This window comes from Ochotona princeps, chromosome 2 (assembly GCF_030435755.1).
Source record: "Ochotona princeps isolate mOchPri1 chromosome 2, mOchPri1.hap1, whole genome shotgun sequence".
Classification (NCBI taxonomy): Eukaryota; Metazoa; Chordata; class Mammalia; order Lagomorpha; family Ochotonidae; genus Ochotona; species Ochotona princeps.
In genome coordinates, this window is record NC_080833.1 from 20,699,724 (window position 1) to 20,760,671 (window position 60,948).

Genomic DNA, 60,948 nt, shown 5'->3' on the forward strand with positions numbered 1-60,948 from the left:
TCAATTCGATATAGACATAAAAAGGCAGAAGCGGGTTGCAGACAGAAAAGTCGGAAGTGCATCGTTTTCTCACTTCTGGGCAGCCTGTGATCATTGGTCCTGGCGCCCTACTCCCGCTGGTTTAAGCAGCCAAGCTACCAAACTTTCATGTGTGATTGGCTGGGCCAAGTTCTTTCAGTCTACTGGCCTTTGTAAGAGTCCCGTGTTGGTTCCCCAGAGGGATTTCACAATCACCGGCATTTCAAACCCTGTGGTTTGCTCCACTAGGGGATTTCCAGCTGACTGGTGTGGAAGAGTCTATGTTTTGTGCACTAGGAGGTTTCGGTAAACTGGTGTTTAAGATCACATCTTTTGTAGTTCGGAGCTGCACTATTAAAGGCAGCTAAGAATTCTGTGATTTGATGCACAAACCTGTTTCAGTTCTGTGTTTTGTCGACTTCCTCCTGCCTTTAGGAGTCAGCTACATAAAAGGGCTTGTGTCGTGCGTGGCACACGGAGAGCGGCTCTGTTTGCTCTTTGGGCAGAATCCACATCAAGACATTTGGGAAGCATCAATTTTCGACTCCTGGCCATCTGATGGTCCTTGGTCCGGGGTCCGGGCACCCTTACACTCCTACACTCTCACTGCCCTTTTACCGCCAGGAAGCTGCTCACTCTTCCCCCTGGCGTTGAGGAGCCAGTGGTGCTTTTGATTGACGACTGAGAAGAGGCACCTGCCACACTTAACTTTGAGTTTTGTGAGCAGAGACATTAGCAGTGTCTAAAGTTGGCATTTGAGAAGGCATTGTGCAATCCACGGCTGGAAAGTGAAGCCACAGAATAAATATAGAGACAAGACAATCCGGCAAATTGTGAAAGAAGGGTGTGATGCTGCGAATGGCCTGCTGGTCGATGCTGTTTCCTTGTAACCCCCAGGATCCAATATGGTGGCGGGTTCGTGTCCTTGCTGCTCCACTTCCTTTCCAGCTCCCAGCCTGTGGCCCTGGAGGGCAGTGGTGGTCGTGCCAGGGCTTTGGGACCCTGCACCTGCGTGGAAGACGTGGACAAGGCTTCAGGCTCTTGGGCTCGGTCCAGCTCAGCTCTGGCCGTTGCCGCCACTTGGGCAGTGAAACAGCAGATGGAAGCTCTTTGTGTCTGTCTCTCTTTTTCTCGGTAACTCTGACTTCCCAGTGGAGGTCGTGCCAGGGCCTTGGGACCCTGCACCTGCGTGGAAGACCTGGACCAGGCTTCAGGCTCCTGGGCTCGTTCCAGCTCAGCTCTGGCCATTGCCGCCACTTGGGCAGTGAAGTAGCAGATGGAAGCTCTTTCTATCTGTCTCTCCTTTTCTCAGTAACTCTGACTTTCCAATAAGAAGAAATACATCTTTAAAACATTTGTGTTCTTCCTCTCTGTCTCTCCTCTGTATATCTGACTTTGTAATAGAAACAAATCAATCTTTGAAGAAAAAAATGTGCGTAAGGAATGGCAATTTCAGACCTAGCTATCTCACTCCTAGGAATATACCCAAAAGAAATTAAATCTACATATATAGAAGGGAGTCTATAATCCAATATTTCCAGCAACACAATCTACAATCGCAAAAACATGGACACAACCCAGATGCCCATCCGAAGGGAATGGCTGAAGAAACTGTGGTACATCTACTCCCTGGATTGGTATTCAACCATTAAAAAGAATGAAATGATACAATTTGCAACTAGATGGTCCCAACTAGAGACCATTATGCTCAGTGAAAGAAGTCACTCACCAACAGAGAAATACCACATGTTCTCTCTAATAGAAGGAATTTATGATGCAGATTTAATATATACTGGTGGAGTAATGCAGACTGTCATATCCAGATATGAAGACACACTGCAACACACATCTCTGCGTCCAAAGAAAAGGTGGATTCTCAATCAAAGGGTTGGATATATCCTGACAATGGGAGGATGGACAATGTCTGTATCAACAATGTCGGAGCACACTTCAACAGCAGACTGATGGGATTATAACTCCTTATGAAGACGTGTGACATTAAGGGAAAAATCAACCAGGGGGTGGAAATTGAGGAGAATCCCAGATCATACAGAATTGCATAATAAATTTCAAACAGAAATAATAAAAAAACAGGGCTATTTATTTATTTGTTTATTATTTTACGTGATGCTTACACCGTCAATCAGATTGGGAAGGATGTGATGATTGTTTCCAAGCTTTCCATTTCTTCTTCCCATCTGGGGTTAGCAGGGGAGATAGTGGGTTGGGCCATACCCAGCCTCCCAACCATCCCAGTACCCGAGGAAGGGGAAGGGCCACCGGATATCAACCCAGGGTCACAATGTGGCATGATAGTTCCAAAATGCTGTCGGTGTAGCCGAGCTGTGGATGACTGGCTGCCAGAGAGGACCTTGTAGTCTCCATTCGTCCAGGTGTTTGCTGTCATGTTTTGGCTGGGGTAGATAGCCATATGTGCTGTTCTCCATTCTCTGCTATGGTACCAGATGTCTTCTGCAGGTCCCAAAGAACTACCAGAACTTCCATGTGCACCATGGTCTGCTGTCCAGTACTCCAGCATCTGCAGTGAGGAGGACCAGTTCTCTTAGGTGGGCTCATGGACCTGAGGGAGGCAACTTGAGTCAAAGCAGACCTTCCACCCTTGGGGCTCATGGATTCAGCAACCACACAACACAGGCCGACTCAGTCACCTAGGCCAGGAGACCCAGGCCCCACTGGACCCACCATCCCTGGGGCTCACCGACCCAATGCCAACTAGGTGGGTGGGTCCTAGGTTCTGGGCCAAGAGATCCGAGACCCACCGGACCCCCACCTCCAGGGATGACAGACCCAACACCCTCCGTGTAGCTGAACTCTAGAACCTGAGCTAGGAGACCCAGGACCCTCCAGATCCCCCACCCCTGGGGCTCACGGACCCAACACCCACCATCCCCACCCCCACACTGACATGGTCACCTTTCCTCGGCATCCACCAGTGGGTGCTTCAGCCTAGTTCCACCCAGCCTGCCTCCAATTCTAGCTTGTGCTGCCTCGTGCTACAGTCTAGCCTTTCCCAGCCAAGCCCCAGTCCTGGCTCCAGTGTGGACTGGCTGGTGATGCGGCCCAACTTGGCCCCTCCTGCACTCCATCCTGGTTCTCAGATCCACCAGTAGATGTTAGGAAGTGGCTCTTGGCCTGGCCCAGCCCCTGACCTGACTCACCCGCATGCCGGACATGCAGACACTGTAACCGGGTCCGGGTTGGGCTGCTCCCTGCCTTGGTTCTTGCACTTACCTGCGGAGATTGCAACCCGACAAAGAATTCACCAAACCACCAAAGCCACGCCCTTTGCTCTCTTGGTGGCCTCCCTGGAGAGCTCTGCCGTATTTGCATATCTCAGCTGCTCTTGCCTTTCTCTCTACACAGTGAAGGACAAATCGGAGATTTTCCTAGTGTGGATGTTCCAGCAGATGAGTCTGAAATTGGCTTCTTAGGCTTCAGCGTAAGAAGTCAAGTGGTTAAGCTTTGTTCTGCCCCCTGTCGGAAGAGCTGCATTGGCTAAAACTGACACTGGGTTTGACGGGACTGTGAGGGGGCGGAGACTTTGGTGTGACTCCTGCCGGCTTGGGTGGGGAGTGGGGAAGTGGTGTTGCTTTGAAAGCTGCACCGAGCCAGCAGTGCTTTGAAACCGGCACCGAGAAGCAGCTTCCTGTATGTGTTGTAATCGTTTCCACCTCTCATTCCGTGAAAGCTGACCACTGCGAAGTTTGACCCTGAAGCAGGAGTTTGTTGGCGAAGACCATCACACACGTTGCTGTTGTTGCGACTCATTGCCAGCTTGTGCTGTGGGCTCCCATACTGACCCCGATTTGCCTGGAGACACTTGCTTACTCCTACTGGCCTTCTATATTAGCCTACTACGCTTTTACCGCCGCTTCGTGGAGAGAAAGCTGCTCCCTGTCACTGGCGTTGAGGAGCCGAGCTTTCGGTTTAGGAAAGCTACTACACGCTCACCACCGTTTTCCTGCCAGAAAGCTGCTCGCTGTCACTGGCGTTGAGCTGTGCTTTGGGTTTAGGAAAGCTGTTGCCCCATTGTTTTGGATCCTTCCTGGGGGCGCCTTTCTGCCCAGGGCTACATATCCTGCACTCTTACTGCGCTTTTCCTGCGAGGAAGCTGCTCGCTCTTCCTGGCCCTGAGGAGCCGTGCTTTTGATTGTGATTTACGGTGGGGAAGAGGCACCTGCCACACTTTCAGTATTGTGAGCAGAGACGTTAGCGTTGTCTGAAGTTGGCGTTTGGGAAAGCATTGCGTATCCACGGCTGGAAGCTGAAGCCACACGATTTATTTACGACTGATCAGTTAATCTGACTTTCCAAGGAGAAGAAATAAATCTTTAAAAAAATTGTGTAAGAGTCGGCAATTTGTTTATTTATTTTTATTATGTTTGATGTTTACTTAGTCAATCAGGTTGGGAAGGATGTAGGGTCAGGGATCATTGTTTCCAAGCTTTCCATTTCTTCTTCCCATCTGGGCTTAGCAGGAAGAGAGTGGGATGGGCCACACCCAGCCTCCCAACCATCCCAGCACCCGAGGAAGAGGAACGGCCACCTGGTATCAACCCAGGGTCACAATGTGGCATGATAGCTCCAAAATGCTGACCGTGTAGCCAATCTATGGACAAGGAATCCCTTGCAATGTTCACTGGCTGACAGAGTGGACGTTATAGTCCCCATTCGTCCAGATGTTTGCTGGACGAATGTTAGGCCGGGGGAGATGGCCATAAGTGCTGTTCTCCATTCTCTGCTATGGTACCAGAGGTCCTCTGCAGGTCCCAAGGAGCTACCATAATTTCCATGTGCACCATGGTGTGCTGCTCAGTACTCCAGCTTCTGCAGTGAGGAGGACCAAATCTCTTAGGTGGGCTCATGGACCTAAGCCAGGTAAGCACCCCTGGGCTCATGGATGCAGCAACCGCAGTGCATGAGAGCCCAAGGCTCTGGGCCATGCGACCCGGGACCCACTGGGACCCACTGGATCCCTCACCCCACGGGCTCATGAACCTGGCCCCACACCCCATAGGCTGGCTTAGACACCTGGGCCAGAACACCCAGGCCCCTCTATCCCCAATCCCTGGAGCTCACCGACCCAACACCCACTACGTAAGTGGGACCTAGGTTCTGGGCCAAAAGACCTAAGACCCACTGGACCCCCACCTCCTTGGATCACAAGCCCGACACTCTACAGGTAGGTGAGCCCTAGAGCCTGGGCCAGGAGATCTGGGTCCTCCAGACGCCCCACCCCTGGGGCTCAAGGACCCAACACCCACCATCCCCACCCCCACACTGACATGGTCACCTTTTCTCGGCATCCACCAGTGGGTGCTTCAGCCTAGTTCCACCCAACCTGCCTCCAATTCCAGCTTGTGCTGCCTCGTGCTACAGTCTAACCCCAGCCAAGCCCCAGTCCTGGCTCCAGTGTGGACTGGCTGGTGATGCGGACCAACTTGGCCCCTCCTGCACTCCATCCTGGTTCTCAATTCCACCAGTAGATGTTAGGAAGTGGCTCTTGGCCTGGCCCAGCCCCTGACCTGACTCACCCGCATGCCGGACATGCAGACACTGTAACCGGGTCCGGGTTGGGCTGCTCCTTGCCTTGGTTCTTGCACTTCCCTGCAGGCGCTACATCCTAACATAGGAATGCACGACACTCGATTATCCGGTCTCCTCCCACTGGCAGATCTTGTGCATACCGGGGGGTCCCTGGCCCAGGTCGAGTTTGTCCACCTGTTGTCCTGGCAGGAACGGTGTCCTTGCCCAATCGACCTATACCCTTTCCGGTTCTTACTGTTGGGTGTTGCAGTCTGTCCAACACCCGGTCCGTGCCCAGACACAGCTCTCACATGGGTCAGCGGGAGCTGAGATCTAGCACAGACATTCTACAAGCACCCTGACTCTCATGAGTACCACTGGGTACTAGAGTCTAGCCCAGCCCTGCCCTGCCCAGACCCGGGCCACACCCATGCCCAGGGAGATTGCAGCCACATTCAGCTCGGGACAATGCTCTTGCTTTCACCAATAGAAATTCCAGCCCAGCTGGGGCGTCCCTTTAGCTCTCTAACAGGGCTAGTCCCAGCCACAGTCCTTGCACGTGCCAACGGAGAGTGCTGTTCCACATGGGTAGCCCACAGATTTCCCTGCAGACTCTAGCCCCCAAAAAGAAAAGGAAAACTTTTATTAATTTGTTGAGGTTGTAAGGAGTTATTTTGTTTTTATTGGAAAATCAGAGAAAGAAAGGGAAAAGAGACAGAGAGGAGGATCTTCCCGTCCACTGATACACCACTCAAAGGGCCACAATAACTGGAGCTGAGCCGATCCAAAGCTGGGAACCAGGAGCCTCTTCCGGGTCTCCCAGGCGGGTGCAGGGTCCCAAGGGTTTGGGCTGTCCTTGACTGCTTTCCTGGGCCACCAGCAGGGAGCTGGATGGGAAGCAGGGCCGGCGGGGATTAGAATTGATGCCCATATGGGATCCCAGTGCATGAAGCTGAGGCCTTGATGTATGTATTTCTTTAATTCTTATTTTATTTTCATAATCTTTCCGTAGTTGATTAGGATATAAGCGGTCAAGGGCTACAGAAAGTGGCTAAGATCATTGTTTCCACATTCTGTTTTTCTTTTTTCTCTGTCTGGGTGAGGTAAAGGGGGGCAGATAAAGGGAGAAGCCCCACCCAGCCTCCCACCCATGGCAGGGTCCCTGACGTGACACATGCTCCGAGGGCACTGCGCAAGTGGTTTTGATAGCTCGGCAGTTCTGAATGGCTGCCAATCTCCCCATTCCACGCTTGGTGAAATCTCTCGAGAAGCCACTGGCTGACCCAGTCCACCTTCGAGTCTCCGTTGCCCAGATTTTCACCGCCCACGCGTGGCTGGGGTAGATGATCGATTTGTTCTGTCCTCCGTCCAAGGTGAGGACTTGAGCTGCTAGGCTACCATACCGGGCCCAGATGCAGTTTTCTTTAAAAACAAGAAAAGCTTTATTTGCTTTATTTAGAATGAAGAGAGAGAGAGAATTCAGAGATGGCTTCCATCTGCTGGTTCATTCTCCAAAGGGCTGCCCCAACACCTGGGGCTGGGCCAGGCCAACGCTGGAAGCCAAAAGCTACATCCAGGTCTGCCACGTGACTGCAGCGCCCCATGGACTTGGGCCATCCCCTGCTGCTGCTTTCCCAGGCACATTAGCAGGGAGCTGGATTCAGGAGCGGAGCAGCTGGGACTGGAATTGGACTTCATGTGGCATGCTGGAATTACAGGCTCTGACTTCACCCACTGCACCAGCTCACACAGGGCCTAGGAAGTACTGTGACTTGCTCTGTCACCAACGGGCCTTGAACACATGATGCTAAGTGGCTGCACCTCAATCAAAGGAACAAACATTAGACAATGTCCCTCCCATGAGTTACCCACAACAGGCAACTCCCAGAGCCAGGCAGCAGAAGCACAGCTAGCAGGTGTGACCAGAAGATCTCGCACATTCTTTCCTCAATTCGATATAGACATAAAAAGGCAGAAGCGGGTTGCAGACAGAAAAGTCGGAAGTGCATCGTTTTCTCACTTCTGGGCAGCCTGTGATCATTGGTCCTGGCGCCCTACTCCCGCTGGTTTAAGCAGCCAAGCTACCAAACTTTCATGTGTGATTGGCTGGGCCAAGTTCTTTCAGTCTACTGGCCTTTGTAAGAGTCCCGTGTTGGTTCCCCAGAGGGATTTCACAATCACCGGCATTTCAAACCCTGTGGTTTGCTCCACTAGGGGATTTCCAGCTGACTGGTGTGGAAGAGTCTATGTTTTGTGCACTAGGAGGTTTCGGTAAACTGGTGTTTAAGATCACATCTTTTGTAGTTCGGAGCTGCACTATTAAAGGCAGCTAAGAATTCTGTGATTTGATGCACAAACCTGTTTCAGTTCTGTGTTTTGTCGACTTCCTCCTGCCTTTAGGAGTCAGCTACATAAAAGGGCTTGTGTCGTGCGTGGCACACGGAGAGCGGCTCTGTTTGCTCTTTGGGCAGAATCCACATCAAGACATTTGGGAAGCATCAATTTTCGACTCCTGGCCATCTGATGGTCCTTGGTCCGTGGTCCGGGCACCCTTACACTCCTACACTCTCACTGCCCTTTTACCGCCAGGAAGCTGCTCACTCTTCCCCCTGGCGTTGAGGAGCCAGTGGTGCTTTTGATTGACGACTGAGAAGAGGCACCTGCCACACTTAACTTTGAGTTTTGTGAGCAGAGACATTAGCAGTGTCTAAAGTTGGCATTTGAGAAGGCATTGTGCAATCCACGGCTGGAAAGTGAAGCCACAGAATAAATATAGAGACAAGACAATCCGGCAAATTGTGAAAGAAGGGTGTGATGCTGCGAATGGCCTGCTGGTCGATGCTGTTTCCTTGTAACCCCCAGGATCCAATATGGTGGCGGGTTCGTGTCCTTGCTGCTCCACTTCCTTTCCAGCTCCCAGCCTGTGGCCCTGGAGGGCAGTGGTGGTCGTGCCAGGGCTTTGGGACCCTGCACCTGCGTGGAAGACGTGGACAAGGCTTCAGGCTCTTGGGCTCGGTCCAGCTCAGCTCTGGCCGTTGCCGCCACTTGGGCAGTGAAACAGCAGATGGAAGCTCTTTGTGTCTGTCTCTCTTTTTCTCGGTAACTCTGACTTCCCAGTGGAGGTCGTGCCAGGGCCTTGGGACCCTGCACCTGCGTGGAAGACCTGGACCAGGCTTCAGGCTCCTGGGCTCGTTCCAGCTCAGCTCTGGCCATTGCCGCCACTTGGGCAGTGAAGTAGCAGATGGAAGCTCTTTCTATCTGTCTCTCCTTTTCTCAGTAACTCTGACTTTCCAATAAGAAGAAATACATCTTTAAAACATTTGTGTTCTTCCTCTCTGTCTCTCCTCTGTATATCTGACTTTGTAATAGAAACAAATCAATCTTTGAAGAAAAAAATGTGCGTAAGGAATGGCAATTTCAGACCTAGCTATCTCACTCCTAGGAATATACCCAAAAGAAATTAAATCTACATATATAGAAGGGAGTCTATAATCCAATATTTCCAGCAACACAATCTACAATCGCAAAAACATGGACACAACCCAGATGCCCATCCGAAGGGAATGGCTGAAGAAACTGTGGTACATCTACTCCCTGGATTGGTATTCAACCATTAAAAAGAATGAAATGATACAATTTGCAACTAGATGGTCCCAACTAGAGACCATTATGCTCAGTGAAAGAAGTCACTCACCAACAGAGAAATACCACATGTTCTCTCTAATAGAAGGAATTTATGATGCAGATTTAATATATACTGGTGGAGTAATGCAGACTGTCATATCCAGATATGAAGACACACTGCAACACACATCTCTGCGTCCAAAGAAAAGGTGGATTCTCAATCAAAGGGTTGGATATATCCTGACAATGGGAGGATGGACAATGTCTGTATCAACAATGTCGGAGCACACTTCAACAGCAGACTGATGGGATTATAACTCCTTATGAAGACGTGTGACATTAAGGGAAAAATCAACCAGGGGGTGGAAATTGAGGAGAATCCCAGATCATACAGAATTGCATAATAAATTTCAAACAGAAATAATAAAAAAACAGGGCTATTTATTTATTTGTTTATTATTTTACGTGATGCTTACACCGTCAATCAGATTGGGAAGGATGTGATGATTGTTTCCAAGCTTTCCATTTCTTCTTCCCATCTGGGGTTAGCAGGGGAGATAGTGGGTTGGGCCATACCCAGCCTCCCAACCATCCCAGTACCCGAGGAAGGGGAAGGGCCACCGGATATCAACCCAGGGTCACAATGTGGCATGATAGTTCCAAAATGCTGTCGGTGTAGCCGAGCTGTGGATGACTGGCTGCCAGAGAGGACCTTGTAGTCTCCATTCGTCCAGGTGTTTGCTGTCATGTTTTGGCTGGGGTAGATAGCCATATGTGCTGTTCTCCATTCTCTGCTATGGTACCAGATGTCTTCTGCAGGTCCCAAAGAACTACCAGAACTTCCATGTGCACCATGGTCTGCTGTCCAGTACTCCAGCATCTGCAGTGAGGAGGACCAGTTCTCTTAGGTGGGCTCATGGACCTGAGGGAGGCAACTTGAGTCAAAGCAGACCTTCCACTCTTGGGGCTCATGGATTCAGCAACCACACAACACAGGCCGACTCAGTCACCTAGGCCAGGAGACCCAGGCCCCACTGGACCCACCATCCCTGGGGCTCACCGACCCAATGCCAACTAGGTGGGTGGGTCCTAGGTTCTGGGCCAAGAGATCCGAGACCCACCGGACCCCCACCTCCAGGGATGACAGACCCAACACCCTCCGTGTAGCTGAACTCTAGAACCTGAGCTAGGAGACCCAGGACCCTCCAGATCCCCCACCCCTGGGGCTCACGGACCCAACACCCACCATCCCCACCCCCACACTGACATGGTCACCTTTCCTCGGCATCCACCAGTGGGTGCTTCAGCCTAGTTCCACCCAGCCTGCCTCCAATTCTAGCTTGTGCTGCCTCGTGCTACAGTCTAGCCTTTCCCAGCCAAGCCCCAGTCCTGGCTCCAGTGTGGACTGGCTGGTGATGCGGCCCAACTTGGCCCCTCCTGCACTCCATCCTGGTTCTCAGATCCACCAGTAGATGTTAGGAAGTGGCTCTTGGCCTGGCCCAGCCCCTGACCTGACTCACCCGCATGCCGGACATGCAGACACTGTAACCGGGTCCGGGTTGGGCTGCTCCCTGCCTTGGTTCTTGCACTTACCTGCGGAGATTGCAACCCGACAAAGAATTCACCAAACCACCAAAGCCACGCCCTTTGCTCTCTTGGTGGCCTCCCTGGAGAGCTCTGCCGTATTTGCATATCTCAGCTGCTCTTGCCTTTCTCTCTACACAGTGAAGGACAAATCGGAGATTTTCCTAGTGTGGATGTTCCAGCAGATGAGTCTGAAATTGGCTTCTTAGGCTTCAGCGTAAGAAGTCAAGTGGTTAAGCTTTGTTCTGCCCCCTGTCGGAAGAGCTGCATTGGCTAAAACTGACACTGGGTTTGACGGGACTGTGAGGGGGCGGAGACTTTGGTGTGACTCCTGCCGGCTTGGGTGGGGAGTGGGGAAGTGGTGTTGCTTTGAAAGCTGCACCGAGCCAGCAGTGCTTTGAAACCGGCACCGAGAAGCAGCTTCCTGTATGTGTTGTAATCGTTTCCACCTCTCATTCCGTGAAAGCTGACCACTGCGAAGTTTGACCCTGAAGCAGGAGTTTGTTGGCGAAGACCATCACACACGTTGCTGTTGTTGCGACTCATTGCCAGCTTGTGCTGTGGGCTCCCATACTGACCCCGATTTGCCTGGAGACACTTGCTTACTCCTACTGGCCTTCTATATTAGCCTACTACGCTTTTACCGCCGCTTCGTGGAGAGAAAGCTGCTCCCTGTCACTGGCGTTGAGGAGCCGAGCTTTCGGTTTAGGAAAGCTACTACACGCTCACCACCGTTTTCCTGCCAGAAAGCTGCTCGCTGTCACTGGCGTTGAGCTGTGCTTTGGGTTTAGGAAAGCTGTTGCCCCATTGTTTTGGATCCTTCCTGGGGGCGCCTTTCTGCCCAGGGCTACATATCCTGCACTCTTACTGCGCTTTTCCTGCGAGGAAGCTGCTCGCTCTTCCTGGCCCTGAGGAGCCGTGCTTTTGATTGTGATTTACGGTGGGGAAGAGGCACCTGCCACACTTTCAGTATTGTGAGCAGAGACGTTAGCGTTGTCTGAAGTTGGCGTTTGGGAAAGCATTGCGTATCCACGGCTGGAAGCTGAAGCCACACGATTTATTTACGACTGATCAGTTAATCTGACTTTCCAAGGAGAAGAAATAAATCTTTAAAAAAATTGTGTAAGAGTCGGCAATTTGTTTATTTATTTTTATTATGTTTGATGTTTACTTAGTCAATCAGGTTGGGAAGGATGTAGGGTCAGGGATCATTGTTTCCAAGCTTTCCATTTCTTCTTCCCATCTGGGCTTAGCAGGAAGAGAGTGGGATGGGCCACACCCAGCCTCCCAACCATCCCAGCACCCGAGGAAGAGGAACGGCCACCTGGTATCAACCCAGGGTCACAATGTGGCATGATAGCTCCAAAATGCTGACCGTGTAGCCAATCTATGGACAAGGAATCCCTTGCAATGTTCACTGGCTGACAGAGTGGACGTTATAGTCTCCATTCGTCCAGATGTTTGCTGGACGAATGTTAGGCCGGGGGAGATGGCCATAAGTGCTGTTCTCCATTCTCTGCTATGGTACCAGAGGTCCTCTGCAGGTCCCAAGGAGCTACCATAATTTCCATGTGCACCATGGTGTGCTGCTCAGTACTCCAGCTTCTGCAGTGAGGAGGACCAAATCTCTTAGGTGGGCTCATGGACCTAAGCCAGGTAAGCACCCCTGGGCTCATGGATGCAGCAACCGCAGTGCATGAGAGCCCAAGGCTCTGGGCCATGCGACCCGGGACCCACTGGGACCCACTGGATCCCTCACCCCACGGGCTCATGAACCTGGCCCCACACCCCATAGGCTGGCTTAGACACCTGGGCCAGAACACCCAGGCCCCTCTATCCCCAATCCCTGGAGCTCACCGACCCAACACCCACTACGTAAGTGGGACCTAGGTTCTGGGCCAAAAGACCTAAGACCCACTGGACCCCCACCTCCTTGGATCACAAGCCCGACACTCTACAGGTAGGTGAGCCCTAGAGCCTGGGCCAGGAGATCTGGGTCCTCCAGACGCCCCACCCCTGGGGCTCAAGGACCCAACACCCACCATCCCCACCCCCACACTGACATGGTCACCTTTCCTCGGCATCCACCAGTGGGTGCTTCAGCCTAGTTCCACCCAACCTGCCTCCAATTCCAGCTTGTGCTGCCTCGTGCTACAGTCTAACCCCAGCCAAGCCCCAGTCCTGGCTCCAGTGTGGACTGGCTGGTGATGCGGCCCAACTTGGCCCCTCCTGCACTCCATCCTGGTTCTCAATTCCACCAGTAGATGTTAGGAAGTGGCTCTTGGCCTGGCCCAGCCCCTGACCTGACTCACCCGCATGCCGGACATGCAGACACTGTAACCGGGTCCGGGTTGGGCTGCTCCCTGCCTTGGTTCTTGCACTTCCCTGCAGGCGCTACATCCTAACATAGGAATGCACGACACTCGATTATCCGGTCTCCTCCCACTGGCAGATCTTGTGCATACCGGGGGGTCCCTGGCCCAGGTCGAGTTTGTCCACCTGTTGTCCTGGCAGGAACGGTGTCCTTGCCCAATCGACCTATACCCTTTCCGGTTCTTACTGTTGGGTGTTGCGGTCTGTCCAACACCCGGTCCGTGCCCAGACACAGCTCTCACATGGGTCAGCGGGAGCTGAGATCTAGCACAGACATTCTACAAGCACCCTGACTCTCATGAGTACCACTGGGTACTAGAGTCTAGCCCAGCCCAGACCCGGGCCCAGACCCGGGCCACACCCATGCCCAGGGAGATTGCAGCCACATTCAGCTCGGGACAATGCTCTTGCTTTCACCAATAGAAATTCCAGCCCAGCTGGGGCGTCCCTTTAGCTCTCTAACAGGGCTAGTCCCAGCCACAGTCCTTGCACGTGCCAACGGAGAGTGCTGTTCCACATGGGTAGCCCACAGATTTCCCTGCAGACTCTAGCCCCCAAAAAGAAAAGGAAAACTTTTATTAATTTGTTGAGGTTGTAAGGAGTTATTTTGTTTTTATTGGAAAATCAGAGAAAGAAAGGGAAAAGAGACAGAGAGGAGGATCTTCCCGTCCACTGATACACCACTCAAAGGGCCACAATAACTGGAGCTGAGCCGATCCAAAGCTGGGAACCAGGAGCCTCTTCCGGGTCTCCCAGGCGGGTGCAGGGTCCCAAGGGTTTGGGCTGTCCTTGACTGCTTTCCTGGGCCACCAGCAGGGAGCTGGATGGGAAGCAGGGCCGGCGGGGATTAGAATTGATGCCCATATGGGATCCCAGTGCATGAAGCTGAGGCCTTGATGTATGTATTTCTTTAATTCTTATTTTATTTTCATAATCTTTCCGTAGTTGATTAGGATATAAGCGGTCAAGGGCTACAGAAAGTGGCTAAGATCATTGTTTCCACATTCTGTTTTTCTTTTTTCTCTGTCTGGGTGAGGTAAAGGGGGGCAGATAAAGGGAGAAGCCCCACCCAGCCTCCCACCCATGGCAGGGTCCCTGACGTGACACATGCTCCGAGGGCACTGCGCAAGTGGTTTTGATAGCTCGGCAGTTCTGAATGGCTGCCAATCTCCCCATTCCACGCTTGGTGAAATCTCTCGAGAAGCCACTGGCTGACCCAGTCCACCTTCGAGTCTCCGTTGCCCAGATTTTCACCGCCCACGCGTGGCTGGGGTAGATGATCGATTTGTTCTGTCCTCCGTCCAAGGTGAGGACTTGAGCTGCTAGGCTACCATACCGGGCCCAGATGCAGTTTTCTTTAAAAACAAGAAAAGCTTTATTTGCTTTATTTAGAATGAAGAGAGAGAGAGAATTCAGAGATGGCTTCCATCTGCTGGTTCATTCTCCAAAGGGCTGCCCCAACACCTGGGGCTGGGCCAGGCCAACGCTGGAAGCCAAAAGCTACATCCAGGTCTGCCACGTGACTGCAGCGCCCCATGGACTTGGGCCATACCCTGCTGCTGCTTTCCCAGGCACATTAGCAGGGAGCTGGATTCAGGAGCGGAGCAGCTGGGACTGGAATTGGACTTCATGTGGCATGCTGGAATTACAGGCTCTGACTTCACCCACTGCACCAGCTCACACAGGGCCTAGGAAGTACTGTGACTTGCTCTGTCACCAACGGGCCTTGAACACGTGATGCTAAGTGGCTGCACCTCAATCAAAGGAACAAACATTAGACAATGTCCCTCCCATGAGTTACCCACAACAGGCAACTCCCAGAGCCAGGCAGCAGAAGCACAGCTAGCAGGTGTGACCAGAAGATCTCGCACATTCTTTCCTCAATTCGATATAGACATAAAAAGGCAGAAGCGGGTTGCAGACAGAAAAGTCGGAAGTGCATCGTTTTCTCACTTCTGGGCAGCCTGTGATCATTGGTCCTGGCGCCCTACTCCCGCTGGTTTAAGCAGCCAAGCTACCAAACTTTCATGTGTGATTGGCTGGGCCAAGTTCTTTCAGTCTACTGGCCTTTGTAAGAGTCCCGTGTTGGTTCCCCAGAGGGATTTCACAATCACCGGCATTTCAAACCCTGTGGTTTGCTCCACTAGGGGATTTCCAGCTGACTGGTGTGGAAGAGTCTATGTTTTGTGCACTAGGAGGTTTCGGTAAACTGGTGTTTAAGATCACATCTTTTGTAGTTCGGAGCTGCACTATTAAAGGCAGCTAAGAATTCTGTGATTTGATGCACAAACCTGTTTCAGTTCTGTGTTTTGTCGACTTCCTCCTGCCTTTAGGAGTCAGCTACATAAAAGGGCTTGTGTCGTGCGTGGCACACGGAGAGCGGCTCTGTTTGCTCTTTGGGCAGAATCCACATCAAGACATTTGGGAAGCATCAATTTTCGACTCCTGGCCATCTGATGGTCCTTGGTCCGGGGTCCGGGCACCCTCACACTCCTACACTCTCACTGCCCTTTTACCGCCAGGAAGCTGCTCACTCTTCCCCCTGGCGTTGAGGAGCCAGTGGTGCTTTTGATTGACGACTGAGAAGAGGCACCTGCCACACTTAACTTTGAGTTTTGTGAGCAGAGACATTAGCAGTGTCTAAAGTTGGCATTTGAGAAGGCATTGCGCAATCCACGGCTGGAAAGTGAAGCCACAGAATAAATATAGAGACAAGACAATCCGGCAAATTGTGAAAGAAGGGTGTGATGCTGCGAATGGCCTGCTGGTCGATGCTGTTTCCTTGTAACCCCCAGGATCCAATATGGTGGCGGGTTCGTGTCCTTGCTGCTCCACTTCCTTTCCAGCTCCCAGCCTGTGGCCCTGGAGGGCAGTGGTGGTCGTGCCAGGGCTTTGGGACCCTGCACCTGCGTGGAAGACGTGGACAAGGCTTCAGGCTCTTGGGCTCGGTCCAGCTCAGCTCTGGCCGTTGCCGCCACTTGGGCAGTGAAACAGCAGATGGAAGCTCTTTGTGTCTGTCTCTCTTTTTCTCGGTAACTCTGACTTCCCAGTGGAGGTCGTGCCAGGGCCTTGGGACCCTGCACCTGCGTGGAAGACCTGGACCAGGCTTCAGGCTCCTGGGCTCGTTCCAGCTCAGCTCTGGCCATTGCCGCCACTTGGGCAGTGAAGTAGCAGATGGAAGCTCTTTCTATCTGTCTCTCCTTTTCTCAGTAACTCTGACTTTCCAATAAGAAGAAATACATCTTTAAAACATTTGTGTTCTTCCTCTCTGTCTCTCCTCTGTATATCTGACTTTGTAATAGAAACAAATCAATCTTTGAAGAAAAAAATGTGCGTAAGGAATGGCAATTTCAGACCTAGCTATCTCACTCCTAGGAATATACCCAAAAGAAATTAAATCTACATATATAGAAGGGAGTCTATAATCCAATATTTCCAGCAACACAATCTACAATCGCAAAAACATGGACACAACCCAGATGCCCATCCGAAGGGAATGGCTGAAGAAACTGTGGTACATCTACTCCCTGGATTGGTATCCAACCATTAAAAAGAATGAAATGATACAATTTGCAACTAGATGGTCCCAACTAGAGACCATTATGCTCAGTGAAAGAAGTCACTCACCAAAAGAGAAATACCACATGTTCTCTCTAATAGAAGGAATTTATGATGCAGATTTAATATATACTGGTGGAGTAATGCAGACTGTCATATCCAGATATGAAGACACACTGCAACACACATCTCTGCGTCCAAAGAAAAGGTGGATTCTCAATCAAAGGGTTGGATATATCCTGACAATGGGAGGATGGACAATGTCTGTATCAACAATGTCGGAGCACACTTCAACAGCAGACTGATGGGATTATAACTCCTTATGAAGACGTGTGACATTAAGGGAAAAATCAACCAGGGGGTGGAAATTGAGGAGAATCCCAGATCATACAGAATTGCATAATAAATTTCAAACAGAAATAATAAAAAAACAGGGCTATTTATTTATTTGTTTATTATTTTACGTGATGCTTACACCGTCAATCAGATTGGGAAGGATGTGATGATTGTTTCCAAGCTTTCCATTTCTTCTTCCCATCTGGGGTTAGCAGGGGAGATAGTGGGTTGGGCCATACCCAGCCTCCCAACCATCCCAGTACCCGAGGAAGGGGAAGGGCCACCGGATATCAACCCAGGGTCACAATGTGGCATGATAGTTCCAAAATGCTGTCGGTGTAGCCGAGCTGTGGATGACTGGCTGCCAGAGAGGACCTTGTAGTCTCCATTCGTCCAGGTGTTTGCTGTCATGTTTTGGCTGGGGTAGATAGCCATATGTGCTGTTCTCCATTCTCTGCTATGGTACCAGATGTCTTCTGCAGGTCCCAAAGAACTACCAGAACTTCCATGTGCACCATGGTCTGCTGTCCAGTACTCCAGCATCTGCAGTGAGGAGGACCAGTTCTCTTAGGTGGGCTCATGGACCTGAGGGAGGCAACTTGAGTCAAAGCAGACCTTCCACTCTTGGGGCTCATGGATTCAGCAACCACACAACACAGGCCGACTCAGTCACCTAGGCCAGGAGACCCAGGCCCCACTGGACCCACCATCCCTGGGGCTCACCGACCCAATGCCAACTAGGTGGGTGGGTCCTAGGTTCTGGGCCAAGAGATCCGAGACCCACCGGACCCCCACCTCCAGGGATGACAGACCCAACACCCTCCGTGTAGCTGAACTCTAGAACCTGAGCTAGGAGACCCAGGACCCTCCAGATCCCCCACCCCTGGGGCTCACGGACCCAACACCCACCATCCCCACCCCCACACTGACATGGTCACCTTTCCTCGGCATCCACCAGTGGGTGCTTCAGCCTAGTTCCACCCAGCCTGCCTCCAATTCTAGCTTGTGCTGCCTCGTGCTACAGTCTAGCCTTTCCCAGCCAAGCCCCAGTCCTGGCTCCAGTGTGGACTGGCTGGTGATGCGGCCCAACTTGGCCCCTCCTGCACTCCATCCTGGTTCTCAGATCCACCAGTAGATGTTAGGAAGTGGCTCTTGGCCTGGCCCAGCCCCTGACCTGACTCACCCGCATGCCGGACATGCAGACACTGTAACCGGGTCCGGGTTGGGCTGCTCCCTGCCTTGGTTCTTGCACTTACCTGCGGAGATTGCAACCCGACAAAGAATTCACCAAACCACCAAAGCCACGCCCTTTGCTCTCTTGGTGGCCTCCCTGGAGAGCTCTGCCGTATTTGCATATCTCAGCTGCTCTTGCCTTTCTCTCTACACAGTGAAGGACAAATCGGAGATTTTCCTAGTGTGGATGTTCCAGCAGATGAGTCTGAAATTGGCTTCTTAGGCTTCAGCGTAAGAAGTCAAGTGGTTAAGCTTTGTTCTGCCCCCTGTCGGAAGAGCTGCATTGGCTAAAACTGACACTGGGTTTGACGGGACTGTGAGGGGGCGGAGACTTTGGTGTGACTCCTGCCGGCTTGGGTGGGGAGTGGGGAAGTGGTGTTGCTTTGAAAGCTGCACCGAGCCAGCAGTGCTTTGAAACCGGCACCGAGAAGCAGCTTCCTGTATGTGTTGTAATCGTTTCCACCTCTCATTCCGTGAAAGCTGACCACTGCGAAGTTTGACCCTGAAGCAGGAGTTTGTTGGCGAAGACCATCACACACGTTGCTGTTGTTGCGACTCATTGCCAGCTTGTGCTGTGGGCTCCCATACTGACCCCGATTTGCCTGGAGACACTTGCTTACTCCTACTGGCCTTCTATATTAGCCTACTACGCTTTTACCGCCGCTTCGTGGAGAGAAAGCTGCTCCCTGTCACTGGCGTTGAGGAGCCGAGCTTTCGGTTTAGGAAAGCTACTACACGCTCACCACCGTTTTCCTGCCAGAAAGCTGCTCGCTGTCACTGGCGTTGAGCTGTGCTTTGGGTTTAGGAAAGCTGTTGCCCCATTGTTTTGGATCCTTCCTGGGGGCGCCTTTCTGCCCAGGGCTACATATCCTGCACTCTTACTGCGCTTTTCCTGCGAGGAAGCTGCTCGCTCTTCCTGGCCCTGAGGAGCCGTGCTTTTGATTGTGATTTACGGTGGGGAAGAGGCACCTGCCACACTTTCAGTATTGTGAGCAGAGACGTTAGCGTTGTCTGAAGTTGGCGTTTGGGAAAGCATTGCGTATCCACGGCTGGAAGCTGAAGCCACACGATTTATTTACGACTGATCAGTTAATCTGACTTTCCAAGGAGAAGAAATAAATCTTTAAAAAAATTGTGTAAGAGTCGGCAATTTGTTTATTTATTTTTATTATGTTTGATGTTTACTTAGTCAATCAGGTTGGGAAGGATGTAGGGTCAGGGATCATTGTTTCCAAGCTTTCCATTTCTTCTTCCCATCTGGGCTTAGCAGGAAGAGAGTGGGATGGGCCACACCCAGCCTCCCAACCATCCCAGCACCCGAGGAAGAGGAACGGCCACCTGGTATCAACCCAGGGTCACAATGTGGCATGATAGCTCCAAAATGCTGACCGTGTAGCCAATCTATGGACAAGGAATCCCTTGCAATGTTCACTGGCTGACAGAGTGGACGTTATAGTCCCCATTCGTCCAGATGTTTGCTGGACGAATGTTAGGCCGGGGGAGATGGCCATAAGTGCTGTTCTCCATTCTCTGCTATGGTACCAGAGGTCCTCTGCAGGTCCCAAGGAGCTACCATAATTTCCATGTGCACCATGGTGTGCTGCACAGTACTCCAGCTTCTGCAGTGAGGAGGACCAAATCTCTTAGGTGGGCTCATGGACCTAAGCCAGGTAAGCACCCCTGGGCTCATGGATGCAGCAACCGCAGTGCATGAGAGCCCAAGGCTCTGGGCCATGCGACCCGGGACCCACTGGGACCCACTGGATCCCTCACCCCACGGGCTCATGAACCTGGCCCCACACCCCATAGGCTGGCTTAGACACCTGGGCCAGAACACCCAGGCCCCTCTATCCCCAATCCCTGGAGCTCACCGACCCAACACCCACTACGTAAGTGGGACCTAGGTTCTGGGCCAAAAGACCTAAGACCCACTGGACCCCCACCTCCTTGGATCACAAGCCCGACACTCTACAGGTAGGTGAGCCCTAGAGCCTGGGCCAGGAGATCTGGGTCCTCCAGACGCCCCACCCCTGGGGCTCAAGGACCCAACACCCACCATCCCCACCCCCACACTGACATGGTCACCTTTCCTCGGCATCCACCAGTGGGTGCTTCAGCCTAGTTCCACCCAACCTGCCTCCAATTCCAGCTTGTGCTGCCTCGTGCTACAGTCTAGCCTTTCCCAGTCAAGCCCCAGTCCTGGCTCCAGTGTGGACTGGCTGGTGATGCGGCCCAACTTGGCCCCTCCTGCACTCCATCCTGGTTCTCAGATCCACCAGTAGATGTTAGGAAGTGGCTCTTGGCCTGGCCCAGCCCCTGACCTGACTCACCCGCATGCCGGACATGCAGACACTGTAACCGGGTCCGGGTTGGGCTGCTCCTTGCCTTGGTTCTTGCACTTGCCTGCAGGCGTTACATCCTAACATAGGAATGCATGACACTCGATTATCCGGTCTCCTCCCACTGGCAGATCTTGTGCATACCGGGGGGTCCCTGGCCCAGGTCGAGTTTGTCCACCTGTTGTCCTGGCAGGAACGGTGTCCTTGCCCAATCGACCTATACCCTTTCCGGTTCTTACTGTTGGGTGTTGCAGTCTGTCCAACACCCGGTCCGTGCCCAGACACAGCTCTCACATGGGTCAGCGGGAGCTGAGACCTAGCACAGACATTCTACAAGCACCCTGACTCTCATGAGTACCACTGGGTACTAGAGTCTAGCCCAGCCCTGCCCTGCCCAGACCCGGGCCACACCCATGCCCAGGGAGATTGCAGCCACATTCAGCTCGGGACAATGCTCTTGCTTTCACCAATAGAAATTCCAGCCCAGCTGGGGCGTCCCCTTAGCTCTCTAACAGGGCTAGTCCCAGCCACAGTCCTTGCACGTGCCAACGGAGAGTGCTGTTCCACATGGGTAGCCCAGAGATTTCCCTGCAGACTCTAGCCCCCAAAAAGCAAAGGAAAACTTTTATTTATTTGTTGAGGTTTTAAAGAGTTATTTTGTTTTTATTGGAAAATCAGAGAAAGAAAGGGAAAAGAGACAGAGAGGAGGATCTTCCCGTCCACTGATACACCACTCAAAGGGCCACAATAACTGGAGCTGAGCCGATCCAAAGCCGGGAACCAGGAGCCTCTTCCGGGTCTCCCAGGCGGGTGCAGGGTCCCAAGGGTTTGGGCTGTCCTTGACTGCTTTCCTGGGCCACCAGCAGGGAGCTGGATGGGAAGCAGGGCCGGCGGGGATTAGAATTGATGCCCATATGGGATCCCAGTGCATGAAGCTGAGGCCTTGATGTATGTATTTCTTTAATTCTTATTTTATTTTCATAATCTTTCCGTAGTTGATTAGGATATAAGTGGTCAAGGGCTACAGAAAGTGGCTAAGATCATTGTTTCCACATTCTGTTTTTCTTTTTTCTCTGTCTGGGTGAGGTAAAGGGGGGCAGATAAAGGGAGAAGCCCCACCCAGCCTCCCACCCATGGCAGGGTCCCTGACGTGACACATGCTCCGAGGGCACTGCGCAAGTGGTTTTGATAGCTCGGCAGTTCTGAATGGCTGCCAATCTCCCCATTCCACGCTTGGTGAAATCTCTCGAGAAGCCACTGGCTGACCCAGTCCACCTTCGAGTCTCCGTTGCCCAGATTTTCACCGCCCACGCGTGGCTGGGGTAGATGATCGATTTGTTCTGTCCTCCGTCCAAGGTGAGGACTTGAGCTGCTAGGCTACCATACCGGGCCCAGATGCAGTTTTCTTTAAAAACAAGAAAAGCTTTATTTGCTTTATTTAGAATGAAGAGAGAGAGAGAATTCAGAGATGGCTTCCATCTGCTGGTTCATTCTCCAAAGGGCTGCCCCAACACCTGGGGCTGGGCCAGGCCAACGCTGGAAGCCAAAAGCTACATCCAGGTCTGCCACGTGACTGCAGCGCCCCATGGACTTGGGCCATCCCCTGCTGCTGCTTTCCCAGGCACATTAGCAGGGAGCTGGATTCAGGAGCGGAGCAGCTGGGACTGGAATTGGACTTCATGTGGCATGCTGGAATTACAGGCTCTGACTTCACCCACTGCACCAGCTCACACAGGGCCTAGGAAGTACTGTGACTTGCTCTGTCACCAACGGGCCTTGAACACATGATGCTAAGTGGCTGCACCTCAATCAAAGGAACAAACATTAGACAATGTCCCTCCCATGAGTTACCCACAACAGGCAACTCCCAGAGCCAGGCAGCAGAAGCACAGCTAGCAGGTGTGACCAGAAGATCTCGCACATTCTTTCCTCAATTCGATATAGACATAAAAAGGCAGAAGCGGGTTGCAGACAGAAAAGTCGGAAGTGCATCGTTTTCTCACTTCTGGGCAGCCTGTGATCATTGGTCCTGGCGCCCTACTCCCGCTGGTTTAAGCAGCCAAGCTACCAAACTTTCATGTGTGATTGGCTGGGCCAAGTTCTTTCAGTCTACTGGCCTTTGTAAGAGTCCCTTGTTGGTTCCCCAGAGGGATTTCACAATCACCGGCATTTCAAACCCTGTGGTTTGCTCCACTAGGGGATTTCCAGCTGACTGGTGTGGAAGAGTCTATGTTTTGTGCACTAGGAGGTTTCGGTAAACTGGTGTTTAAGATCACATCTTTTGTAGTTTGGAGCTGCACTATTAAAGGCAGCTAAGAATTCTGTGATTTGATGCACAAACCTGTTTCAGTTCTGTGTTTTGTCGACTTCCTCCTGCCTTTAGGAGTCAGCTACATAAAAGGGCTTGTGTCGTGCGTGGCACACGGAGAGCGGCTCTGTTTGCTCTTTGGGCAGAATCCACATCAAGACATTTGGGAAGCATCAATTTTCGACTCCTGGCCATCTGATGATCCTTGGTCCGGGGTCCGGGCACCCTCACACTCCTACACTCTCACTGCCCTTTTACCGCCAGGAAGCTGCTCACTCTTCCTGGCGTTGAGGAGCCAGTGGTGCTTTTGATTGACGACTGAGAAGAGGCACCTGCCACACTTAACTTTGAGTTTTGTGAGCAGAGACATTAGCAGTGTCTAAAGTTGGCATTTGAGAAGGCATTGCGCAATCCACGGCTGGAAAGTGAAGCCACAAGAATAAATATAGAGACAAGACAATCCGGCAAATTGTGAAAGAAGGGTGTGATGCTGCGAATGGCCTGCTGGTCGATGCTGTTTCCTTGTAACCCCCAGGATCCAATATGGTGGCGGGTTCGTGTCCTTGCTGCTCCACTTCCTTTCCAGCTCCCTGCCTGTGGCCCTGGAGGGCAGTGGTGGTCGTGCCAGGGCTTTGGGACCCTGCACCTGCGTGGAAGACCTGGACAAGGCTTCAGGCTCTTGGGCTCGGTCCAGCTCAGCTCTGGCCGTTGCCGCCACTTGGGCAGTGAAGCAGCAGATGGAAGCTCTTTGTGTCTGTCTCTCTTTTTCTCGGTAACTCTGACTTCCCAGTGGAGGTCGTGCCAGGGCCTTGGGACCCTGCACCTGCGTGGAAGACCTGGACCAGGCTTCAGGCTCCTGGGCTCGTTCCAGCTCAGCTCTGGCCATTGCCGCCACTTGGGCGGTGAAGTAGCAGATGGAAGCTCTTTCTATCTGTCTCTCCTTTTCTCAGTAACTCTGACTTTCCAATAAGAAGAAATATATCTTTAAAACATTTGTGTTCTTCCTCTCTGTCTCTCCTTTGTATATCTGACTTTGTAATAAAAACAAATCAATCTTTGAAGAAAAAAATGTGCGTAAGGAATGGCAATTTCAGACCTAGCTATCTCACTCCTAGGAATATACCCAAAAGAAATTAAATCTACATATATAGAAGGGAGTCTATAATCCAATATTTCCAGCAACACAATCTACAATCGCAAAAACATGGACACAACCCAGATGCCCATCCGAAGGGAATGGCTGAAGAAACTGTGGTACATCTACTCCCTGGATTGGTATCCAACCATTAAAAAGAATGAAATGATACAATTTGCAACTAGATGGTCCCAACTAGAGACCATTATGCTCAGTGAAAGAAGTCACTCACCAACAGAGAAATACCACATGTTCTCTCTAATAGAAGGAATTTATGATGCAGATTTAATATATACTGGTGGAGTAATGCAGACTGTCATATCCAGATATGAAGACACACTGCAACACACATCTCTGCGTCCAAAGAAAAGGTGGATTCTCAATCAAAGGGTTGGATATATCCTGACAATGGGAGGATGGACAATGTCTGTATCAACAATGTCGGAGCACACTTCAACAGCAGACTGATGGGATTATAACTCCTTATGAAGACGTGTGACATTAAGGGAAAAATCAACTGGGGGGTAGAAATTGAGGAGAATCCCAGATCATACAGAATTGCATAATAAATTTCAAACAGAAATAATAAACAAAGCAGGGCTATTTATTTATTTGTTTATTATTTTACGTGATGCTTACACCGTCAATCAGATTGGGAAGGATGTGATGATTGTTTCCAAGCTTTCCATTTCTTCTTCCCATCTGGGGTTAGCAGGGGAGATAGTGGGTTGGGCCATACCCAGCCTCCCAACCATCCCAGTACCCGAGGAAGGGGAAGGGCCACCGGATATCAACCCAGGGTCACAATGTGGCATGATAGTTCCAAAATGCTGTCGGTGTAGCCGAGCTGTGGATGACTGGCTGCCAGAGAGGACCTTGTAGTCTCCATTCGTCCAGGTGTTTGCTGTCATGTTTTGGCTGGGGTAGATAGCCATATGTGCTGTTCTCCATTCTTTGCTATGGTACCAGATGTCTTCTGCAGGTCCCAAAGAACTACCAGAACTTCCATGTGCACCATGGTCTGCTGTCCAGTACTCCAGCATCTGCAGTGAGGAGGACCAGTTCTCTTAGGTGGGCTCATGGACCTGAGGGAGGCAACTTGAGTCAAAGCAGACCTTCCACTCTTGGGGCTCATGGATTCAGCAACCACACAACACAGGCCGACTCAGTCACCTAGGCCAGGAGACCCAGGCCCCACTGGACCCACCATCCCTGGGGCTCACCGACCCAATGCCAACTAGGTGGGTGGGTCCTAGGTTCTGGGCCAAGAGATCCGAGACCCACCGGACCCCCACCTCCAGGGATGACAGACCCAACACCCTCCGTGTAGCTGAACTCTAGAACCTGAGCTAGGAGACCCAGGACCCTCCAGATCCCCCACCCCTGGGGCTCACGGACCCAACACCCACCATCCCCACCCCCACACTGACATGGTCACCTTTCCTCGGCATCCACCAGTGGGTGCTTCAGCCTAGTTCCACCCAGCCTGCCTCCAATTCTAGCTTGTGCTGCCTCGTGCTACAGTCTAGCCTTTCCCAGCCAAGCCCCAGTCCTGGCTCCAGTGTGGACTGGCTGGTGATGCGGCCCAACTTGGCCCCTCCTGCACTCCATCCTGGTTCTCAGATCCACCAGTAGATGTTAGGAAGTGGCTCTTGGCCTGGCCCAGCCCCTGACCTGACTCACCCGCATGCCGGACATGCAGACACTGTAACCGGGTCCGGGTTGGGCTGCTCCCTGCCTTGGTTCTTGCACTTACCTGCAGAGATTGCAACCCGACAAAGAATTCACCAAACCACCAAAGCCACGCCCTTTGCTCTCTTGGTGGCCTCCCTGGAGAGCTCTGCCGTATTTGCATATCTCAGCTGCTCTTGCCTTTCTCTCTACACAGTGAAGGACAAATCGGAGATTTTCCTAGTGTGGATGTTCCAGCAGATGAGTCTGAAATTGGCTTCTTAGGCTTCAGCGTAAGAAGTCAAGTGGTTAAGCTTTGTTCTGCCCCCTGTCGGAAGAGCTGCATTGGCTAAAACTGACACTGGGTTTGACGGGACTGTGAGGGGGCGGAGACTTTGGTGTGACTCCTGCCGGCTTGGGTGGGGAGTGGGGAAGTGGTGTTGCTTTGAAACCTGCACCGAGCCAGCAGTGCTTTGAAACCGGCACCGAGAAGCAGCTTCCTGTATGTGTTGTAATCGTTTCCACCTCTCATTCCGTGAAAGCTGACCACTGCGAAGTTTGACCCTGAAGCAGGAGTTTGTTGGCGAAGACCATCACACACGTTGCTGTTGTTGCGACTCATTGCCAGCTTGTGCTGTGGGCTCCCATACTGACCCCGATTTGCCTGGAGACACTTGCTTACTCCTACTGGCCTTCTATATTAGCCTACTACGCTTTTACCGCCGCTTCGTGGAGAGAAAGCTGCTCCCTGTCACTGGCGTTGAGGAGCCGAGCTTTCGGTTTAGGAAAGCTACTACACGCTCACCACCGTTTTCCTGCCAGAAAGCTGCTCGCTGTCACTGGCGTTGAGCTGTGCTTTGGGTTTAGGAAAGCTGTTGCCCCATTGTTTTGGATCCTTCCTGGGGGCGCCTTTCTGCCCAGGGCTACATATCCTGCACTCTTACTGCGCTTTTCCTGCGAGGAAGCTGCTCGCTCTTCCTGGCCCTGAGGAGCCGTGCTTTTGATTGTGATTTACGGTGGGGAAGAGGCACCTGCCACACTTTCAGTATTGTGAGCAGAGACGTTAGCGTTGTCTGAAGTTGGCGTTTGGGAAAGCATTGCGTATCCACGGCTGGAAGCTGAAGCCACACGATTTATTTACGACTGATCAGTTAATCTGACTTTCCAAGGAGAAGAAATAAATCTTTAAAAAAAATGTGTAAGAGTCGGCAATTTGTTTATTTATTTTTATTATGTTTGATGTTTACTTAGTCAATCAGGTTGGGAAGGATGTAGGGTCAGGGATCATTGTTTCCAAGCTTTCCATTTCTTCTTCCCATCTGGGGTTAGCAGGAAGAGAGTGGGATGGGCCACAACCAGCCTCCCAACCATCCCAGCACCCGAGGAAGAGGAACGGCCACCTGGTATCAACCCAGGGTCACAATGTGGCATGATAGCTCCAAAATGCTGACCGTGTAGCCAATCTATGGACAAGGAATCCCTTGCAATGTTCACTGGCTGACAGAGTGGACGTTATAGTCCCCATTCGTCCAGATGTTTGCTGGACGAATGTTAGGCCGGGGGAGATGGCCATAAGTGCTGTTCTCCATTCTCTGCTATGGTACCAGAGGTCCTCTGCAGGTCCCAAGGAGCTACCATAATTTCCATGTGCACCATGGTGTGCTGCTCAGTACTCCAGCTTCTGCAGTGAGGAGGACCAAATCTCTTAGGTGGGCTCATGGACCTAAGCCAGGTAAGCACCCCTGGGCTCATGGATGCAGCAACCGCAGTGCATGAGAGCCCAAGGCTCTGGGCCATGCGACCCGGGACCCACTGGGACCCACTGGATCCCTCACCCCACGGGCTCATGAACCTGGCCCCACACCCCATAGGCTGGCTTAGACACCTGGGCCAGAACACCCAGGCCCCTCTATCCCCAATCCCTGGAGCTCACCGACCCAACACCCACTACGTAAGTGGGACCTAGGTTCTGGGCCAAAAGACCTAAGACCCACTGGACCCCCACCTCCTTGGATCACAAGCCCGACACTCTACAGGTAGGTGAGCCCTAGAGCCTGGGCCAGGAGATCTGGGTCCTCCAGACGCCCCACCCCTGGGGCTCAAGGACCCAACACCCACCATCCCCACCCCCACACTGACATGGTCACCTTTTCTCGGCATCCACCAGTGGGTGCTTCAGCCTAGTTCCACCCAACCTGCCTCCAATTCCAGCTTGTGCTGCCTCGTGCTACAGTCTAACCCCAGCCAAGCCCCAGTCCTGGCTCCAGTGTGGACTGGCTGGTGATGCGGCCCAACTTGGCCCCTCCTGCACTCCATCCTGGTTCTCAATTCCACCAGTAGATGTTAGGAAGTGGCTCTCGGCCTGGCCCAGCCCCTGACCTGACTCACCCGCATGCCGGACATGCAGACACTGTAACCGGGTCCGGGTTGGGCTGCTCCTTGCCTTGGTTCTTGCACTTCCCTGCAGGCGCTACATCCTAACATAGGAATGCACGACACTCGATTATCCGGTCTCCTCCCACTGGCAGATCTTGTGCATACCGGGGGGTCCCTGGCCCAGGTCGAGTTTGTCCACCTGTTGTCCTGGCAGGAACGGTGTCCTTGCCCAATCGACCTATACCCTTTCCGGTTCTTACTGTTGGGTGTTGCAGTCTGTCCAACACCCGGTCCGTGCCCAGACACAGCTCTCACATGGGTCAGCGGGAGCTGAGATCTAGCACAGACATTCTACAAGCACCCTGACTCTCATGAGTACCACTGGGTACTAGAGTCTAGCCCAGCCCAGACCCGGGCCCAGACCCGGGCCACACCCATGCCCAGGGAGATTGCAGCCACATTCAGCTCGGGACAATGCTCTTGCTTTCACCAATAGAAATTCCAGCCCAGCTGGGGCGTCCCTTTAGCTCTCTAACAGGGCTAGTCCCAGCCACAGTCCTTGCACGTGCCAACGGAGAGTGCTGTTCCACATGGGTAGCCCACAGATTTCCCTGCAGACTCTAGCCCCCAAAAAGAAAAGGAAAACTTTTATTAATTTGTTGAGGTTGTAAGGAGTTATTTTGTTTTTATTGGAAAATCAGAGAAAGAAAGGGAAAAGAGACAGAGAGGAGGATCTTCCCGTCCACTGATACACCACTCAAAGGGCCACAATAACTGGAGCTGAGCCGATCCAAAGCCGGGAACCAGGAGCCTCTTCCGGGTCTCCCAGGCGGGTGCAGGGTCCCAAGGGTTTGGGCTGTCCTTGACTGCTTTCCTGGGCCACCAGCAGGGAGCTGGATGGGAAGCAGGGCCGGCGGGGATTAGAATTGATGCCCATATGGGATCCCAGTGCATGAAGCTGAGGCCTTGATGTATGTATTTCTTTAATTCTTATTTTATTTTCATAATCTTTCCGTAGTTGATTAGGATATAAGCGGTCAAGGGCTACAGAAAGTGGCTAAGATCATTGTTTCCACATTCTGTTTTTCTTTTTTCTCTGTCTGGGTGAGGTAAAGGGGGGCAGATAAAGGGAGAAGCCCCACCCAGCCTCCCACCCATGGCAGGGTCCCTGACGTGACACATGCTCCGAGGGCACTGCGCAAGTGGTTTTGATAGCTCGGCAGTTCTGAATAGCTGCCAATCTCCCCATTCCATGCTTGGTGAAATCTCTCGAGAAGCCACTGGCTGACCCAGTCCACCTTCGAGTCTCCGTTGCCCAGATTTTCACCGCCCACGCGTGGCTGGGGTAGATGATCGATTTGTTCTGTCCTCCGTGTCCAAGGTGAGGACTTGAGCTGCTAGGCTACCATGCCGGGCCCAGATGCAGTTTTCTTTAAAAACAAGAAAAGCTTTATTTGCTTTATTTAGAATGAAGAGAGAGAGAATTCAGAGATGGCTTCCATCTGCTGGTTCATTCTCCAAAGGGCTGCCCCAACACCTGGGGCTGGGCCAGGCCAACGCTGGAAGCCAAAAGCTACATCCAGGTCTGCCACGTGACTGCAGCGCCCCATGGACTTGGGCCATCCCCTGCTGCTGCTTTCCCAGGCACATTAGCAGGGAGCTGGATTCAGGAGCGGAGCAGCTGGGACTGGAATTGGACTTCATGTGGCATGCTGGAATTACAGGCTCTGACTTCACCCACTGCACCAGCTCACACAGGGCCTAGGAAGTACTGTGACTTGCTCTGTCACCAACGGGCCTTGAACACATGATGCTAAGTGGCTGCACCTCAATCAAAGGAACAAACATTAGACAATGTCCCTCCCATGAGTTACCCACAACAGGCAACTCCCAGAGCCAGGCAGCAGAAGCACAGCTAGCAGGTGTGACCAGAAGATCTCGCACATTCTTTCCTCAATTCGATATAGACATAAAAAGGCAGAAGCGGGTTGCAGACAGAAAAGTCGGAAGTGCATCGTTTTCTCACTTCTGGGCAGCCTGTGATCATTGGTCCTGGCGCCCTACTCCCGCTGGTTTAAGCAGCCAAGCTACCAAACTTTCATGTGTGATTGGCTGGGCCAAGTTCTTTCAGTCTACTGGCCTTTGTAAGAGTCCCTTGTTGGTTCCCCAGAGGGATTTCACAATCACCGGCATTTCAAACCCTGTGGTTTGCTCCACTAGGGGATTTCCAGCTGACTGGTGTGGAAGAGTCTATGTTTTGTGCACTAGGAGGTTTCGGTAAACTGGTGTTTAAGATCACATCTTTTGTAGTTCGGAGCTGCACTATTAAAGGCAGCTAAGAATTCTGTGATTTGATGCACAAACCTGTTTCAGTTCTGTGTTTTGTCGACTTCCTCCTGCCTTTAGGAGTCAGCTACATAAAAGGGCTTGTGTCGTGCGTGGCACACGGAGAGCGGCTCTGTTTGCTCTTTGGGCAGAATCCACATCAAGACATTTGGGAAGCATCAATTTTCGACTCCTGGCCATCTGATGATCCTTGGTCCGGGGTCCGGGCACCCTCACACTCCTACACTCTCACTGCCCTTTTACCGCCAGGAAGCTGCTCACTCTTCCTGGCGTTGAGGAGCCAGTGGTGCTTTTGATTGACGACTGAGAAGAGGCACCTGCCACACTTAACTTTGAGTTTTGTGAGCAGAGACATTAGCAGTGTCTAAAGTTGGCATTTGAGAAGGCATTGCGCAATCCACGGCTGGAAAGTGAAGCCACAAGAATAAATATAGAGACAAGACAATCCGGCAAATTGTGAAAGAAGGGTGTGATGCTGCGAATGGCCTGCTGGTCGATGCTGTTTCCTTGTAACCCCCAGGATCCAATATGGTGGCGGGTTCGTGTCCTTGCTGCTCCACTTCCTTTCCAGCTCCCTGCCTGTGGCCCTGGAGGGCAGTGGTGGTCGTGCCAGGGCTTTGGGACCCTGCACCTGCGTGGAAGACCTGGACAAGGCTTCAGGCTCTTGGGCTCGGTCCAGCTCAGCTCTGGCCGTTGCCGCCACTTGGGCAGTGAAGCAGCAGATGGAAGCTCTTTGTGTCTGTCTCTCTTTTTCTCGGTAACTCTGACTTCCCAGTGGAGGTCGTGCCAGGGCCTTGGGACCCTGCACCTGCGTGGAAGACCTGGACCAGGCTTCAGGCTCCTGGGCTCGTTCCAGCTCAGCTCTGGCCATTGCCGCCACTTGGGCGGTGAAGTAGCAGATGGAAGCTCTTTTTATCTGTCTCTCCTTTTCTCAGTAACTCTGACTTTCCAATAAGAAGAAATATATCTTTAAAACATTTGTGTTCTTCCTCTCTGTCTCTCCTCTGTATATCTGACTTTGTAATAAAAACAAATCAATCTTTGAAGAAAAAAATGTGCGTAAGGAATGGCAATTTCAGACCTAGCTATCTCACTCCTAGGAATATACCCAAAAGAAATTAAATCTACATATATAGAAGGGAGTCTATAATCCAATATTTCCAGCAACACAATCTACAATCGCAAAAACATGGACACAACCCAGATGCCCATCCGAAGGGAATGGCTGAAGAAACTGTGGTACATCTACTCCATGGATTGGTATCCAACCATTAAAAAGAATGAAATGATACAATTTGCAACTAGATGGTCCCAACTAGAGACCATTATGCTCAGTGAAAGAAGTCACTCACCGACAGAGAAATACCACATGTTCTCTCTAATAGAAGGAATTTATGATGCAGATTTAATATATACTGGTGGAGTAATGCAGACTGTCATATCCAGATATGAAGACACACTGCAACACACATCTCTGCGTCCAAAGAAAAGGTGGATTCTCAATCAAAGGGTTGGATATATCCTGACAATGGGAGGATGGACAATGTCTGTATCAACAATGTCGGAGCACACTTCAACAGCAGACTGATGGGATTATAACTCCTTATGAAGACGTGTGACATTAAGGGAAAAATCAACTGGGGGGTAGAAATTGAGGAGAATCCCAGATCATACAGAATTGCATAATAAATTTCAAACAGAAATAATAAACAAAGCAGGGCTATTTATTTATTTGTTTATTATTTTACGTGATGCTTACACCGTCAATCAGATTGGGAAGGATGTGATCATTGTTTCCAAGCTTTCCATTTCTTCTTCCCATCTGGGGTTAGCAGGGGAGATAGTGGGTTGGGCCATACCCAGCCTCCCAACCATCCCAGTACCCGAGGAAGGGGAAGGGCCACCGGATATCAACCCAGGGTCACAATGTGGCATGATAGTTCCAAAATGCTGTCGGTGTAGCCGAGCTGTGGATGACTGGCTGCCAGAGAGGACCTTGTAGTCTCCATTCGTCCAGGTGTTTGCTGTCATGTTTTGGCTGGGGTAGATAGCCATATGTGCTGTTCTCCATTCTCTGCTATGGTACCAGATGTCTTCTGCAGGTCCCAAAGAACTACCAGAACTTCCATGTGCACCATGGTCTGCTGTCCAGTACTCCAGCATCTGCAGTGAGGAGGACCAGTTCTCTTAGGTGGGCTCATGGACCTGAGGGAGGCAACTTGAGTCAAAGCAGACCTTCCACTCTTGGGGCTCATGGATTCAGCAACCACACAACACAGGCCGACTCAGTCACCTAGGCCAGGAGACCCAGGCCCCACTGGACCCACCATCCCTGGGGCTCACCGACCCAATGCCAACTAGGTGGGTGGGTCCTAGGTTCTGGGCCAAGAGATCCGAGACCCACCGGACCCCCACCTCCAGGGATGACAGACCCAACACCCTCCGTGTAGCTGAACTCTAGAACCTGAGCTAGGAGACCCAGGACCCTCCAGATCCCCCACCCCTGGGGCTCACGGACCCAACACCCACCATCCCCACCCCCACACTGACATGGTCACCTTTCCTCGGCATCCACCAGTGGGTGCTTCAGCCTAGTTCCACCCAGCCTGCCTCCAATTCTAGCTTGTGCTGCCTCGTGCTACAGTCTAGCCTTTCCCAGCCAAGCCCCAGTCCTGGCTCCAGTGTGGACTGGCTGGTGATGCGGCCCAACTTGGCCCCTCCTGCACTCCATCCTGGTTCTCAGATCCACCAGTAGATGTTAGGAAGTGGCTCTTGGCCTGGCCCAGCCCCTGACCTGACTCACCCGCATGCCAGACATGCAGACACTGTAACCGGGTCCGGGTTGGGCTGCTCCCTGCCTTGGTTCTTGCACTTACCTGCAGAGATTGCAACCCGACAAAGAATTCACCAAACCACCAAAGCCACGCCCTTTGCTCTCTTGGTGGCCTCCCTGGAGAGCTCTGCCGTATTTGCATATCTCAGCTGCTCTTGCCTTTCTCTCTACACAGTGAAGGACAAATCGGAGATTTTCCTAGTGTGGATGTTCCAGCAGATGAGTCTGAAATTGGCTTCTTAGGCTTCAGCGTAAGAAGTCAAGTGGTTAAGCTTTGTTCTGCCCCCTGTCGGAAGAGCTGCATTGGCTAAAACTGACACTGGGTTTGACGGGACTGTGAGGGGGCGGAGACTTTGGTGTGACTCCTGCCGGCTTGGGTGGGGAGTGGGGAAGTGGTGTTGCTTTGAAACCTGCACCGAGCCAGCAGTGCTTTGAAACCGGCACCGAGAAGCAGCTTCCTGTATGTGTTGTAATCGTTTCCACCTCTCATTCCGTGAAAGCTGACCACTGCGAAGTTTGACCCTGAAGCAGGAGTTTGTTGGCGAAGACCATCACACACGTTGCTGTTGTTGCGACTCATTGCCAGCTTGTGCTGTGGGCTCCCATACTGACCCCGATTTGCCTGGAGACACTTGCTTACTCCTACTGGCCTTCTATATTAGCCTACTACGCTTTTACCGCCGCTTCGTGGAGAGAAAGCTGCTCCCTGTCACTGGCGTTGAGGAGCCGAGCTTTCGGTTTAGGAAAGCTACTACACGCTCACCACCGTTTTCCTGCCAGAAAGCTGCTCGCTGTCACTGGCGTTGAGCTGTGCTTTGGGTTTAGGAAAGCTGTTGCCCCATTGTTTTGGATCCTTCCTGGGGCCGCCTTTCTGCCCAGGGCTACATATCCTGCACTCTTACTGCGCTTTTCCTGCGAGGAAGCTGCTCGCTCTTCCTGGCCCTGAGGAGCCGTGCTTTTGATTGTGATTTACGGTGGGGAAGAGGCACCTGCCACACTTTCAGTATTGTGAGCAGAGACGTTAGCGTTGTCTGAAGTTGGCGTTTGGGAAAGCATTGCGTATCCACGGCTGGAAGCTGAAGCCACACGATTTATTTACGACTGATCAGTTAATCTGACTTTCCAAGGAGAAGAAATAAATCTTTAAAAAAATTGTGTAAGAGTCGGCAATTTGTTTATTTATTTTTATTATGTTTGATGTTTACTTAGTCAATCAGGTTGGGAAGGATGTAGGGTCAGGGATCATTGTTTCCAAGCTTTCCATTTCTTCTTCCCATCTGGGGTTAGCAGGAAGAGAGTGGGATGGGCCACAACCAGCCTCCCAACCATCCCAGCACCCGAGGAAGAGGAACGGCCACCTGGTATCAACCCAGGGTCACAATGTGGCATGATAGCTCCAAAATGCTGACCGTGTAGCCAATCTATGGACAAGGAATCCCTTGCAATGTTCACTGGCTGACAGAGTGGACGTTATAGTCCCCATTCGTCCAGATGTTTGCTGGACGAATGTTAGGCCGGGGGAGATGGCCATAAGTGCTGTTCTCCATTCTCTGCTATGGTACCAGAGGTCCTCTGCAGGTCCCAAGGAGCTACCATAATTTCCATGTGCACCATGGTGTGCTGCTCAGTACTCCAGCTTCTGCAGTGAGGAGGACCAAATCTCTTAGGTGGGCTCATGGACCTAAGCCAGGTAAGCACCCCTGGGCTCATGGATGCAGCAACCGCAGTGCATGAGAGCCCAAGGCTCTGGGCCATGCGACCCGGGACCCACTGGGACCCACTGGATCCCTCACCCCACGGGCTCATGAACCTGGCCCCACACCCCATAGGCTGGCTTAGACACCTGGGCCAGAACACCCAGGCCCCTCTATCCCCAATCCCTGGAGCTCACCGACCCAACACCCACTACGTAAGTGGGACCTAGGTTCTGGGCCAAAAGACCTAAGACCCACTGGACCCCCACCTCCTTGGATCACAAGCCCGACACTCTACAGGTAGGTGAGCCCTAGAGCCTGGGCCAGGAGATCTGGGTCCTCCAGACGCCCCACCCCTGGGGCTCAAGGACCCAACACCCACCATCCCCACCCCCACACTGACATGGTCACCTTTTCTCGGCATCCACCAGTGGGTGCTTCAGCCTAGTTCCACCCAACCTGCCTCCAATTCCAGCTTGTGCTGCCTCGTGCTACAGTCTAACCCCAGCCAAGCCCCAGTCCTGGCTCCAGTGTGGACTGGCTGGTGATGCGGCCCAACTTGGCCCCTCCTGCACTCCATCCTGGTTCTCAATTCCACCAGTAGATGTTAGGAAGTGGCTCTCGGCCTGGCCCAGCCCCTGACCTGACTCACCCGCATGCCGGACATGCAGACACTGTAACCGGGTCCGGGTTGGGCTGCTCCTTGCCTTGGTTCTTGCACTTCCCTGCAGGCGTTACATCCTAACATAGGAATGCACGACACTCGATTATCCGGTCTCCTCCCACTGGCAGATCTTGTGCATACCGGGGGGTCCCTGGCCCAGGTCGAGTTTGTCCACCTGTTGTCCTGGCAGGAACGGTGTCCTTGCCCAATCGACCTATACCCTTTCCGGTTCTTACTGTTGGGTGTTGCAGTCTGTCCAACACCCGGTCCGTGCCCAGACACAGCTCTCACATGGGTCAGCGGGAGCTGAGATCTAGCACAGACATTCTACAAGCACCCTGACTCTCATGAGTACCACTGGGTACTAGAGTCTAGCCCAGCCCAGACCCGGGCCCAGACCCGGGCCACACCCATGCCCAGGGAGATTGCAGCCACATTCAGCTCGGGACAATGCTCTTGCTTTCACCAATAGAAATTCCAGCCCAGCTGGGGCGTCCCTTTAGCTCTCTAACAGGGCTAGTCCCAGCCACAGTCCTTGCACGTGCCAACGGAGAGTGCTGTTCCACATGGGTAGCCCACAGATTTCCCTGCAGACTCTAGCCCCCAAAAAGAAAAGGAAAACTTTTATTAATTTGTTGAGGTTGTAAGGAGTTATTTTGTTTTTATTGGAAAATCAGAGAAAGAAAGGGAAAAGAGACAGAGAGGAGGATCTTCCCGTCCACTGATACACCACTCAAAGGGCCACAATAACTGGAGCTGAGCCGATCCAAAGCTGGGAACCAGGAGCCTCTTCCGGGTCTCCCAGGCGGGTGCAGGGTCCCAAGGGTTTGGGCTGTCCTTGACTGCTTTCCTGGGCCACCAGCAGGGAGCTGGATGGGAAGCAGGGCCGGCGGGGATTAGAATTGATGCCCATATGGGATCCCAGTGCATGAAGCTGAGGCCTTGATGTATGTATTTCTTTAATTCTTATTTTATTTTCATAATCTTTCCGTAGTTGATTAGGATATAAGCGGTCAAGGGCTACAGAAAGTGGCTAAGATCATTGTTTCCACATTCTGTTTTTCTTTTTTCTCTGTCTGGGTGAGGTAAAGGGGGGCAGATAAAGGGAGAAGCCCCACCCAGCCTCCCACCCATGGCAGGGTCCCTGACGTGACACATGCTCCGAGGGCACTGCGCAAGTGGTTTTGATAGCTCGGCAGTTCTGAATGGCTGCCAATCTCCCCATTCCACGCTTGGTGAAATCTCTCGAGAAGCCACTGGCTGACCCAGTCCACCTTCGAGTCTCCGTTGCCCAGATTTTCACCGCCCACGCGTGGCTGGGGTAGATGATCGATTTGTTCTGTCCTCCGTCCAAGGTGAGGACTTGAGCTGCTAGGCTACCATACCGGGCCCAGATGCAGTTTTCTTTAAAAACAAGAAAAGCTTTATTTGCTTTATTTAGAATGAAGAGAGAGAGAGAATTCAGAGATGGCTTCCATCTGCTGGTTCATTCTCCAAAGGGCTGCCCCAACACCTGGGGCTGGGCCAGGCCAACGCTGGAAGCCAAAAGCTACATCCAGGTCTGCCACGTGACTGCAGCGCCCCATGGACTTGGGCCATACCCTGCTGCTGCTTTCCCAGGCACATTAGCAGGGAGCTGGATTCAGGAGCGGAGCAGCTGGGACTGGAATTGGACTTCATGTGGCATGCTGGAATTACAGGCTCTGACTTCACCCACTGCACCAGCTCACACAGGGCCTAGGAAGTACTGTGACTTGCTCTGTCACCAACGGGCCTTGAACACATGATGCTAAGTGGCTGCACCTCAATCAAAGGAACAAACATTAGACAATGTCCCTCCCATGAGTTACCCACAACAGGCAACTCCCAGAGCCAGGCAGCAGAAGCACAGCTAGCAGGTGTGACCAGAAGATCTCGCACATTCTTTCCTCAATTCGATATAGACATAAAAAGGCAGAAGCGGGTTGCAGACAGAAAAGTCGGAAGTGCATCGTTTTCTCACTTCTGGGCAGCCTGTGATCATTGGTCCTGGCGCCCTACTCCCGCTGGTTTAAGCAGCCAAGCTACCAAACTTTCATGTGTGATTGGCTGGGCCAAGTTCTTTCAGTCTACTGGCCTTTGTAAGAGTCCCTTGTTGGTTCCCCAGAGGGATTTCACAATCACCGGCATTTCAAACCCTGTGGTTTGCTCCACTAGGGGATTTCCAGCTGACTGGTGTGGAAGAGTCTATGTTTTGTGCACTAGGAGGTTTCGGTAAACTGGTGTTTAAGATCACATCTTTTGTAGTTCGGAGCTGCACTATTAAAGGCAGCTAAGAATTCTGTGATTTGATGCACAAACCTGTTTCAGTTCTGTGTTTTGTCGACTTCCTCCTGCCTTTAGGAGTCAGCTACATAAAAGGGCTTGTGTCGTGCGTGGCACACGGAGAGCGGCTCTGTTTGCTCTTTGGGCAGAATCCACATCAAGACATTTGGGAAGCATCAATTTTCGACTCCTGGCCATCTGATGGTCCTTGGTCCGGGGTCCGGGCACCCTTACACTCCTACACTCTCACTGCCCTTTTACCGCCAGGAAGCTGCTCACTCTTCCCCCTGGCGTTGAGGAGCCAGTGGTGCTTTTGATTGACGACTGAGAAGAGGCACCTGCCACACTTAACTTTGAGTTTTGTGAGCAGAGACATTAGCAGTGTCTAAAGTTGGCATTTGAGAAGGCATTGCGCAATCCACGGCTGGAAAGTGAAGCCACAGAATAAATATAGAGACAAGACAATCCGGCAAATTGTGAAAGAAGGGTGTGATGCTGCGAATGGCCTGCTGGTCGATGCTGTTTCCTTGTAACCCCCAGGATCCAATATGGTGGCGGGTTCGTGTCCTTGCTGCTCCACTTCCTTTCCAGCTCCCAGCCTGTGGCCCTGGAGGGCAGTGGTGGTCGTGCCAGGGCTTTGGGACCCTGCACCTGCGTGGAAGACGTGGACAAGGCTTCAGGCTCTTGGGCTCGGTCCAGCTCAGCTCTGGCCGTTGCCGCCACTTGGGCAGTGAAACAGCAGATGGAAGCTCTTTGTGTCTGTCTCTCTTTTTCTCGGTAACTCTGACTTCCCAGTGGAGGTCGTGCCAGGGCCTTGGGACCCTGCACCTGCGTGGAAGACCTGGACCAGGCTTCAGGCTCCTGGGCTCGTTCCAGCTCAGCTCTGGCCATTGCCGCCACTTGGGCAGTGAAGTAGCAGATGGAAGCTCTTTCTATCTGTCTCTCCTTTTCTCAGTAACTCTGACTTTCCAATAAGAAGAAATACATCTTTAAAACATTTGTGTTCTTCCTCTCTGTCTCTCCTCTGTATATCTGACTTTGTAATAGAAACAAATCAATCTTTGAAGAAAAAAATGTGCGTAAGGAATGGCAATTTCAGACCTAGCTATCTCACTCCTAGGAATATACCCAAAAGAAATTAAATCTACATATATAGAAGGGAGTCTATAATCCAATATTTCCAGCAACACAATCTACAATCGCAAAAACATGGACACAACCCAGATGCCCATCCGAAGGGAATGGCTGAAGAAACTGTGGTACATCTACTCCATGGATTGGTATCCAACCATTAAAAAGAATGAAATGATACAATTTGCAACTAGATGGTCCCAACTAGAGACCATTATGCTCAGTGAAAGAAGTCACTCACCAACAGAGAAATACCACATGTTCTCTCTAATAGAAGGAATTTATGATGCAGATTTAATATATACTGGTGGAGTAATGCAGACTGTCATATCCAGATATGAAGACACACTGCAACACACATCTCTGCGTCCAAAGAAAAGGTGGATTCTCAATCAAAGGGTTGGATATATCCTGACAATGGGAGGATGGACAATGTCTGTATCAACAATGTCGGAGCACACTTCAACAGCAGACTGATGGGATTATAACTCCTTATGAAGACGTGTGACATTAAGGGAAAAATCAACCAGGGGGTGGAAATTGAGGAGAATCCCAGATCATACAGAATTGCATAATAAATTTCAAACAGAAATAATAAAAAAACAGGGCTATTTATTTATTTGTTTATTATTTTACGTGATGCTTACACCGTCAATCAGATTGGGAAGGATGTGATGATTGTTTCCAAGCTTTCCATTTCTTCTTCCCATCTGGGGTTAGCAGGGGAGATAGTGGGTTGGGCCATACCCAGCCTCCCAACCATCCCAGTACCCGAGGAAGGGGAAGGGCCACCGGATATCAACCCAGGGTCACAATGTGGCATGATAGTTCCAAAATGCTGTCGGTGTAGCCGAGCTGTGGATGACTGGCTGCCAGAGAGGACCTTGTAGTCTCCATTCGTCCAGGTGTTTGCTGTCATGTTTTGGCTGGGGTAGATAGCCATATGTGCTGTTCTCCATTCTCTGCTATGGTACCAGATGTCTTCTGCAGGTCCCAAAGAACTACCAGAACTTCCATGTGCACCATGGTCTGCTGTCCAGTACTCCAGCATCTGCAGTGAGGAGGACCAGTTCTCTTAGGTGGGCTCATGGACCTGAGGGAGGCAACTTGAGTCAAAGCAGACCTTCCACCCTTGGGGCTCATGGATTCAGCAACCACACAACACAGGCCGACTCAGTCACCTAGGCCAGGAGACCCAGGCCCCACTGGACCCACCATCCCTGGGGCTCACCGACCCAATGCCAACTAGGTGGGTGGGTCCTAGGTTCTGGGCCAAGAGATCCGAGACCCACCGGACCCCCACCTCCAGGGATGACAGACCCAACACCCTCCGTGTAGCTGAACTCTAGAACCTGAGCTAGGAGACCCAGGACCCTCCAGATCCCCCACCCCTGGGGCTCACGGACCCAACACCCACCATCCCCACCCCCACACTGACATGGTCACCTTTCCTCGGCATCCACCAGTGGGTGCTTCGGCCTAGTTCCACCCAACCTGCCTCCAATTCTAGCTTGTGCTGCCTCGTGCTACAGTCTAACCCCAGTCAAGCCCCAGTCCTGGCTCCAGTGTGAAGTGGCTGGTGATGCAGCCCAACTTGGCCCCTCCTGCACTCCATCCTGGTTCTCAGATCTACCAGTAGATGTTAGGAAGTGGCTCTTGGCCTGGCCCACCCCCTGATCTGACTAACCTAAATGCCGCATGCCGGCAGACACTGTAACCGGGTCCGGGTTGGGCTGCTCCCTGCCTTGGTTCTTGCACTTGCCTGCAGGCGCTACATCCTAACATAGGAATGCATGACACTTGATTATCCGGTCTCCTCCCACTGGCAGATCTTGTGCATGCCAGTGGGTCCCTGGCCCAGGTCGAGTTTGTCCACCTGTTGTCCTGGCAGGAACGGTGTCCTTGCCCAATCGACCTATACCCTTTCCGGTTCTTACTGTTGGGTGTTGCAGTCTGTCCAACACCCGGTCCGTGCCCAGACACAGCTCTCACATGGGTCAGCGGGAGCTGAGACCTAGCACAGACATTCTACAAGCACCCTGACTCTCATGAGTACCACTGGGTACTAGAGTCTAGCCCAGCCCTGCCCTGCCCAGACCCGGGCCACACCCATGCCCAGGGAGATTGCAGCCACATTCAGCTCAGGACAATGCTCTTGCTTTCACCAATAGAAATTCCAGCCCAGCTGGGGCGTCCCTTTAGCTCTCTAACAGGGCTAGTCCCAGCCACAGTCCTTGCAGGTGCCAACGGAGAGTGCTGTTCCACATGGGTAGCCCAGAGATTTCCCTGCAGACTCTAGCCCCCAAAAAGCAAAGGAAAACTTTTATTTATTTGTTGAGGTTTTAAAGAGTTATTTTGTTTTTATTGGAAAATCAGAGAAAGAAAGGGAAAAGAGACAGAGAGGAGGATCTTCCCGTCCACTGATACACCACTCAAAGGGCCACAATAACTGGAGCTGAGCCGATCCAAAGCCGGGAACCTGCAGCTTCTTCCGGGTCTCCCAGGCGGGTGCAGGGTCCCAAGGGTTTGGGCTGTCCTTGACTGCTTTCCTGGGCCACCAGCAGGGAGCTGGATGGGAAGCAGGGCCGGCGGGGATTAGAATTGATGCCCATATGGGATCCCAGTGCATGAAGCTGAGGCCTTGATATATGTATTTCTTTAATTCTTTTTTTTGATTCATTTTTTTATTACAAAGTCAGATATGAAGCTGAGGACTTGATGTATGTATTTCTTTAATTCTTTTTTTATTCATTTTTTATTACAAAGTCAGATCTAGAGAGAGGAGGAGAGACGAAGAGGAGGACTTCCTGCGATGATTCACTCCCCAAGTGAGCCGCAACGGCCGGTGCTGCGCCAATCTGATGCCGGGAACCAGTAACTGCTTCCGGGTCTCCCACGCCGGTGCAGGGTCCCAATTCATTGGGCCATCCTCGAGTGCTTTCCCAGGCCAGAAGCAGGGAGCTGGATGGGAAGTGGAGCTACCGGGATTAGAACCGGCTTCCATATGGGATCCCGGGGCATTCAAGGGAAGTACTTAGCCGCTCGTCTACGCCGCCCGTCCCATATTTCTTTAATTCTTATTTTATTTGCATAATCTTTCCGTAGTTGATTAGGATATAAGCGGTCAAGGGCTACAGAAAGTGGCTAAGATCATTGTTTACACATTCTGTTTTTCTTTTTTCTTTATCTGGGTGGGGTCTAGGGGGGCAGATAAAGGGAGAAGCCCCACCCAGCCTCCCACCCATGGCAGGGTCCATGATGTGACACATGCTCCGAGGGCATTGCGCAAGTGGTTTTGATAGCTAGGCAGTTCTGAATGGCTGCCAATCTCCCCATTCCACGCTTGGTGAAATCACTCAAGAATCCACTGGCTGACCCAGTCCACCTTAGTGTCTTCACTGCCCACACATGGCTGGAGCCAATATGGGACTCTTACAAAGGCCAGTAGACTGAAGGAACTTGGCCTAGCCAATCACACATGAAAGTTTGGTAGCTTGGCTGCTTAAACCAGCGGGAGTAGGGCGCCAGGACCAATGATCACCAGCTGCCCAGAAGTGAGAAAACGATGCACTTCCGACTTTTCTGTCTGCAACCCGCTTCTGCCTTTTTATGTCTATATCGAATTGAGGAAAGAATGTGCGAGATCTTCTGGTCACACCTGCTAGCTGTGCTTCTGCTGCCTGGCTCTGGGAGTTGCCTGTTGTGGGTAACTCATGGGAGGGACATTGTCTAATGTTTGTTCCTTTGATTGAGGTGCAGCCACTTAGCATCATGTGTTCAAGGCCCGTTGGTGACAGAGCAAGTCACAGTACTTCCTGGGCCCTGTGTGAGCTGGTGCAGTGGGTGAAGTCAGAGCCTGTAATTCCAGCATGCCACATGAAGTCCAATTCCAGTCCCAGCTGCTCCACTCCTGAATCCAGCTCCCTGCTAATGTGCCTGGGAAAGCAGCAGCAGGGGATGGCCCAAGTCCATGGGGCGCTGCAGTGACATGGCAGACCTGGATGTAGCTTTTGGCTTCCAGCGTTGGCCTGGCCCAGCCCCAGGTGTTGGGGCAGCCCTTTGGAGAATGAACCAGCAGATGGAAGCCATCTCTGAATTCTCTCTCTCTTCATTCTAAATAAAGCAAATAAAGCTTTTCTTGTTTTTAAAGAAAACTGCATCTGGGCCCGGCATGGTAGCCTAGCAGCTCAAGTCCTCACCTTGGACACGGAGGACAGAACAAATCGATCATCTACCCCAGCCACGCGTGGGCGGTGAAAATCTGGGCAACGGAGACTCGAAGGTGGACTGGGTCAGCCAGTGGCTTCTCGAGAGATTTCACCAAGCGTGGAATGGGGAGATTGGCAGCCATTCAGAACTGCCGAGCTATCAAAACCACTTGCGCAGTCCCCTCGGAGCATGTGTCATGTCAGGGACCCTGCCATGGGTGGGAGGCTGGGTGGGGCTTCTCCCTTTATCTGCCCCCCTTTACCTCATCCAGAGAAAAAAAGAAAAAGAATGTGGAAACAATGATCTTAGCCACTTCCTTTGTATATTTTATATATATATATATATATATATATATACATATATATATATATATATATATATTAAAGATTTATGTATTTGTATTACAAAGTCAGATATACAGAGACGACAGACAGAGGAAGATCTTCTGTCCGATGATTCTCTCCCAAAGTGAGCCGCAAGGGCCAGTGCTGTTTCGATCCGAGGCCAGGAACCTGGAACTTCCTCCGGGTCTCTCATGCGGGTGCAAGGTCCCATAGGTGTGGGCTGTCTTTGACTGCCTTCCCAGGCCACAAGCATGGAGTTGGATGGGAAATGGAGCTGCTGGGATCAGAACCGGCGCCCATATGGGATTCTGGGCGTTGAAGGGTAGGACTTTGAGCCGCTAGGCCTGGCCGCCGGGCCCCATTTTATATTTTTAATGGTTGAAATGTATCATAGAATTCTGTATACTGTGGGACTCCTCCCTCCCATATTCTGCCCTCGAATTGATTTTTCCATAATGTCACAAGTCTTGCCCACTTTCCTCCAGCCTTGACTCTGTATGCCCTAGTCAACTATGTTAAGGTTGTGACAATGAAGCAAAAAAAAAAAAAAAAAATTGACAACAAATGGACAAACTCAAGCTTGGACAGGCACCCAGCGTTACGCACAGGGTCTACCAGTGGGAACCACTTCCGGTGGCGAAGCATGAGGAGGGTGTGGTGCGAAGTAGCAACTGCAAGCAGTGGGGGCCGGCGGCCCAGGAGAAGCTACAGGACGCTGTCTGGAACACTCCCACCCATCTTCGATGGGACCAAAGCACTTTCATCGGACGTTCCAATCATTTCTTCACTGTTATGGATCCCAGGAACATTCTGTTAACCAAGGAACAACTAGAGAATGAAAAAAAAAAAAACACCCTAGTCCATGATTACAGACAAGGAATTATTCCTCTAGGTCTCACAGAAAATGAGGTGTGGAGGGACAAGTACATCTATGACTCGGCGTTTCACCCCGACATGGGTGAAAACATGATCCTGATAGGGCGGATGTCAGCTCAGGTCCCCATGAACATGACCATCACTGGCTGCATGATGACGTTTTACAGGATCACGCTGGCTTGCTGTTCTGGCAGTGGATCAACCAATCCTTCAATGCTCTGGTCAATTACACCAACCCGAGTGCAGATGCACCCCTCACTGTGAAGGAACTGGGGACGGCTTATGTGTCTGCAACGGGTTTGTGGCAACAGCTCTGGGACTGAATGCACTCACCAAGCACTAGTGCCCCTGATTGGATGCTTCGTGCCCTTTGCTGCTGTGGGTGCGGCCAACTGCATCAGCATTCCCTTAATGAGGCAAAGGGAACTCCAAGTTGGCATTCCTGTCACTGATGAGAATGGCAACCGCTTGGGAGAGTCAGGGAATGCTGCACAGCAGGCCATCGCCCAAGTTGTCGTATCCCAGATTCTCATGGCGGCCCCTGGCATGGCCATCCTCCATTCATCATGAACATTTTGGAAAAGAAGGCCTTTTTGAAGAGGTTCCTGTGGATAAGCGCCCCCATGCAGGTTGGATTAGTTGGCTTCTGTCTGGTGTTTGCAATGCCCTTGTGCGGTACCCTGTTTCCCCAGAAGAGTTCCGTGGAGGTGGAGCTGCAGGCCTGGATCCAGGAGCCCCATCCTGAATTATGGCACGTGTACTTCAATAAAGGATTGTAGAGTTGGGAGAGACACCTCTGCAGCTCCGTGCTGCTGCCTGCAAGCCTGGTGGAGTCATGTCAGTGAGGAAACACCCCGTTGGGCCTGTGTGCTCCCAGCTGCAAAGGTCCACGTTAGCCCTTTAGAATGAAGCTGCTAGTTCCTGCACAACACCTGGAGCAGGGCAGGTGCCTGACACCCACTGGTGCCCTTCTGTTGAAATCATGTTATGATTTACAGAAATACCCTGCCTGTGGCCTATCATAATCGTTTCTCAAAGATATTATCCCAGCCCTCAACCAGGATTCTAAAAAGCAGTGCTAGGCATAGAGTAGGGGATTTGTATGCACAAGATCTGCCAGTGGGAGGAGATTGGATAATCGAGTGTCATGCATTCCTATGTTAGGATGTAGTGCCTGCAGGCAAGTGCAAGAACCAAGGCAGGGAGCAGCCCAACCCGGACCCGGTTACAGTGTCTGCATGTCCGGCATGCGGGTGAGTCAGGTCAGGGGGTGGGCCAGGCCAAGAGCCACTTCCTAACATTTACTGGTGGATCTGAGAATCAGGAGGGGGTGCATGAGGGGCCAAGTTGGGCTGCATCACCAGCCACTTCACACTGGAGCCAGGACTGGGGCTTGACTGGGAAAGGCTAGACTGTAGCACGAGGCAGCACAAGCTGGAATTGGAGGCAGGTTGGATGGAACTAGGCCGAAGCACCCACTGGTGGATGCCGAGGAAAGGTGACCATGTCAGTGTGGGGGTGGGGATGGTGGGTGTTGGGTCCGTGAGCCCCAGGGGTGGGGGATCTGGAGGGTCCTGGGTCTCCTAGCTCAGGTTCTAGAGTTCAGCTACACGGAGGGTGTTGGGTCTGTCATCCCTGGAGGTGGGGGTCTGGTGGGTCTCGGATCTCTTGGCCCAGAACCTAGGACCCACCTACCTAGTTTGCATTGGGTCGGTGAGCCCCAGGGTTGGTGGATCCAGAGGGTCTGTGATGCAGGGCCCAGAGCCTTAGGCCCACCTGCATGGCAGGTACTGGATCCATGAGATTGGGATCCAGATGGGCCTGGGTCTCTTGGCCCAGGTGACTGAGCCGGCCTGTGTTGTAGGGGTCAGGTCCATGAGCCCTTGGGGTGATGAATGCAGTGGGTCCCAGTGGGTCCCAGTTTGCCTGGCCTTGAGCCTTGGGTCTGCCTGCATGGTGTTTGCTGCATCCAAGAACCCCAGGGGTTGGGGTGTGGCTTGACCCAGGTTTGCAGCACAGTGCCTTTGGGGCATGTCAGGGACCCTGGGATGGGTGGGAGGCTGGGTGGGGTTCTCTGTATATTACCTCTCCTTTCCCTAGATAAAAAAGAGAGAGAGACAGAAAGAGAGAGAGAGAGAGTACGTGCAAACAATGGTCTTACCCACCTTCCTGTAGCCCTTGACCCTTTTGCTCTAATCAACTATGTGTAAAGATTATGAAAATAAAATGAGAATTAACAAAATAAATAAAATCCTCACATTGCATTTACTGGGATCCCATATGGGCACAGGCTGTAATCTTCCCATCCAGCTCCCTGCTTGTGGCCTGGAAAAGTAGTCGAGGACAGCCCTATACCTTGGCACCCTGTACCCGCTTGGGAGACTAGGACCGGGCTCATGGCTCCTGGGTTCCGATGGGCGCCACTGCAGCCGCTTGGAGAGTGAATCAGTGGACAGATGATTTTCCTCTCTGTCTCTTTACCTCTCTGTATATTTGACTTTCCAACAAAATAAATAAATCTTAAAAAAAAGATACTTGTCCTGAGAAAATTAATTTTTAAAATGCATGGCTATGTGAACAGTGTCTGCATCTACAGAAAACAGCCAAGCAAAATAATGAGCTGTTGGTAATTTGAGGATGGCATTTCCTATTTTACATTATTTCACTACGATTTCAATTTATCAATAACATTTTTCCTTTACCAAGAATTTCTTGAGCTCATGTAAACTGCACAATAATTCTTTGTAACTATCAGGGAAGCGACTGGCTTCACTGAGTCCTGGCTGGAGCCCTGCCTGAGTCATTCCCGGAGCCAAGACTGGACACGCCTTCGTCCAGATTCTTCCACGTCTGATCCGCGGGCAGGCGTTCGGAGCCCCGGGTTTCGCCGGCCTCCAGCGTCTCCTGCCGGGCCCTGAGCTGCGCCTTTGAGCCAGTGTATTCCAAGCGCCACGCGGCTCCCGGCGCGGTTCGACTTCGCTTTGCACCTTCGCCGCCTCCCCCTCAGGCCGCTCCTCCGGGCGCGTCTCGGCCGCCACGCAGCTCAGCAGTGGTTCGTTCGCAGACGCCGGGACCCTGCGCCCTGCTGCCCCGCGCGAGGCGCAGCCCTTCCGCGTCGCCCATAGCGGACCCGCGCGGTCCTTCCGGCCGGATGCCCGCAGCCGCCGAGCCCCGGCGTCCCCGCGCAGGGCGGCGCCTGGCCGGCCCAGCAGGGCGGGCAGGAACCTCCCGAGCCGCTCTCCCAACCCCGCCTTCCCGGCGAGCACTGCGAGATTTGCATATCTCAGCGGCTCTTGCCTTTCCCTATACATAATAAAGTACACATCAGAAATTTTCCTAGTTTGTATGTTCCAGCAGAATGAGTCTAAAGTTGTCTTCTCAGGCTTTCGAGTAAGAAGTCAAGTGGTTAAGTTTTGTTTTGTCACCTTTAGCAACAGATGTATTCGGCAAGGCTGCGACTGTGGTTTGGCGACTGCTCAGGCAAAAAGGGCTTCTGTCGTGAGTGGCACACGCAGAGCGGCTCTGTTTGCTCTGCGTGCGGAATCGACATCAAGAGATTTCGGAAGCATAATTTTTTGGTTTGTGGGCAGCTGGTGATCGTTGGTCCTAGCGCCCTTACTGAGTTGTGTTTAAAGTAGATTCAGTGTGTTTGTGTAAAGCACATTTTGGGTTCTAGTGTCTGTGCCCCATGTTTTGCATGGAAGTGCTTATCAGTGCATAGTCAACGATCTTTTGTGAATTTGTAGTGACGGAAAAACACTGTAATAGCAGCAGGTGCTCATAAATGTTCGATGTTTCGTGAGTCGCTCATCAATGGTACATCTTACCAAATAATCTTTGATTATTTGGGTACAATTGGTTGTGTTTCATTTTAATAAAGTTTCTTTACTGGAAAGTCAGATGTACAGAAATGAGGAGAGTCAGAGGAAGGTTTTCTGTCCAAAGATTCACTGCGAAGTAACCTTAAAAGCTGCAGCTGTGCTGATACTATGCCAGAAGCCTGGATGGAGTCTCTGCCGGTTCTTCCACGTGGGTGAGGATCTCAAGAGGCTTTGGGTCTCTTAGACTGCCTGTCCATGCTACAAGCAGGGAGCTGGATCCTCCAGAACCAGAACCAGCGCCCATGCCAAGGCGAGGTCTTCAGCCACCAGGCCACCGTGCCAGGCCTTATCCAGTCCTCTGTTGATGGACACTTAGGTTGTTTCCATGTTTTTGTGATTGTTGATTGTGCTGCAATGAACATTGGGGTGCTGTAGTTTCCTGTTGTAAAAAGTCTTTTGGATATGTTCCTAGAAGTGGTATTGTTGGGTCATATGGTAGGTGGATTTTTAGTTGCCTTCGTGTTCTCCATACTGACTTCCATATTGGTTACAGCAGCCTGCAATCTCACCAGTAGTAGAGTAGGGTTCCTTTATGCCCACAACCTCTCCAGCAGGTGGTGTTGGTAGTTCTCTGTATGTGTGCAATTGTTTCTGGTATTAAGTGGAATCTCAGAGCTGTTTTTATTTGAATTTCTCTTATTTCCAGGGAGCTTGAGCATTTTTTTTTTCATGTGTCTGCTAGTCATTTGAATTTATTCCTTTGTAAAGAGAGTCTGCCCACTTCCTTTGCCCATTTCTTGACTGGTTTGTTTGTTTGGATGATGTGGTTGTTCTGGAGTGCTTTGTTTATTCTGGAAGTTAGCCCTTTCTCTCCTGTGTGGTGTGCAAAGATCTTCTCCCATTCTGTTGGTTGCCTTTTCACTTTGTTGATTGTTTCCTTTGCCATGCAGAAGCTTCTTAGCTTAGTGTAGTCCCTTTTGTTAATTTTGCACTTAGCTTCCTTTGCTTTGGATGATTTCTCTAGGAAGTCAGTGCCTACACCTGTATCTTGCACAGTATTTCCAACTTTTTCTTCCTTAAGTTTGATGGTTTCTGGGTGTAGGTCTCGATCTTTTATCCATTTAGATTTTTTTTTTTTGTGCATGCTGAAAGGTGTGGGTCTTGCTTGTTATTTCTACAGGCTATTAGCCAGTGGTTCCAATAGCATTTATTAGAGACCCTGCTTTTTTCCTGGATTGTTTTCTGTTTTCTTGTCGAAGATTAGATGGTTGTGCATATGTGGGTTCCCTTCTGGTATTTCTCTTCTACTACATTGGTCTTCTTCTCTGTTTCTGTACCAGTACCAGGCTGTTTTGAAAACTATCACCCTATAATATGTCTGTAGATCTGGGATTGTGATCCCTGCCACCAGGGTCTTATTCTTCAGGATAGTTCTTGCTATGTGTGGTTTTTTGTGTTTCCAGATGAGCCTTTGTATTGTTTTTTCCAGCTCCGTGAAGAATATTCTTAGTGTTTTGCCGGAGTCCAGCTCCAGCCTGGGTTTCGGAACTCGGGAAGGGTGCGTGGACGAGGCGCAGAAAGAAAGAGACGGACCACTAGGATTCCATGATGATAGTGGACACGGCAATAAAGCCGTCTGCTTTATTTATACAGAATCAGTTAAACTCTGGCTCAGACTTTCCACGTCATGGTCAAGTGGGTGTTTCTAAGAACAACCATGCCATCTGCTTTATCCAAAAACAATAGAAATTCCTGCTACAATCCTTATCCTACAACCTAATCTTGTATCACAAAGAAAAGGAGAACCTAAAGGTTAAGGAGAGGACGAAACCCTAAACACAGGTCCCTTGATTAGCATAAGGTCAATGGGGACACCCAAAACAGTAGGAATAATAGAAGGCCCTTTTGTAAGACATTATCATTGACATTAACGTCCAAGTTCACATTGTGTAAAAAGCCAGTCTCACAATAATGAAAATGCCTGGACAGATTAGAATTCTTCCGCTGAGCTGGCATAGTAGGCACGGGGAATGTCCAAGTGAAAAGCACTGACACATGGAGACCATGGTGGTGGTAGAAGTGCTGGGAGCGGCCTGCTCCTAAGCCTCTTTGTTACATATTATCTCCTCTTCCCCCCAAGCCCATTAACAGGACAATAGGACGTCAATGAGTCTGCAAAGGCCAGGTGCTACTGCCTTAGGCCTGATTCCTGAGTGCTCAGCTAAAGCAATGTAAATCAGCTCCACAGCCCACAACATATTCCCCCTTCTGTATTAAAGCAGACTTGAATGCGCCTGTCTTAGGTTGTGGACTCTCAGGTTTGACAGCCTTACCCGTCATGGGGAATCTCCGTAGCATGACGGAGTCCCTGTCTTAGGTCGGTCCGTTCCTGTGTCCATCTTACCCGTCATTGGCTGCCTTTCAACGCGTTGTCTGCTGCAGCTGGCAAACCTGTTCCAGGGCTAGGAGTGATATCAATTGAGTAGCAATGAGCAAACACCAGTTCCCGGGCTTGGGAAAACAAAGCACTTCACAGGTGAAACATACATAAAAGGCACAATGGGAGACAAGAGGCCATGAACTTAGGAGTAACTTAGCTCAGTAGCAATGAGCAGACAGCAGTTCCCAGGCTTGGGAAAACATTTTGCACTTGCACAGATGATACACCAGAAATGCATACAATACAGCAGAAAGGCATACGATGGGGTACATGAGGCTTAGACCAAATATAACAATATCTGCTATTTCTTTTCCAACAAATCAACCCACAGTCACAGCATAAGCATGCCCACCCGCTCATGTTCATCAGTAAAGTCCTGTTGTTCCATAACTCTGGCAGTCTGTTCTGCGACCTTGTTACTGGCTATGATGGTTGCCGTTATGCCAAAGTCTCTTTTATTCTTATTCAGTCCCAACAGGCACAGGCAGGATTCAAGGCAGCTGCAGGATAACAGCAGAATCGCAATTGCCATTCCAGCATGCTGTCAGGGTGCACCGGAACTTGGTGTCATTCACTTCAGAAGCGTCTCCTGTACAGTCAAGGGGTCCTTCCACATAACATAACCCTTCTGCTTCTGGTATCCAAGCAAAGAAAGGTGAAGCTGCATCCAGGTGACTGTAGACATCCGCCGGGCCCTGCCTCAGTGGGAAGTTCCTTGTGGCCCTGCCTCATTGGAACAATGTCCTCACATCCTTGTGTCTCCCACATCCACTGCACGGACCCCAACATAGCACGGAGGATGACTGGGCCGGAGAACAATACGAAAAGGAGAATAGTGCAATTCCTAAATTTATACAAAATGAAAACAGTAGCAGTATCATACCATAGTTCAGGCAAATTCACAGCTAACATTACATATGAGGACCTTCTTAAGACACCAAAAGTATCAGGCATCAAGTAACAATTAATGCACTAGTACAAATTACAGTGTATACGGAACCATCTCAGGGAAGCTGGAAGGAGCTTAAGGCTCCATCTTGTAAGGGAGGAATGTTACTTATCAACAGTCCTTTTGGAAGTGGCTTGAGTTCTGTGCAGAGATGTCTTCCGAGGTAGAAGGTAGTCAGCAGATGTACGCATGATGTGTCCTCATGGCAGGTGTTGATCTTCAGACTCAGCCTTTAAAACAGTTCCAGGTGGAAGTGTCTGTCGATCCCAGCAAGCGTAGCACGGAGGCTAGAGAAACTCTTTCCGTTGTTATGGCCACAGGGAGGCAAGAAGGAGAGATAGCACCCTGGTACCTAGCTTGCTATTCTTCCTCTGGGCCTCTGGGAAAGTGGGCTGTAGAGGCAATCCTTGGGATTTCAGGTCCATAAGTTAGCCACACCTATATAAACTCTGGAGATCTAACTGCATATTCTGAGAGGCCCTTTGGAGTTTTTGGAGAGGGAGTATAAGAGAAGTGAAGGAAAAGTTAAAATAATTAAAAATAATTATATAGATCACTCTCAGTAACAATATCAGGTGAAAACCATCAAAAAACAGCCTTAGAGAATATTTGCCCAAAGGTCCAATGTTTGCTATAAATTTAAAATAAAGGCACATACCCAAGTAACACATTGAAAAAGGCAATGAGAGTATGACATGAGAAACCTGGCCATAAGTGAACTTAAGCAAAAGCATATGGCTGACTAAAAAACATTTTCAATGATAGTCTGAGATTTAAATTAAGTGAGCCAAAAAACAATATTAGCTTCGCACAATAAAGTAGCTTCAATAATGATCTAAGAGCTTTAGACATTTAAAATTATAAATTGGTTAGAATTACCCTATTGTTTGTAGTAAAATAAGTTTGCATGGTTATTCAGATGGTTTACAAATATAGAATAGAAAATGGATTATAGTAAAAATTTTACCAAGATGGCTTAGGAAACATATATCAGACAAGTATATCTGTTCTTTAAATAATTTTTGTTACAAAACCTTCAAGAGTTAGTTAAAATATAGTATTTCCCAACTAGCAAATGCAGTAATGTATAACAGCAATTAAAAATTGTTCTGTAATAACTAGCTAGGAAAAATGGCATAAAACTAAGATCTATCATGTACCCATTTCTCATCTGATCTCAAGGAACATTGAAGACAAACAATAAAACAAACACACACACACATATACATTCTCCCTCTTTTTTTTTTTTTTTAACTATAGAGGATTATAAGAGTAAAATTTCAAACAATTTTAACAAAAAGACGTACAGCAAGACAGACATACGTGGCCACCACACTCACTCAATTTTAAATAGCTAATGAGCCATGACTTCTCATATCCTGACTCAAGAAGTTGTGTTGCATCCAGTCCTTTCAAGTCCCAGATGAGTACTCAAGACAAGCAAATTTGGATGATGAGGTACCTGTATATAGGCAGAGGTCAGTGCAAATCCTGCGAGCCAGGAAGCCAGGACTGGCAGTGGGGCCGTGTTAATCATCACGGTGGCCTCCCCAGACTACCGAGTCAGGCTCTAGAACTCAGGATGGCTACTACCTTCTGACTGAGGCCTTCAAAATGTTACAAAGTGCACAAGAGATCATGTCAGATAAATTTAGGATTAACTAAGGCGCCTTTATAAACCAAGCTTGGTGATAGCAGTACCCATTAGAAAATTACTAAGTAAAAGTCAACAATGATAATTCAGTCTAAACTGAAACCCTGAGAGAGAAAAAAAAAATTGGTAATTACTGAAGACCTTGATTTTAGTTATCTGAGCAATTTAAATTAGCCTAAGAGATAAGCAGTCAACAGCCTAGACATATTTATAAAACCATAAACATTTACCCTTTTCTGGGTTTTTTGTTGTTAAGCATTACCTGTTCTGGAACTCTTGGAAATACAGAAATTTGAATTAACTTCTGTAAAAAAAAATTGTTTTATAGTAGTATATTGATATGACAAAATTTTGCCCCACTTGGCATCTGGCAGCATCTTTAATACAATCCAAGTGCTTACTCAGTTGCATCTATTAAATAAAACTTTTGAATTTTTAAAATGCATATCAAGGATGTCAAGATCTATAACATCTAGTTGAAACAGAATCTTTATATAACACAATATAGATTAGATGTAATTATTGGCATTAAGTGATCTCTTTAAATACCTATAAAATAAGTACATAACTTTTATCAATCTTAAGCAATGTGAGCATATTGAAAGGCAGAACACAAAGATTACTTCAATATAGAATCTTATCATATTCTGAGACGCTTCAGCAAGGTCAGGTTTGGAGTTCACTGGAGCTAACTAGAAAAATTTAGTCATTAATTATATAAAAACAATTAAGAAGATGTTATAATATTTGGGTTTAAAACTTTGTTGTTATGACAGAGGATCAGATTTTAATTCCATGTATCAATGATGAATATTTTAGAAAATGCTGCAAACAGTATTTTAAATACTATAGATCTAAATTAAAAACTAGCAGATATAAGCACGGGTACATCCCATACCTGGAAAAAATTTAATAGTGAATTAAATGTTACTCTTTCAAAGCAACGCCTTAACCAATACCTTAAGAGTTATATTCCTAAGATTCAAAAATTCAATATAAAAGTTTAATAGAGTTAGAAAAGAGATGTTAATTATGAAAAAACATTGTTTATGAAGTACAAGAGGCTAGGTGTTCTTCTGGGGACCCAGTTTAGTTTATCTCCCATCACTCTGCTCTTGACTAAAAAAGGTTGGAGGAATGCTTGACAAAGGAATTAAAACAAAGTACCTGCTGAAGAGAAGAGAATTTAACCCTGAAGTTGCTGGGCAGGAGGAGGAACTTCTGTAGAGGATGCTTGCTGTGAAATGGCAGGGGGGTGGAAATGTAAATTGGATAAGATCTAGAGCCCTAGTCAGCAATCCACACCCTGTGGAAAAAAGAAAGCATTCCCTCCTCCAAAAGTTACGAGGAAACCATGTCCTTCCCATTGGCCTGTAAGGACGTTTTCAAAATCTATGATTAAAGAAGCTTTTTTGTTATATGACCATCTGTAAAGACTAAAGAAGCAGGTTAAGGAAACAAAAAAGGTTAAAAACAAAGACGTTAAGAAACAAATCTTTTGAAATATAACCAAGGGATTTTTAACAAAATGTAAGAGAGGATTTTCAGCTAACTGGTTTGAAATTGAATCTACAAGGGTTAAGAGTGCTATTTGTCTTATCTCAACCTTGGATATTAAAAAAAGTAAGCTGTTTAGAGCTATAAGGATTAATTATTTACATCTTTGCCAAAAAAGCTCCTTATTCTTATGACATCTCTTTGTAATTAAGGTAGAGCTCAAAGCACAATAAGAAGTAATAATTTTTTATACATGAAAAGAAATGGAGCCACTCTAATGACCTTGTTGCCACAAGCATCCAGTTGGTAGTATAATTAATTGCCAATAAAAATACCAACTTTTAATTAGCATATCCACAATCAATATCAGGTTTTAAGTCTGTTACTCTTCTACAGGCACAGCTTGGGTAAGATAATGCTGTCTTTCAAACCTCTGATTGTTCAAGGCCCAAGACTGGCCCCGCCACGAGTTTCCTGACCACAGGCGCTGGCCATTATCATCAATTTTAGATTTAAATTTACATACTTTTGCCCAATGATCCTTAGCAGTATAGGTGCCACATTTTTGAGCTAAAAGAGATGCTGTTCGGCATTGCTTTGGAAGGTGGCTGGGTTTCATACAATTATGACATTTAAATCTATTTTGCTTTAGTCTATTTTGCTTTAACCCATTGCTTAAGGTAGCACTCAACATTTTAGTTTTGTACCTTTCAGAGACAATATCCATACATGACCCTATTACTTGGGGGGCCCAGGACTGGGCCCTCCCGCTTCCCTGCTTCTGACCCTGTACAGACTGATTACTCAATTTAGATCGACTGCGAGGCAATAGAACTGTTCCATTCTTGTGGAATTTAGACTGACAAGCCTTCTGCCAATGAAATCCCTTCTCACACCGTGGACAGACAGTGCGAGGAATATTTAAATTGGGGCTAGCAATGTCCCTATAAGTTTCTTCCTGTTTGAAATTTTGAGATGAGTTTCTGGCAGGACAACTGTGGCTGAAATGCCCTACTCCACCACAAGAATAGCAATTGTTTCTTTTTTTACGTCTTTGATTGCCTCTTATGTTCTTTAAAATCTGAGTGGCAGTTTGACCTTGAAGAGCTGCAGCAATAGTTAACCCTTGAACGTAAGATGGAGTTACCTCGGCACAAGCTCGAACATAGTCTGACAACTTTCCTTTCCTTCTCACTGGCTGAATTAACGTTTGGCAAGTTGGAGTAGCATTTTCAAAAGCTAACTGTTTAACTATAAGATCTGTAGCTGTACTGTTAATTACTGTCCGGCTCACCGCTTCTGTGAGTCGAGCTACAAAATCTTCAAAAGGCTCCTCAGCTTTCTGTTTAACATTTATAAAACCTGAAGACTTTTGATCTGGAGGTGGCAGGCGTTTCCATGCTCCCAATGCCAGGGAGGAGATAAGCTGTAGAGTCTCCTTAGGCAGAGTAAGTTGTTCTGAAACGCCAAGATGAGTGCCCTGTCCTAAAAGCATGTCTAAGGTAAAAGAAGGTTTGCCAAACCTCACAGATCCCTGAGACTTTACTTCTGCCTTTGCTAATTCCTCATACTCCATTTTCCACACAAGGAAGTCTCCTCCTGTGAGGCAAGCCTTGGCAGTCTGAAACCAATCATACGGAGTCATCCACTTTGCTCCTAAGCTCTCCACCATTGCCATAGTGTACGGGGAGTTTGGCCCGTAGTCTGAGATAGCATGCTTTAGTTCTTTAATAAGCTTATAAGGCAACGGTTCCCATTCAGGTTCATCCCATTCGTAAATCACAGGAAAACAGAAAAAATCGCCTTCTTTATGAGCTTGCTGCATTGCTCCTTTAAAACCAATCTTTGCTATATCTAGTCTATCTGGAAACGGCTTGGAATGCTTAGCCGAATACCTTGAAGGCTTGTGATTAACAGCAGGAGACCTTTTATCATGTAATTCAGCCATTTGCCCCTTTTCACAATCTCTAACTCCTGGTTCAAATATTTCTGGTTTAAAAAAATCTTCCTCATCTGTTAAACCTTCCTGGTCAGTTTTACAATATTTTACATTATCTTCAGGACAGATACTTTCTATTGAGCCATAACCAAGACCTAAGCCTCCCTTCTCAGGATCAATAAGGGGAGTATGTTCTCTCCGTTGAGATGAAGGTGTGGGATAAGGCTCGAGTCCCACATCTAATGCCTGCCTTAAAGCATTCCAAATGGCATATGCAGAGGATGGCATGCCCACTCTTCCATTATTCCGATACCACCTTTTCATATCATTCCCTACCTGATCCCATGTGTGTAAGTCTAAACTGCCCTGCTCAATAAACCATGGGCTAACTTTTTGCACAAATTGTAAAAATTCCAACAGTTGCTTTCTGCTAACTTTAATGCTCTTCCTATGTAAGGTATGTTTAATAATATCAGCATATAAACTTCTTTCACTAGAATCACTCTGGCCCATTTTTACAGCACAGAGGGTACAAGACTTCTCAAAAACTGTTCTGACTGTTCACCCCTCCTAACCTGACCTTCTGTCAGGGGGTCTGCAGTGCCCTGGGTGAAGTCCTGTCCACGCCGCAAAGAGAAAGAAAAGACCTACCTTCGTCGAGTCACTCACGTTGGGCGCCACTTGCCGGAGTCCAGCTCCAGCCTGGGTTTCGGAACTCGGGAAGGGTGCGTGGACGAGGCGCAGAAAGAAAGAGACGGACCACTAGGATTCCATGATGATAGTGGACACGGCAATAAAGCCGTCTGCTTTATTTATACAGAATCAGTTAAACTCTGGCTCAGACTTTCCACGTCATGGTCAAGTGGGTGTTTCTAAGAACAACCATGCCATCTGCTTTATCCAAAAACAATAGAAATTCCTGCTACAATCCTTATCCTACAACCTAATCTTGTATCACAAAGAAAAGGAGAACCTAAAGGTTAAGGAGAGGACGAAACCCTAAACACAGGTCCCTTGATTAGCATAAGGTCAATGGGGACACCCAAAACAGTAGGAATAATAGAAGGCCCTTTTGTAAGACATTATCATTGACATTAACGTCCAAGTTCACATTGTGTAAAAAGCCAGTCTCACAATAATGAAAATGCCTGGACAGATTAGAATTCTTCCGCTGAGCTGGCATAGTAGGCACGGGGAATGTCCAAGTGAAAAGCACTGACACATGGAGACCATGGTGGTGGTAGAAGTGCTGGGAGCGGCCTGCTCCTAAGCCTCTTTGTTACATATTATCTCCTCTTCCCCCCAAGCCCATTAACAGGACAATAGGACGTCAATGAGTCTGCAAAGGCCAGGTGCTACTGCCTTAGGCCTGATTCCTGAGTGCTCAGCTAAAGCAATGTAAATCAGCTCCACAGCCCACAACAGTGTTTTGATTGCAATCACGTTGAATGTATATATTGCTTTGGTAATATGGACATTTTGAAGATGTTGACTCTGTCAATCCAGGAATAAGCTTGTGCCGGAGACCAGCTCCGGCTGACTTAAGAGCTTGCAAAAGATGCGTGGAGCAGTGAGAAGACAAGAAGGAGGTGACGTGGACCACTATGGCGTGATGCTCATAATGGACAACTCTGAAAAGTTGTCTTTCTTATTTATAGACAAATCATCACAAGCTTTTGCACAACATCCGGTTGTTTCGTTTTTACTTCATTATAAGAAAATGATTACAAAAACAATCCTAAAAAGCAACATTATTTTACTGCAGAGAAAATATTATCAGCAAGCTCATTCAAACCAGCAGTGACCTGACTGAAACCAGGAACTTCATGGTTGGCAGCACATGCGGTTACATAGTGCCAAGTGGTTTACTTATATACAAAATTAATTTTTACTAAACCTAAACTAATATTACTTAAGATATCAAAAATACATAATTAAGAAAGCTCATAAGTGAGAGGAATTTATAAAGACATATATCATAGATTGTTTATTAAATCTTGTAATCAGTCATCACCTCCACCTAGTACTGCTTCAATTGATTTTTTTTTAAGATTTATTTATTTTATTACACTCAGATATACAGAGAGGAGGAGAGACAGAGAGGAAGATCTTCCGTCCGATGATTCACTCCCCAAGTGAGCCGCAACGGCCGGTGCGTGCCGATCCGATGCCAGGAACCTGGAACTTCCTCCAGGTCTCCCACATGGGTGCAGGGTCCCAAAGATTTGGGCTGTCCTTGACTGCTTTCCCAGGCCACAAGCAGGGAGCTGGATGGGAAGTGGAGCAGCCGGGATTGGAACCGGCGCCCCTATGGGTTCCCGGGGCGTTCAAGACGAGGACTTTAGCCACCAGGTCTCGCTGCCGGGCCCTTCAGTTGATTTTGTTCCTTTGTTAAAGGGCCGTGAAAAGGATCAGGGCAACTAAGCCTTTCTATGAACAGAGGGCTTTTACAAGAAACTTCTTGTTCTCTTTTTAAACTGTTTTCTTTCCCTAAAAACAAGTGCCAATATAAGGTAGAAGTTGTAAGCCATTTTTGTTTGGGGGTTCACATTTGTCTCCCTTTAAAAGATGCCCCATATACTTTTTGCTTTCCATGGTGAGAAACCAAAATGCGTCATTTCATGTGTTGTAACAGTTTGAGGCTGCACAGTAGACCAACTCTTTGTACCTCCATGATTGCCATCTGTTCTAAGATATTATCATGCTATTTCTTAAGGAGAACATTACTTATATTAGGGCAAGCCCCAGGACAAAGGTGGACACGTAACAGGATGTTTAGAGACAATGTGGGCTCAGTTCTACTGTTGTGTGATTTTAGCTGTGTGTCATTGCCTTATGTTGCTAAAGACGCTTTTACCATCACATGATTGATCAGTTTGAGGTGTTATACCAGTTACAGGAATCATTTCACATTTGCAGAAAAACAACACCTTCAAGAGAATTTTATGGAATATTAAAGAGGTGATTGAGTGTCCATATAATGGGGTGAAGCAGCAATGAGGTGATTAGAAACATCCTGCTAGGCCTTGCCACGCAGCCAGAAACTCCTTATAGCCTTGCTGACCGAAGAGCAGTGCTCATCACACACCCATGATGTCCAACTAACTGCGTGGCTTCCTGCTAGCTTGCTCTTCCTGGCGTTAGAAGCTGTACTTTTGATTGACGGCTGAGAAGAGGCACCTGCCACACTTTCAGTTTTGTGAGCAGAGACCTTAGCAGTGTCTAAAGTTGGCATTTGAGAAGGCATTGCGCAGTCTGCAGCTGGAAAGTGAAGCCACAAGAATAAATACAGAAACAAGACAATCCGGCAAATTGTGAAAGAAGGGTGCGGTGCTGCGAATGGCCTGGTGGCTGAAGTTCTCCCTTTGCAACCACTGGGACCCCATATTGGTGCTGGTTTGCGTCTTGGCTGCTCCACTTCCCCTCTTGCTCCTGCTGGCCTGGGAAAGCAGTGGAGGATGGCCTAGGGTCTTGGGACCTTGTAGCTGTGTGGGAGATCAGCAAGAAGCTCCTGGTTCCTGGCTTCTGGCTTCACATCAGCACAGCTCCAGCCATTGTGGCTATTTGTGGAATGAACCAGTGAATGAAAGATCTTTGTCTCTGTTTCTCTCTGTATATCTGACTTTCCAGTAAAAAGAAAATAAATCTTTTCTGTTTGTTTGAAATTGCTTTATTTTGACAATCTTAACATAGTTGATTAGGGCACAAAAGGTCGAGGGCTACAGGAAAGTGGGTAAGACTATTATTTCCACATTATTGCTTGTTTTTTTCTGTTTCTGGGGTAAAGGGGGAGATAAATGGAGAAGTCCCACCCAGTCTCCCACCTATCCTAGGTCCCCGATGTGGAGCATGCTCTGAGGGTCCTGCTCAAGTTGTTTTGATAGTTCAACAGTTCTAAATTATTGCCAATCTCACCATTCCAAACACGGTGAAATCTCTCCAGAATCCACTGGCTGACCTAGTTCACCTTAGAGTCTCCGTTTGCCCAGATATTCACTGCCAACTCTTGGCTGGGGAAGTTGATCCATTTGTTCTGTCCTCCATCCTCTATTGTGGTACCAGGTGTCCTCTGCAGGTTCCGATGGACTGCCGTATCCTCCATGTGCACCTGGGTATGTTGTCCACTGCTTTGTCTGAGCCTCTGA

General features: G+C 49.8%; 7 non-coding genes and 1 pseudogene across 7 annotated transcripts; all 8 read left to right on the plus strand.

The window, feature by feature from the left end:
* The first annotated feature begins 465 nt into the window (after positions 1-465).
* On the plus strand, positions 466-599 carry LOC131479726 (U11 spliceosomal RNA). Its single transcript, XR_009245076.1, has one exon. It is a non-coding gene; the product is annotated as a U11 spliceosomal RNA (small nuclear RNA).
* A 7,378-nt stretch (positions 600-7,977) lies between these two features.
* On the plus strand, positions 7,978-8,110 carry LOC131479730 (U11 spliceosomal RNA). Its single transcript, XR_009245080.1, has one exon. It is a non-coding gene; the product is annotated as a U11 spliceosomal RNA (small nuclear RNA).
* A 7,381-nt stretch (positions 8,111-15,491) lies between these two features.
* On the plus strand, positions 15,492-15,625 carry LOC131479727 (U11 spliceosomal RNA). Its single transcript, XR_009245077.1, has one exon. It is a non-coding gene; the product is annotated as a U11 spliceosomal RNA (small nuclear RNA).
* Positions 15,626-23,007: 7,382 nt separating this feature from the next.
* LOC131479716 (U11 spliceosomal RNA) lies at positions 23,008-23,141 on the plus strand. The gene has a single exon (XR_009245067.1). It is a non-coding gene; the product is annotated as a U11 spliceosomal RNA (small nuclear RNA).
* A 7,379-nt stretch (positions 23,142-30,520) lies between these two features.
* LOC131479717 (U11 spliceosomal RNA) lies at positions 30,521-30,654 on the plus strand. The gene has a single exon (XR_009245068.1). It is a non-coding gene; the product is annotated as a U11 spliceosomal RNA (small nuclear RNA).
* A 7,379-nt stretch (positions 30,655-38,033) lies between these two features.
* LOC131479728 (U11 spliceosomal RNA) lies at positions 38,034-38,167 on the plus strand. Its single transcript, XR_009245078.1, has one exon. It is a non-coding gene; the product is annotated as a U11 spliceosomal RNA (small nuclear RNA).
* A 6,024-nt stretch (positions 38,168-44,191) lies between these two features.
* Positions 44,192-45,518, plus strand: LOC101529143 (sideroflexin-1-like; annotated as a pseudogene).
* Positions 45,519-47,985: 2,467 nt separating this feature from the next.
* On the plus strand, positions 47,986-48,120 carry LOC118758759 (U11 spliceosomal RNA). The gene has a single exon (XR_004995841.2). It is a non-coding gene; the product is annotated as a U11 spliceosomal RNA (small nuclear RNA).
* Positions 48,121-60,948: the final 12,828 nt, after the last annotated feature.